General features: G+C 38.2%; 2 protein-coding genes and 2 long non-coding RNA genes across 4 annotated transcripts; 2 read left to right on the top strand and 2 right to left on the bottom strand.

Moving 5' to 3' along the window:
- The first annotated feature begins 29,176 nt into the window (after window positions 1-29,176).
- Window positions 29,177-30,077, top strand: LOC110706196. Its single transcript, XM_021884093.1, has 3 exons — window positions 29,177-29,299; window positions 29,365-29,608; window positions 29,791-30,077. The coding sequence occupies exons 1-3, from the start codon at window positions 29,177-29,179 to the stop codon at window positions 30,075-30,077; spliced, it is 654 nt and encodes a 217-aa protein (XP_021739785.1).
- A 13,546-nt stretch (window positions 30,078-43,623) lies between these two features.
- Window positions 43,624-47,015, bottom strand: LOC110706211. Its single transcript, XR_002508268.1, has 3 exons — window positions 46,556-47,015; window positions 46,265-46,469; window positions 43,624-44,124 (listed from the first exon to the last, which is right to left on the bottom strand). It is a non-coding gene; the product is annotated as an uncharacterized LOC110706211 (long non-coding RNA).
- A 6,539-nt stretch (window positions 47,016-53,554) lies between these two features.
- Window positions 53,555-54,643, bottom strand: LOC110706195. Its single transcript, XM_021884092.1, has 3 exons — window positions 54,199-54,643; window positions 53,692-54,110; window positions 53,555-53,572 (listed from the first exon to the last, which is right to left on the bottom strand). Exons 1-3 carry the CDS (start codon window positions 54,641-54,643, stop codon window positions 53,555-53,557), a joined length of 882 nt encoding a protein of 293 aa, XP_021739784.1.
- Window positions 54,644-57,165: 2,522 nt separating this feature from the next.
- Window positions 57,166-64,066, top strand: LOC110706210. The gene is made up of 3 exons (XR_002508267.1): window positions 57,166-57,431; window positions 57,529-57,636; window positions 63,698-64,066. It is a non-coding gene; the product is annotated as an uncharacterized LOC110706210 (long non-coding RNA).
- The last annotated feature ends 8,023 nt before the right edge of the window (window positions 64,067-72,089 follow it).

The raw sequence follows: 72,089 nt of genomic DNA, 5'->3' as shown, positions 1-72,089 counted from the left end.
CACTTACTTGGATGCCTCGTACCTCTTTCTAATAACAAAATACACGCGTTACTAACTTCAAGGAAAATAATAATTAAAACAATTAAATCAAATAATTGAAATAAAGGTTTGGGACCAAACCCTCAGAAATTAAAACCTTTCACGTCTAGGGCGAAGGCAACTTCGAATTATGCTAGGTGTTTCTAGGTCTTGTGAATGCGGAATTTTGTGTAAAGGATGGTTTAGAAAAGAGAGAGAAAGAAAGCTTTAGCTTTGAGAGAATTAGAATTAGAGAACTAAGGAATTGATGATTGTAGATGAGTCAATACTAAGTTTTTAGGAGGCTATTTATAGAGAAAATTAGCCAAAAAGATAGAAAATCGAACCTGAGTTCTGATGCGAAAAAACAGAGTTAGCGCCAGACGCTGACATCAGCGCCAGAAGCTAACGCTAGCGCCAGGCGCTAATGCTGGTGTTAGGCGCTAATCAAGTTTTTGACGCGTTTTCTAAAATTAGATAGAATTTAACCGTACAGGAGGATAAAATCGTATTTTCCTCAAAAACACTCTTTTATTCTGATTAAAATTCCAGAAAGTCAACAAAAGTCAATTTATCAATGCTAATTGAATTAGGAATGAAAAGAACCTTTTAGAAGAATCTAGAAGAATAAAACCATTCCTAATTGCATTAGAATGATAAATCCATATAAGGCCCTCCCCTAGATCATTGGGCCGCATATAAGGCTCAAACCGGGCCCAGTTTAGTAATTTGGCCATAACTTCCTCAATATTTATCGGAATTGGGCTTATAATATATCGTTGGAAAGCTCTTTTTAACCCTATCCAACTACACTATTAATGGAACCACATCATGGACCAACCAAAGTGGATTGGCTGTTTTCTTAAAATAGGTTTTCAAAAACAGAGAGAAGAGAAAATAAATTAAAAGTATCTGCAACACTAAACTTCCACACTTTCACTTCATTCGATTATGATTCGACGTGAAAGGTACTCATCACCGGGTTTGGTTTTGGGGAGACACAAATGGGTGTCTACAGAAGCCCCCACTTTGACTGAGTTTCGAGAAACGCAAGTTTTGAAAACAAAATTCAAAGTATCGATAGGGACGGAGAATGATTCAGAACGTTCTACGATCCTAAATCATTATTATAACGCCGATACCTGCAAACTAGCGTTAGTTAAAACAGATAAAAGAGTTAAGAAACGCGTATCTTGCACCGTCAAGCACACGTCTCTGGAAGTAACCGATTTGCTGCTATATTGCTATTGTGACAACCTTCCACAATCTATGGAGCGCTATCTTGCTGTTTTTGACGATCTTCCGCAAGCTAGAGAATACCGCCTGAAGACTTCTACGCTTGTAACTGCCTCCAATTTTTGCTGTGATAGTCTTCGAAAAGATCACTGCTTGTTGATCCTTAATGCTACTATGCCAGTACGTCGGCGCTTTGCTGCTTGTGAACCAGTATGTCGGTGCTTTTGCTATGATGACAATCCTCTTTTCTTTGGGAATAGTTGCCAACACAACTCTTGTATGATGTATGACAATCCGATTTAAGGAAATTAGTCAATGCTTCGTAACAATCCATCCTCGGAAATGTTGCCACGATGAAGCGACAATCCGTACCTTGGAAAATTTGCCAAAATCCATTTTTGGGAAAAGTTGCCAATGCTTTGTAACAATCTGTCATAAGAATTTTGCTACGATCGACAATCCACATCTTAGAATATAACTCTTGAAAGCAATCCACCTTGGAAATTTGCCAACACTATGCGACAATCCTTTTAGGAAAATATTGCCACAATTGACAATCCGCGTCTTGGAACATTTGCCAAAATAAGAGTCGATCGACAATCCACTTCGGGAAAATTTTCCACTTATTGAAATGAATGACAATCCACGTTGAGGAACCTTTGCCGAAATTTATGATGAATAGAGACCTACAACAATCCTTTGGGAAATTTTGCCATAGGGAACTAGGTGTATGACAATCCAATCTCGGAAAACTTGCCAGTGATGACAATCCGAACTTGGAAAAAATTGCCAAACAGAGAAGGAGCACGACAATCCACGCTTGGAAACTTTTCTAGAGATGACAATCCAATCTTGGAAAAATTGTCGATGAAGAAGATGCGCGACAATCCATATTTGGAAATATCGTCAGTTGGGGATGACAATCCAATTTTGGAAAAATTGTCGTTCAAGAAGAATGCGCGACAATCCATATTTGGAAATATTGTCGTTTAATAAGAATGCGCGACAATCTGTATTTGGAAATATTGTCGTTTAAGAAGAATGCGCGACAATCCATATTTGGAAATATTATCGTTTAAGTGCTTGCTTTTAAACCGATACGTTTGTTCTTGTAATGAGCCAGTGTTTTAGGCGCTTAAGCTAAGTGAGATGATTTTTTGTCAGGTCAATCACTTACTATGATTGTAATCGAGCCGACTACTAACCATGTCAATTTGCTTATAGGGTCTAATTGGCGTACCAAGAAACCCGAAATTGTTGTATGAAGTCAAAATAACCGTTCTGAGAGGCTTCGAGCTCTATCGCTGCTGAAATATCGCTGGCGCCAAAAATTAGCTCTGTCGCCAGACACTGAGATCTAGCGCCAGGCGCTGAAATCTGTTGCTAAACGCCAGATGTTGTTGTCTGGCGCTGGAGTCGGGTCTTCCCTATTCTGCTCTTGTTGCCGTTGTTGCTCAGTTTCGCTTCGAACTTTGAACTTGGTCGTTTCCTTTCAACCAAATCCGCTCAAATCTTTTGTAAATTAAAGCTCTTCATCTCCAATTTACCGATCAATGTAATTCCTCTTATCTCGGAGGAATCTCCTGTGTGATATTCGCGGTTTTTTCGAAAAAATCCGGGAATGTCCTTGCTTGCTAGGATGTACCTGCATTTATATCTTTGACTATAGGACTTTACTTATCTTTCTTTAGGGTTGACATAAGACTTAACGTTGCTTGACTCATTGACTTGACATGACTCAAGGTATAAACTTGACTTGCTGTGATTGACTCGAGGTTGACTCGACTCAAAGTGTTTGACAAATATGTTAGACTCAAAACAAGGTGATATGACACGACATGACTCAATGTGTACATGACTCGTGTGTGCACTGTAATGTGATCGTGCGACTCGAAAATGCAAAAAAAGCAAAAAATTTCCGTCATTTTGTGGAGGGTACCGACTTTCTCCTGAAAAAGAAAGACTCGAAAAAAGAATCGAAGTTTTCAAATGCATGTTGAATGAGCTTAGTCAAATGTTGTTTGATACTATCTCTCAAGGTGCAAGGATTAATCCATCCTAGGATATCTCAATGGTTGACTCAATGATGAAAGTATTTGGGTAACTTAGGCACGAAGGCTAAGCACTTCATACTTCGTGATGCAATGACAATTATGATTGAGGAGTGATGTTGATATGACAAGGCATGCTTCAACGTTGTGTTAAGATTCCATGAAAAAGGGTTCCTAATGGAAGGTATATTTGGTCATGTATCTTTGATGTGTGTGAAAGTGATTCAAAAGTTAGGCCGCAAGGGCTAAGTGTGTGAAAAAAGATATTATTTCAAGAAGAGTCTAATGATGGTGACTCTTAGGCTAGGTAAGCTAATGATGTAGGGATCAAGCCCCCAAGTCTAGCTCTAATTAGATAGGGATGAGCATTGGAGATCCCTTGATATAATCATGGTGTATGAATGTGAATATGAATGCATGTTTATTACGGCCGCACCTCGATGTGAGGTTGCCTACGTATCCGTTAGGAATCAGGCCGAACGTAGCTCTAGCCAAACCTCGCACAAGTGTGTTGATGTGTGGCATTTATGCCACCATTTTAACCCTTTTTACTACCGATTTCCCCCGGATTTGTCACTTGCTTATGCCTATTTTAACCCCTTTTATCTTGATTTTAGTCACTTTAGCCCCCTCTCGTATTTTTCCTCCCCTTTTTGTCTTTTCTTCTAGTTTTTACCTCCTTTTTATGTGTTTTGACAGCTCCCAGCGCTTATGTGCGATTCACGAATCAATAGCTCGAGTAGATATGCCAAAGGAGCTTGGCAAAGGAGTGGAGATGCCAGGATGGAGAGGGCGCGCAGTTCTGATGGGCCGCGGGCGCGGGCTTAAAAAGCCGCGGGCGCGGACAGGAAAAGTCTGAAGCCAGCAGAAGAAAGTGGAGATGGCAAGCCGCGGGCGCGGAGCATATGTGCCGCGGGCGCGGCATTGGCCCTACGGGCGCGGAACTTAGGCCCGCGGGCGCGGATTTCTGGGTTTTACGAGGCTATTTACCCAGCTTGGAGAGGGCGCGGCTGCCGGTTCGGAGAGCCCTCTCCCCTGCCCTTTTTCTTCCTTTTGGGTAGAAGACTATAAATAGTCCCTTGCTTGATTTTCTTAGCATCCACTATTCCATTAACCCCAAAATATCATTTGTAGAGAGAGAAGTTCATGGTTTCTAGAGAGAGAAAACACTAGTGTTCAAGATTTAATCTTTGTAATCAAATATTCAAGCTTTCTTCTAGATTGTTGCTACTACTTTGATGATTTGGTAATCTTTAATCTTTATAATATAAATCTTTACTTTTGTTTCTCTAGTTTTTGATTTTCTCTGTTTTTATTGCTCTTACTTGAGTTTATTTCCATAAATATTCAAGCTTTATTAGTTTCTTTGATTTTCCTTTCAAGTTAGAATCATGTTAGGTTGTGTTGGTATTGAATACAAGCTTATGTTAGTTGTTATGGCCATTCCCTTCCTTCTAGCTTAGGTTTTTAGCTAGGGAAGGGGGTGAAAATCATGTGTATTTGAATATCTATTGATTATTGATTGGGACTCATTCTTGAGTTGATGATTTGAGCTATAATATGCTTGGAGTTAGTGTGTGCACCTCTAATCCCAAGAATCTAGCCCTTGATTGAATGCATGAGAATGATTTAATCTAGGTGTGAATGATTTCGTCGACTTGCTTAAGTAGTTGCATGAGAATGAACTATTTTAGGTAGAGTTTATACTCCTAGAATCGGTTTCCTTTCGGTTTTCACTAGTGCTCTTTGTTCATGATTGAATCCCCCTTTTCCTAGTGCCTTTGTCATTGTTATCTCTATAATCTTGTCCATTTATTTGCTTTTAAAAGTGTTTAATCTATTTCCCTTATTTCTAGTTTATTCTAGGCTCAATAGTAGTTAGTTTGTCCACAGAATTCTTCAACACAAATTCAATTACACCCTTTTGTTATAAGCAATTTCTCCTCGATTTCGTATTAATTGTGTTAAACCCCCGTTTCCTTGGGAATCGACCCTACCGTACCGCTATCTAAAGCAAAATTTTATAGAGCTAGGATAGGAGTTATAAATTGTAATTTTGATCTAGGATAATAAACTAACGACCTATTGTCCACCGATCAAATTTTTGGCGCCGTTGCCGGGGAAACGGCTAGTTTTGCACACTTATTTGCGTAATTTGTGGATTTTGTTGCTTTTTGTTTAGTTCCTTTTCCACTTGCTAGTCATTGCTAATTGTTTGTTTAGCTTTGGTGAATGCAAAGAAGATCTCAAGGACCACCTACTCACAACCTTGATCACGAAATCGACCGAACCTTGAGACAAGTCCGTAGACTCTATCAAGAAGAGGGAAGAGGGTTTGGTGCAATTTTTGATAGTGAAAGTGATTCTTATTCCTCACATTTTCAAAGTGACGAAATGGCGGGACAACAAGTGGATGTATTATTCCGTGAGTTCGGTAATCCGGAGGATTATGAGCTCATCGGTGGGATATTGTTACCCGTCACTGAGACTAACTTCACCATCCATCCTCAATACACACGAATGGTTCAAGCGGAGCAATTCTCGGGTTCGCCAAGTGAAGACCCCATTGAGCATCTTGATAGGTTCCTCGAACTCTGTGCCATGATACAAACCAACCAAGTTTCTCAAGAATACATCCGGATGCACCTATTTCGGCAATCTCTTGCGGGGAGAGCAAAGAAGTGGCTCAAGCAATTCAAGCCTAATTCTCTCACGACATGGAGGGAAATCGTGCAAGCATTCTTGAAGAGATTCATCTCCGAGGAGAAAACCGCCGAGATGAGGAGGAAGATAGCATCTTTTGAACAAGAGGCGGAGGAGAGTCTTAGTGAAGCTTGGGAGAGGTTTAAGGAGTTGGTGCAAGCATGTCCTCACCATGAGTACAATCAAAGCTTACTCATGAGGTTCTTCTATGATGGTTTGGAACCGATGTCCCGAGCTAATTTGGATGCGGGAGCGAGTGGACAATTGATCAAAGTCCCTCAAAATCAAGTTGAAGCAACGATCAAAGAGGTAGTTAAAAATTACTCTTGGGGAGGAAGAAGGAGGAATGCACCAAAGAAAGGTGGGAAGTATGAGTTGGAGAAGGTAGATCAATTGCAACATCAAATTGAGATGTTGACAAAAGAGCTTGCCAAGTTGAATACAAGTGTTGCTAGTGGTTCAAGCTCCTCCCAAGTTAACTCTTTCTCTTGTCAAAATTGTGGTGGCACCAACCATGATACATCCTATTGTGGCGGGTTGAGCCCGGAGCATGTAGCGGCATACAACACAAGGCAAGAAGGGTATAGGGGAAATGGTGGAGGAGTAGCTTGGAGACAACCACCACCCGGATTTGCAAACCAACCTCAACAATGGAATCAACAGGCTCAACAACCATACAATTCCAACACCCAATATCAAAACCCTCCTCCATTCCAAACCCAAAATCAAAGAGGAAACTACCCAAGAAACAACCAACACAATAATCAACACCAATACCAAAATCAAACCCAAGCAACTCAAAGAAGTAAAGAGCAAGCATCTCAACCCGATTCTACTCAAACTCAAATTCTTCAACAACTTCAAGCCATGAATCAACAAATGCAAGAAGTCAAGGCTCATAACAAGATGGTTGATTCACAACTAGCACAATTGGCCGAGAGAGTTTCTTTTAACTCATCTTCCACTTTGCCCGGACAATCACAAACCAACCCTTCCAATATTGTAAAACCCGACTCTTGCAAGGCAATCACATTGAGATCGGGTACATCTTATGAGAGTCCCAAGGAAGAGGATGGTAAGGAAAAGGAGGGAGAAGAAGAGATAAGTGATGATAATAAAGTTGAAGAAGAGAAGGTTGATGAGAAAGAGAAGAGTATGGAGAAAAAGAAGACTAAGGATGTGGTGACATCCTCAACTTCTAGTGAGGCTAGAAACCTTGATGGACCGGTTCCTTTTCCCGGTCGGCTTGCGGAGAGGAAATTGAACGATAAATTTGCAAGGTTTCTAAGTGTGATGAAAAACTTACACATTAACCTCCCTTTCATTGAAGTTGTCACACAAATGCCTTCATACTCCAAGTTCTTGAAAGACATTCTCACCAACAAAAGGAAGCTCAATGATGAGCTTATCACTCTTCCCCATCAAGTGAGTGCACTTGTTCAACACAAAATGCCCAAGAAGCAAAAGGACCCGGGAAGCTTTACCTTGCCGGTCAAAATTGGGAACATGGAAGCTAGGGGTGCCCTAGCCGACCTCGGAGCAAGTGTTAGTTTAATCCCTCTATCCATTTCTCAAAAGCTTAACATTGAGATGATCCCCACTAGGAAAACCATTCAATTGGCCGATCGATCGGTGAAGCTACCTTGTGGCGAGCTTGAAGATGTCCCTATTCAAGTTGGGCATATCTATGTGCCATGTGACTTTGTGGTGATGGATATGGAAGAAGATGTGGATACACCTCTGACCTTGGGCCGTGAAGCTCTTAAAGCTTTGGGGGTGGTAATCAATTGCAAGAATAATACCATTACATGTGAAGTGGCCGATGAAAAAATTGTCTTTGAATTCTCTAAGCTACTCAAAACCCCCATGGTTGAGAAGTGTTATAGGGTCGATGTTATCAATGAAGAGCTAGATCGTTTGGGAAGGGTTGTCATGAGTCCTACAGATCCTATGGCCGAAGCTCTCACATGTGAGGAAGATTACTTCTCCCAAGAAGCAAGGGAATTTTCTATGGCCATTGAAGAAGCCAAAAAGGAAGAACAGAACGGTACTAAGCATGATGAGCTTGAGCATAAGGAGGAAAAATTGAAGGAGAGTTCTAAGCCTCCTCCCAAGGTAGAACTCAAACCCCTTCCCCCCTCTTTGAAATATGCTTATCTTGGAAATGAAGGAGAATACCCCATTATTGTCAATGCTTCCCTTAATGGTCTTGATTTGGAAAAATTGATTGTTGTTTTGAGAAAATATAGAAATGTGATAGGGTATAGCATTGACGATATTAAGGGTATTAGCCCTTCTTTATGCATGCATCGTATTCACCTTGAGGATGATCAATCCACCTCCATTGAACCTCAAAGGAGGTTAAACCCCAACCTCCAAGAGGTAGTTAAGAAAGAAATTTTGAAATTGCGTGAGGCGGGTATAATCTATGCTATCTCCGATAGCAAGTGGGTTAGCTCGGTTCACGTGGTCCCCAAAAAGGGTGGAATGACCATTGTCAAGGGAGAAGGAGGAGAGTAAATCTCCACCCGGACGGTCACCGGGTGGAGGATGTGCATTGATTATAGGAAGCTGAACAAGAACACTAAGAAAGATCATTTTCCTCTTCCCTTCATGGATCAAATGTTGGAAAGACTCTCCCATCATGCTTTCTTTTGCTTTTTGGATGGATACTCCGGCTTTTTCCAAATCCCTATCCATCCAAATGATCAAGAGAAAACTACTTTTACGTGTCCATATGGGACATTTGCGTACCGAAGAATGCCATTCGGGTTATGCAATGCTCCCTCAACTTTCCAACGTTGCATGACTTCCATTTTTTCTGAAATGCTTGAGAATGAAATTGAAGTTTTTATGGATGATTTTAGTGTTGGTGGATCGTCTTTTGACACATGCCTTATTAACCTTGAAAAAGTTTTGAAAAGGTGTCAAGAGACGAGTTTAGTGTTGAATTGGGAAAAAAGCCATTTTATGGTCGAGGAAGGTATTGTCCTAGGCCATAAAGTATCAAAAAAGGGCATTGAAGTAGACTCGGCTAAGGTTTCGGTGATTGTTAATTTGCCCCCTCCTACCTCTGTCACGGGAGTGAGAGCTTTTCTTGGGCATGCCGGTTTTTACCGGAGGTTTATCAAAAAAATTTCATCTATCGCCAAACCCTTAACCGAGTTACTCAAAAAGGATGTTGTGTTCAATTTTGATGAGGGTTGCCTTGAGGCATTTCAAAAGCTCAAGGAAGCCCTCATCTCTTCTCCTGTGGTGCAAGCTCCGGATTGGAGCTTGCCCTTTGAGCTAATGTGCGATGCAAGTGATTTTGTTGTAGGTGTCGTGCTTGGGCAAAAGAAAGAAGGAAGATCTTGTGTCATCTACTACGCAAGTAGAACCCTCGACGAAGCTCAAAAGAATTATACCACAACGGAGAAGGAAATGCTAGCGGTTGTCTTTGCCATGGATAAGTTCCGGTCTTATCTCATATGCTCAAAGGTGATATTCTACACGGATCACATCACGGTCCGCTACCTTATGACCAAAAAGGAAGCAAAACCGCGTCTCATTCGTTGGGTTCTTTCTCTCCAAGACTTTGACATGGAGATGAGGGAAAAAAAGGGGGCGGAAAATTATGTAGCGGACCATCTATCGAGACTTCCTTTTGAGACTAAAGAAGACGTGCCTATCAATAAAGAATTGGGTTTTGAGGCTCTTATGGCCATTGCATCAACACCAAGCCCTTGGTATGCGGACATTGCCAATTACTTAGCATGTGGTGTCGTTCCCCCGGAGTTCTCCTCTCAACAAAAGAAAAGGTTTTTCAAAGAAGTGAGGAGGTATTTTTGGAACGATCCTTATCTATTCAAGCAATGTGGAGATGGGCTTTTTAGAAAATGTGTTCCAGATCATGAGATCGAAGGGGTGCTTGAGCATTGTCATTCATTGCCATGTGGTGGGCATGGAGGAGTAGATAAGACCGTGGCTAAAATTTCTCAATCTCTTCTTTGGTGGCCAACAATGCACAAGGATGCCCACAAATTCATATCTAGATGTGATAAGTGCCAAAGAAATGGGGGCATAACCAAGCGTGATGAAATGCCTCAACAAAATATTTTGGAGGTTGAACCCTTTGATGTATGGGGGGTCGACTTTATGGGGCCTTTCGTTTCGTCTTGTGGAAATCTCTATATATTGGTGGCGGTGGACTACGTGACCAAGTGGATCGAAGCTATACCCTCGCCCACCAATGACCACAAGGTTGTGCTCAAGCTTCTAAAAAATATCATCTTCCCAAGATTCGGGGTCCCAAGAGTTCTTATTAGCGATGGTGGTTCTCACTTCGCCAAGAAACAACTTGAAGCTCTCCTCAAACGCTATGGGGTTCATCATAAAATCGGCCTACCATACCACCCCCAAACTCAAGGACAAGTGGAAGTATCAAATTGGAGATCAAGAACCTTCTTGAGAGGATGGTGAACAAGTCTAGAAAAGATTGGTCTCTCAAACTTGATGATACGCTTTGGGCTCTAAGGACGGATTACAAGACCCCGATTGGTACTACTCCTTACCGATTGGTCTATGGAAAGGCTTGTCATTTGCCGGTCGAGTTAGAGTACAAAGCTTGGTGGGCGATCAAAGGGCTCAATATGGATATGACCTTGGCGGGCGAAAAGAGGCTACTTAAGCTCAATGAACTTGAGGAGCTCCGCTATGATGCCTATGAGAACTCGAAACTCTACAAGGAGAGAACCAAGAGGTGGCACGACCAACATATAAGGAACAAGAGCTTTAAGGTTGGGGACAAGGTTTTGTTGTGTTTAATTCTAGGCTCCGTTTGTTCCCCGGAAAACTTAAGTCTAAATGGTCAGGGCCTTTCACAATTTCAAAAACAACTCCTTATGGGTCCTTTGAGTTAGAAGCGAATGGGAACAAGTTCATGGTCAACGGCCACCGTTTGAAGCTCTACCATTGCAATGATCAAATTGGCATGATTGAGTGCATGAGGCTCGATCCGCCGGATCCTAAGTCACTTTCTTGATGATAATGTGAAATGGTCAAGCTAATGACCTTATAAAGAAGCGCTTTTCGGGAGGCAACCCGAATTCTCAACCCTTTTTGATTTTGTGTTTTTTGTCTTTGACTATTTTTGGATGATTTTTCCTTTAATCTCTTATTGAATGCGTTGTTCATTCTTTAGGTACCTTGACCTTTGGGTGCATGATCTATTAAGTTGGGTTTGGAGAAGAGAAGGAGTTTGGAGAAAGAGGAAGTGGAGATGCCCAGAGAGGACCCTGGAGAGAGCGCGCACAGGCCACCCGCGGGCGCGGCCCATAGGCCCGCGGGCGCGGCAGCCCCTCCCCTGTTTTCAAGATAAAGAGGAGATGTCTGGGTCGTAACTGGAGAGGGCGCGCACAGAAGGCCCCGCGGGCGCGGCAGCCCCTCCCCTGTTTTCAAGATAAAGCGGAGATGTCTGGGTCGTAACTGGAGAGGGCGCGCACTGAAGGCCCCGCGGGCGCGGCCCATAAGCCCGCGGGCGCGGCAGGGGTTTACAATTTTTTTCCACATAAAATGGAGATGGCTCAGAGATACAGAGAGCAGGCGCGGTCAGAGCATGCCGCGGGCGCGGCCCTTCAGGTCTGCGACTTCTCCTTTTATTTTCAGCCACATGCCCGAAAACATAATCAGATTTTTTCCCCTTTTCTCTCTCTACTCCTTACTCCATTCCAAACCCTAACCCATTCCTCTTAAATTTCTCTTCCTAATTCATCAAATTTCAACAATTCCCTCACTCTTCTACAATTTTTCTCACCAAAAATCTGAAATTTCATCCTTTAAAACCCCCAATTTCGGTATTCCTCTTTGTGTGGCAATTTCTTTCACCATTGGAGGGTTCTTGGAGGAAGTCTTGATTTCTTCTTCAAGGGGATAGTAGGAGCAATTATTGGTATCCATTTTGGTATACATTTCTTCCTTACTCTCATTTACCTTTGAATTTGAAACATGCTTTTGGTTGAGAAGTTGTATGTTTATGAATTTTCATGTTGAAATTTTTGATTGGTGCATGCCTATATTGTATTCATTCATCATCTTAAGCATTATTAATTGTTGAGTTGTTGTTTGTGTTAGTTTGTTCCTTGTCATAGATTGCTTGCTTGTGGTTTGAACTTGGTGATTCTTGGTTTTGGAGATTGTTGTAGTGTGACTATTGTGAGTGATTGTTTTGGAATTGGACTGCAATTTGATATTGGTGACAATGGTTTTCGGTTCTAAGAAGAGAAAAAGTGGGAAGGAACTCCAAGGTTCATCCTCTTCCAACCCCCAACAAAATGAACCTACACCCCAAACCGCTCCACCACCTCTACCACCCCTCAAATTCCACAACAAAAACCACAAACCCATCTATGACAACCTCCTAAACAGAAAATTGAGACCAACCAAGCATTACCATCACTCCACCACAACCAAGCTTGGTATCGATGAGGATTGTTGGTTCTTGTTCAACAACCTCGGACTCGGTTCCTTTGTGTCAAGTGCCTATCGAACCTATAAAGAGCCTACCCTAGAGTTTCTTGCTTCCTTCGAAACTCATGCCGCAGGAGATAATGATCTCTCCATCTCCTTCCAACTCTTTAACAAAAAAGAAACCTTCACCCTCCGCCAGTTTAACCAACTGCTGGATTTCAACCCCGATGCCGATATGTTCTTCCCCGAACATGCGGGCCTCCATGCTTATGAGCCCCTTCACTGGTGGAAGGTCATTTCGAGAATGAACGCCTTCAACTCCAAGTACTCTTTAGCCAGTCAGATCATGCACCCAGCCATCAGACTTCTGCATCGAATCCTTGGGTACACGGTCTTTAATAAACAGGACTTGGGGAAGATTACAACCGAGGAAATCCGACTATTATGGCTAGCTACGCAGCCGGAAATTGGGCACAGAATGAACTTCGGGTTTCTATTCACCAAATGCATTGAGAGTGTCCAGTCGGGTACAAGGAAAGGTGAAATTCATTTTGGAGGGATGGTAACTCGGATAGCCGAGAAGCTGGGGCATTTGGCTAAGCTCGAATCTTGCACCCCCGTAGGGAAGAGTGATGGGAGTGATATCTGGCTCGACCTCGACCAACTAAAAACCATGAAGTTCATCGCAGATACCGAGGATCGAGGAAAGACTTGGAGCTTACTTGTCTCCCACGAGCACCACTGTTTCCTGCCCAAGCCGGAATTCACTTCCTTCACAAGGGAAGGAGTCAATTACCCATGGTGGGTAAAGAAGGACTCAGGCGTCCTTCCTAGCGCTAGGATGGTCACGGGGGAAGGGTCCGGCCAAAGCAATGAGGGCACAGAGGATGAGTTCCACCACCAACAACAACAACAACAACAAGAATCAAGGCAACAACAACAACATCATCAACCTGACTACCAACAACAAATGGAGGCAATGCGAGCCCAAATGAAGAGCATGCAACTCGGCATGCAAGGTATGTTTGCTTCCCACCAACACCTCTCTTACCAAACCAACGCCTTATATGATTTGAGTGTGCGTAGAGGGGATGTCACTCCCCCGGTCAACTACCCTTATGTGCCGGCCCAACAAGGGCCCGTGCCATCTTGGGGGGGTGACAACCTACCTACGTACCCATATTGGCAAGGGACCTCGGACCCTACTGTACCTAGGCGTGATTTCCCTGATGAGTCCGGTCATTATGATTATCGGGTTTCGGGTGGGAGTGATTACAGGGGTGATCCTAACTACCCCTATGTCGACCCCTCTCACCCCGACCCCCTTGTCCAACCCGAGCCATATGACCAGTTATCCGCGTCCCAGCTTGACCTCTTCAAAGGTCATTATGGGTGGCCACCTGGCTACTCCGGAGGTTGGGACCCCTATGGCCCCCCTTCGGGTTTCTCCTACGACGATGGGAGCGCGGATAACGACGGTGCCGGCTCTAGTAGCCATTAGTTTCCCCCTTGTTCTTTTTATTCCCTCCCTTTGTCTCCCCCCTATTTCTTGTCCTCACGCCGCATCGAGGACGACGCTTTACTCTAGTGTGGGGGGGGGGTGTCTGAGTCAAAGGAGAGTGTTAGGGAATGCTTGAGGCGAGTGTGGGGGAAGGCACCTAGGACTCAAGGGACTATTTTGGGGTTTTGGGTATAGGTGTCGTTGGTAGCGTTGTTGTTGTCTGGTGTCTATGATGTCCGTTTCTATGATGATGATGATACGATGACAATGTTTTGATGATAATGACTCTATAATGATGGGATGTTTGGGTAGTAGGTCATACCCAAAGAATTTAGTTCATGGATTTTTTTTTCTCTCTCTCTAGTACTAACATTCTTTTCTTTGTAGTGCTTGCCTTGTTTTTCTTTGTTTTCCTCTCTTTTGTAGCTTGGAAGAATTTGAAAGCGACATGTGGAGTCACGGTAAATCGCTTGGTTGCTTTATTTTTTTTCTTCAAGAGACATTGGTGAGATCTTTCCTTTACTTTTCTTTTCTTTTCTCGTGTCGTGTTTAGTTTAGGCTTTAGCTTAGGAAAGAGTTGAATGGTTCGAGGATGTTTGCATGCGGTTCCAAGGAACCTGGGATCGTTGGTATTGAGACCGAACGATCACTTGTATGTCGATTGGGATTTATTTGAATCTTTAAGCCTCTCATATGAACCTTCTTGATTCTCTCTTTCCTTTGTTCTACTTCCTTTTGTGTGATAAGCATAATTATGGCATGATGATATGAATGTGTTTTGGAACTTGCTTGCTACATTTGGATTCTATCTCCGTGATGTTGCATCCTTGAATGTTTGTCCTTTTTCTTAACTATGCGATGAGGTGCACATTTCGAGATTGTTGTTGATTGAATTAGACGAGCCTTAGTTAAGGTAGCAAGGGTAAGAACTTGTGAGGGCGTTTGAACCCCTAGTTCGCGGGATGTGGTAAGATGGAGTTGCTCCCTGTAGTGGATTTGAAGCCCTCTAGTTGGTATTTGCTTACCTTATTCATCCCTTGTGAGGTTCTCTTGTTCATGCCTTCATCAACTTGTTGAGCGGCGAATTAGGATCCTCGACTATGCATGTTTGAATCCTTGTGTTGACTATTAGCTCCCAAGATCGCGACCTTGGACTTTTGAGAGAGGAAAAGGGCACCATTTCTCATTTTTGTTTATTTTCTCTTTTATTTAGTTACAAATTTGATTTTTCTCTTTGCATCATCCCTCTTGCCAACCAATTTGAGCCTAATGTTTTCCCATTCTTGTCTCAACCTCATTACAAGCCTAGCGACCTATGTTTACTAACCCCTATTAGTTAATGAAGCAATGGTTTTGCGAGGCGAGTGTGAAAGAGCGTCATGAATGTGAACGTGAATCATTTGTGGAATTGGTTTGTAATTCTAAAGTTGAATATGTAAAGAAGTTTGAAAAAAAAAAAAAAAAAAAAAAAAAAAAAACCTTTATTTGATGAAATGAGAAATTTATTTATCTTGTATATATACTTGAATAAAGGGTGGTGATGCGAATGAAATCAAAATGTTTGGATATTCGTTTGAGTTGTGGTTGTGTTTTGAGTTTTGACCTTGAGGATCCCCCTTTCTCTTGCTTCACTTAGGAATTACCGCCACTATTTCAAATTGAATATTCCGACCTCTTCCTTAAGCTGTGTCAGTACAACCCTTGTGAAGCCCCTTTGACTTTATGAGTGCATGGTCAACAACCGGTGGAGGGAGATGGTTCTCAACCCTATGGAAAGAACGTGCATAGTTGAGATGTCGGGATGATCTTTTACTTCCTCAAAATTAAATCTTTTTCCGGTTCCTTTGTGGAATCATGAGGAGCCATCTAGGGGGACGATTTGAAGCTAGTGGGGAGAACGCGGACCGTTTTAGAAGGGATTAGGGCGAAAGATGACTCACTAGTTCTCTATGCTTAGTTGAGGCTCGACTCTTGCAATCTCTAACATCTTGAGGCGTGCATGCATCACGTAGTTGAGAATAGCTAATACTCTTTGACGTTTTTGTCATGGTTGAGTCCAGATAAAGCAATTGTTCTTTGGATCTCTTATGCTGTTTTTCCCAAAACCATGCCATATTATGTTTGTCTTTGTGGTGTTTGATTTTTCTTTCTCTCTTTGTCTAGCTTGAGGACAAGCAAAAGGCAAGTGTGGGGGATTTTGATGTGTGGCATTTATGCCACCATTTTAACCCTTTTTACTACCGATTTCCCCCGGATTTGTCACTTGCTTATGCCTATTTTAACCCCTTTTATCTTGATTTTAGTCACTTTAGCCCCCTCTCGTATTTTTCCTCCCCTTTTTGTCTTTTCTTCTAGTTTTTACCTCCTTTTATGTGTTTTGACAGCTCCCAGCGCTTATGTGCGATTCACGAATCAATAGCTCGAATGGAGATGCCAAAGGAGCTTGGCAAAGGAGTGGAGATGCCAGGATGGAGAGGGCGCGCTGTTCTGATGGGCCGCGGGCGCGGGCTTGTAAGCCGCGGGCGCGGACAGGAAAAGTCTGAAGCCAGCAGAAGAAAGTGAAGATGGCAAGCCGCGGGCGCGGCATTGGCCCCGCGGGCGCGGAACATAGGCTCGCGGGCGCGGCTTTCTGGGTTTTACGAGGCTATTTACCCAGCTTGGAGAGGGCGCGGCTGCCGGTTCGGAGAGCCCTCTCCCCTGCCCTTTTTCTTCCATTTGGGTAGAAGACTATAAATAATCCCTTGCTTGATTTTCTTAGCATCCACTATTCCATTAACCCCAAAATATCATTTGTAGAGAGAGAAGTTCATGGTTTCTAGAGAGAGAAAACACTAGTGTTCAAGATTTAATCTTTGTAATCAAATATTCAAGCTTTCTTCTAGATTGTTGCTACTACTTTGATGATTTGGTAATCTTTAATCTTTATAATATAAATCTTTACTTTTGTTTCTCTAGTTTTTTATTTTCTCTGTTTTTATTGCTCTTACTTGAGTTTATTTCCATAAATATTCAAGCTTTATTAGTTTCTTTGATTTTCCTTTCAAGTTAGAATCATGTTAGGTTGTGTTGGTATTGAATACAAGCTTATGTTAGTTGTTATGGCCATTCCCTTCCTTCTAGCTTAGGTTTTTAGCTAGGGAAGGGGGTGAAAATCATGTGTATTTGAATATCTATTGATTATTGATTGGGACTCATTCTTGAGTTGATGATTTGAGCTATAATATGCTTGGAGTTAGTGTGTGCACCTCTAATCCCAAGAATCTAGCCCTTGATTGAATGCATGAGAATGATTTAATCTAGGTGTGAATGATTTCGTCGACTTGCTTAAGTAGTTGCATGAGAATGAACTATTTTAGGTAGAGTTTATACTCCTAGAATCGGTTTCCTTTCGGTTTTCACTAGTGCTCTTTGTTCATGATTGAATCCCCCTTTTCCTAGTGCCTTTGTCATTGTTATCTCTATAATCTTGTCCATTTATTTGCTTTTAAAAGTGTTTAATCTATTTCCCTTATTTCTAGTTTATTCTAGGCTCAATAGTAGTTAGTTTGTCCACAGAATTCTTCAACACAAATTCAATTACACCCTTTTGTTATTAGCAATTTCTCCTCGATTTCGTATTAATTGTGTTAAACCCCCGTTTCCTTGGGAATCGACCCTACCTTACCGCTATCTAAAGCAAAATTTTATAGAGCTAGGATAGGAGTTATAAATTGTAATTTTGATCTAGGATAATAAACTAACGACCTATTGTCCACCGATCATGTGTGTATACCTCAAAAAGGTCTTTTTAAGGTTTGTAACGTAGTTAGGCTAAAGGTCGAAGAAGAAAGGGATAAAAGGCTCAAGACCCTAAATAAGCCCCCAAGGTGTGCAACCTGGCTTTTAAATATTTGTATTTTCATGCTTGAGGGTTTTAACTCTTTTTTAGCTCTCTTTTTTTTTCTCTTTGCTTTATTTATTTTTATTTTTATAAGTGTGGGCAATCCCGATCATGCAGTCTATCACTCACTTGGCATTCATGTTTCTCAGGCACGGTACCGAGCACTCGATAAGAGACGCAATCTGAGACGTGTTCATATCGAAGACATGTTCATGTCAATGACATTGGAACACTTGCCCTTTGTTACACTTTTATTTATTTTTATTTATTTTGATCTTTTGAAATCACTCAAGCTTTTTTTTTTTTAAATTGCATAAGTTGCACACTGCCCCATCCCAAGGTTAGGTAGATATGTGTTGAAAAATGAAAGGTCTATCATTAAACAGGCTCAAAGTGGTTTATCAAAAAAGGATTGAATATTTTAAGGGTGATAAGTGATATGGCGTGGCCTGGCTACAAGGGGTGCCTCAAATCATTGGTATACCTTGTGCTTAGCTTGACAATGAATTTTTTTTTTATTGCAATGTAATGAAATGATCATATGCAAGAAAATAAATGCTCATTTTATTAAAGGGAAAAAGAAAGAATCTACAAAATTAATCTAAGGGAAAATAAAGGTGCCTATGCTAGACTTATTGGGAAAAGGGTTTGAAAAAAAGAAGAAAAAATCATGAAATCTTGGTGAGAAGCTTGCCTTGTGCATTTGTTTCATCATTACCCTCATTTTTTAATTTTGTTTGTCAATCACATGACTCAAACTCGATTCAACATGCATGGATGAAAGAAGGTAGGAAGAATGAAGGTTGTGATATGGAGAAAGCATGTAGAAAATGGAAAGATGATGTAGATGGAGAGATATGAAAAAATTAGGAATAGAATATACCCCCAACTCAAATGACGGAAAAAACCGACTCATGCATGAACCTAAGACATGGTCATGGTGACATATATATTAGTGGGTGCTTTATTGTGAGTGCAAGTGATATGTTAAGACTCGTGTCATGACCATGTGGCTGGACTATGTGACTAGACTCGAACAAAGACTAAGTTAAGACCTCACGTATATGCATTAAACTGGATAGGTTGTGGTATTTTAGTCATAACTTTTGATATGTAACTCTAATTGGGATGAAACCAACGCCAAATTAAAGATACAACTCGGGGCTACAGATCCATATGTTGTACGACTCGTAGTTCTTCCTATAACTCCGGCTATGACCAAAACAAGTTGACGTTTGTGCAGTATATGGGAATAAAAATCCGGGTTAACTTAAAGAAACTATGACTCGACTTAAGGCATATTTATTAGCTCAAATTAATTAATCAATTAATTAAGAAAAGTCCTTTAGTTATTAATTAGTTTATTTAGTCTTAACACAAGTCAAACAAATGGTTACGAAAAATCACATAGAGTATGCACAACAAATAATGCACAATTAGTCAAGTAGGCACAATATGATGCAATGAGTTTGCAACCTAACCATGGCTCTAGTTCTCTAAAGTTCGGGATATGGGTTAGTCAAAGAGGGTCCATGGTTAATTGTCCGGATGCACCGCGCGGAAGCCTAACCGTGAAGGGTTGGCGCGAGTGGATAGGACACCGCGAGTTTAGAAAAATTCGCTTCCATGGTTTGGTGAATTCAACATTCTCGGATGTACCTTTTGTTGCTCAGAGCTTTCAATCAGGTAGTTGGAGCATGAATTCCCAGGGGGTTATGACCATATGTAGAACACATATGGGATTCAGAAAAGTGAGAAAAAACTCAATCAGGAAGTAGGATCGTGCAAACAGTGCTAAAAACTGGTCAAAATTAGAACGCATATTTCTGGCTCGGTATTGGAAGAACTTGGCGCTAGCAAACAGAGTCCAACGCCACCTTTTAGCTTTAGCTCCTGGCAACAGAAGATGTCGCCTGGCGCTAAAGTCAAAATGTTAGCGCTAGTCTTTGTTCGCTGACGCTAGTTCCTACATGCCTCAGCAGTTTTCTGTGCTCGATAAAATTTTCCAGTTTCGCGCAGCATTATTTCGATCCTATTTGTGAAAGATATTCCTCAAATTTCCTACGTGTAAAAATCTTATGTTTTAACTCATTACAGATGGTCTTCCCAATGAGATCTTTTTTATGCATATGACAATAATGTTAATCAAAATTACGCACATGAAATAATTAGAACTTTTCGAGTCTCATCCACTCATTCTAAATCATTGCCGAAATAAATTTCAGGAAATAAAATAGAAATCCTCCCCAGTGGAGTCGCCAAAAACTGTAGGGAATATTTCAATCATTACCCCTAGCTTGAACCCCACTGTGATCATGCACTAAAGTACGGTGGCGTCCAAAGGGAAAGAAGATAGAGCAAAAGAGTCGCCAACAAGTTTTAGGAACTTTTAAACCGTTCACAGGGTGAAGGTTACACCCCTTAACGATCTAAGAGATCGTCAACTCCAATAGGTCTGGAACCATGACTAGTAGTTCGGGGATGAAGGTACAAATCCAACCTAAAAGAGATTGAAAATGCCCTAATAATAGGCCTCTACTTTATTCTGATCGTATTTATGTGCGCTTTCTAACTAACATACAATCAATAGGATTAACCCTAAACCTGTTTAATCTATGTTGGTTGAATATTAATGCACAAATAAATCTATTATTGGCGATCACTTGAATTATAATCATATTAACCCTAAACAAGATTATTAATTATCTTATTAAGCGTGATTACAAGTACCAATTCCCTTTAAACATACATAAAAGGCGTGATCAAGCAATAACAATAAAAATAGCATCAATTAAGCAACAATAAATCATAATAATAATGATAATCATAATAAAATAATCATAATAATCATAATCATAATCATGTTAAAGCATAATAACAACAAGATCCTAGGCATGATACTAACAAGATTAATAACAAACCCTAGCATGTCACTAAACAATAAAAATCAAAGCTTTAACCCTAACATGATACTAACATGAATATTAGGAAAGAACATAGGAAGCATCACAGAATCATAATAATCATATTTGATATTATAACTTTTACCCTAAACATGATACTAGGAATCATTGTTGTCATTCAAAACATCAAGCATCCTAATGATACTAGGAATCAAAATAACAACCCAAACATGATTTCTATATCATAAAATCAATGCAAACAATTAAAGCACTTACTTGGATGTCTCGTACCTCTTTCTAATAACAAAATACACGCGTTAGTAACTCCAAGGAAAATAATAATTAAAACAATTAAATTAAATAATTGAAATAAAGATTTGGGACCAAACCCTCAGAAACTAAAACCTTTCACGTCTAGGGCGAAGGCAACTTTGAATTATGCTAGGTGTTTCTAGGTCATGTGAATGCGGAATTTTGTGTAAAGGGTGGTTTAGAAAAGAGAGAGAAAGAAAGCTTTAGCTTTGAGAGAATTAGAATTAGAGAACTAAGGAATTGATGATTGTAGATGACTCAAAAAGGAGTTTTTAGGAGGCTATTTATAGAGAATATCAGCCAAAAAGATAGAAAATCGAATCAGAGTTCTGACGCGAAAAAACAGAGTTAGCGCCATACGCTGACATCAGCGCCAGACGCTAATGCTGGTGTTAGGCGCTAATCAAGTTTTTGACGCATTTTCTAAAATCAGATAGAATTTAACCGTACAGGAGGATAAAATCGTATTTTCCCCAAAAACACTCTTTTATTCTGATTAAAATTCCAGAAAGTCAAAAAAAGTCAATTTTTCAATGCTAATTGAATTAAGAATGAAAAGAACCTTCTAGAAGAATCTAGAAGACTAAAACCATTCCTAATTGCATTAGGAATGATAAATCCATATAAGCCCTCCCCTAGATCGTTGGGCCGCATATAAGGCTCAAACCGGGCCCAGTTTAGTAATTTGGCCATAACTTTCTCAATATTTATCGGAATTGGGCTTATAATATATCGTTGGAAAGCTCTTTTCAAGCCCTATCCATCTACACTATTAATGGACCCACATCATGGAACAACCAAAGTGGATTGGCTGTTTTATTAAAATAGATTTTCAAAAACAAAGAGAAGAGAAAAGAAATTAAAAGTATCCGCAACACTAAACTTCCACACTTTCACTTCATTTGATTATGATTCGTAGTGAAAGGTAATCATCACCGGGTTTGGTTTTGGGGAGACACAAATGGGTTTCTACAGTTAGTGCAAGTAAGCCTTTTTCGCTCAATTTTTCTAATAGTTCTTTATAGCTTACAGGAAACGGTGCAAATTTTCTTTCTTTTGTCCATCTTCTTCGTGGATCATTACTGTTATTACATTGCGTGGAAGTCACAAATACATCAATAGAGGATGAAGTATTATTATTCCCCTTTTTGTAGTTATTCCTAGGTTGATGATGATAAGGTTTGTTTGCTTTTTCGTTAGCAAGATCATCTTCAATCCTAGTAGCCACAGAATAGACCTTTTGAAAAGTGTCTAAACCAAGGTAACGTAGATGCTTGTTGTGCTTTTCATGAATATTGTCAATGAAATTTTGTACTAACTCGGGTTCATGTGGCCTTTGGGAAAGGTGAGCCGCCTTTTCTCGCTATCTACCATAGAAAGCAAGGAAACCTTCATCGTCGCCTTGCTTAAGCATTTCAAGTTCACGTAGAGTCGATTTGAACTCTACGTTACTCTCATATTGGGTAATGAAAGCCGAAAATACATCTTCCCATGTTGTTTTGAATTTCGGATCTAACCCGTAGTACCACTCTCTCGCAGTTGGGTCCAGAGATAAAGGGAAAGTCAAAGCATAAAGCTTAAGATCAACTCCCTTTAATGCCATGGTGCCAGTAAAACACATTAAGTGGTTTTGTGGATTATTGGTCACCTTAAATATTGGCAAGTCCGTAGCTACGAACTTTTCTAGTAAAGCAAGTGCTAAGGGAGGAGCAAACTTTTCTGCGTCGAAGTACTTGTTCCCCATGGTGGAACGAAGAACAAGCTTCTCCAATGACTTTTCTTTAACGGCTAATTGTTCCATATTTTGTTGCAAGGCTAGAGTTTCGGCATTTTTCTTTTCAGCCTTTTCAAGTTTCTTAATTCTTCTTTCCTCGGCCTCTTGAGCCTTTTCTTCTCTCAAGCGAGCAATCTCTTCTTGGAATTGCTCGATGGTTGAAATTGTTGTTGGACTAGGACTAGTTGTCGAGGGAAGGTGGTTTGAAAGGGCTGATTTGTTTGATGGTAAACATAATACGAGCACCCGGGAGTCTTCGTTCCCAAGCTTGAAAACTGGCCCTAAAGGAAGTACGAAAGGATAAGTAAATCGATACGCTTGATTAGAAGAAAGAAAAAAAAGAAATGACGCAAGATATATTAGAACGGATAACATCACCCTTAAACAATTCTACAATGAAGATATTGCTTAAACGAGTCGATTTTTTTTAGAAATCAAATCGACTCGAAACAGTGGGCACGCGCAAGTGATTAAGTTGTGCGCGGCTGGCACGCGCATCCGAATCACTTGCGCTGGTAGGGGTCGTGCAACTCATTGAGTTGCGCGCGCCACCTGCTCATAAGATTTTTTTAATTCGAGCGCTTTTTTTTATCATCGTCGTTTTTTTTATTTTTTTATGTTACCCTTCGAATACGACTAAAAATTACAAAGAGACAACTTCGTAATTGGGAACCTAGACCAAACTAAAAAAGAAAAAAGAAGACCATCCTAACACGTTGCACATAATCACATAAAGCATGTCATAAGCCAAGATTCACGCAATGCCATTCTAAGGTCAAAAGGCTTGGGTGTCCAAAGGTACCATATCTTAAGATACGACGCACAAATCAATCACTCAACGTGTTGACTCATGACATCGCTCTCCCAACATTTTGTTGGCGATATGGGTGGGATGATTGTTATTGATTTTGGGATAGAAGCCTAGTGTTGGTGACCCCTAATCAATGAGCCAATCCCCAAAGGTTGAAGTGTGCTATGATTATGCATGATGCAATGTTGCTTGTTTGGTTTTTACTTTTGTGCAAAAGGAAGATATTATGCGTTCAAGTCTCGCTCTCAAACTAGAGATTATCCAAGTTAATTCCCATTACAACCCATAGGCAACCTAGTGTTGGAAACCTTGGACCATAACTAAGAACTAATCATTTAACCTCTAAGTCCCTAGTTGAGTCGCCACTGTAAGGAGGGTGATCCCATCGTAAGGGGGTCCTTCCTTAAATGCTCGTGGCCATTTAAAAGCCTAGGACTTTACACTTGTTAAGGTGTAGTAGGATTTGAATTCTTGACTGTTTTGGGGACTTTGAATTAGAATTGATTCTATCATCATGCTTTTTTATAAGAAACAATTAGGAGTCGCTAATGAGTTTTAGGAAAACTCATAAACCTCGCTCATGCCTTTTATTCCATGTGGAGTTCATGGAATAATTAGCACGAATCGTAAGTTTATCCGTGCCCAAATTGGTCTACATAAACCAGAAATGAGTTTTGGAGCGAGGGTACTAAAATAACGTTCTCTTTAGGGGCAAATCGCTATTCTAGCCCTAGTACGGCCTCTACTAGCTCTTCCTTTTTTACAATTTCATCACCAAACAATATATGCAACACGATACCTAAAACTAAGTTAGTTGATTTTATTTACACACATTAATTCACGTAGGAATTACATTGCAAAGTCGTTATTCTTTATTTAATCAAATTCGTGAATATGACAAGAAATAAACAATATTCGCCTTGGCTTAGGTGATCAACCAACAATTAATATTACTCAATTCTAATCTTATTCAACACGAGATACTATGTGGAATTGATTAATTAAACCTTTTAAACTGATCAATTAACATTAATTAATTTATTAAAGTTCTTTTAAACAAGAAAATAAGAGTGATTTATCTAAGTGCTCGTGAATTTACCACATCTCTTTGCTAGATCTCCATTTAGAACACTTATGGACTCCTTCTTGTTCAAGAAACTCCACCGTAGTAGCAAAATACCAAAGGGGTGAGTGTTTAGGACAAGAGGGGTTAGGTAGCACAAGTTCACAAGTTTTTCGCCAGAGTTTAGGGTTAATTTCTGTCTGTTTAAGCCTCGGATTAAGCCTATATTTATAGGGAATGGGTAGGTTTAGGGTTTTGAACATTCTGTCGCAGCAGGTGTCGCGCGCAACTGGATGAGTTGTGCGCGGCCACCCAGCGCAAGTGATTGAGCTGCGCTGCCTACTGCTTTATGGCAAGATTCAATTTTCTAATTTTTTGAAATTCTGAATCTTTCACGAGCACAACTCGGGCAGTTTGCGGGCACCAGCCCAGCGCAACTCCTTGAGATGCGCGCGTTGTTTTCTACGGCAACGCTTATTTTAACCTAGGCGCTCCTAAATCCGTCATTATTGGGTTTTAAGTACGGGCTTAAGCCTAATTATGATCGAATTTAGTTAATTAGGCTTTGTTTGGCTTTGTTTCTTGGTTTGGGCTAGTCTTTTGTGTTTTGTGGTTTAACCAGTTATCCATAAGCATTCTTCACTTTGATCCACCACGAAGATGGTTTTATTTATCGTCATTGCACTTCCTGTCGGGACATGAGGCTTAAAGTAGGTGTCTACACTCTACGAGTCTCCAAAATCTGGAGAGCGTGATATCTCCCTCAAAAGAACCATGACGACTAGAAATTCGCAATCCGACTAGGAAGTCCACGTAGGCCAAGCTGGCCCAATCATACGACCTGACCATGTGAAGGTCGCGAAGAGCAGGCAGGTAGTAAAGTAGGACTCAACTACCTTTGTCAGGCAAAAAGGTCCCCGACAGCAAGATAAGAGCAAAGATGCGCACCCGCTGCTCTAGGGTGGTCGCACCATCATGAAAAGACACCACAAGCGTGGACCGGCGAATATATCGAGAGTTGAGATACGTCAGCTCAGCCTCACTATGAGCCAGAACAGTAATAGGGCCCAACAGCTCCAGTACCACAAGAGAAAAGACTGTGATCTCGCTATCAAATGGAAGCGCAACCGAACAAAACTCTAATCCTGTGATGAGACTGACGTCAGTAGGGGTAACAGTCATCTCACCCCATGGGAAATGGAGAGTGTTGGTGGTGTCTTGGAAGAACTCAACCAAAGATAGAACCACGTAACGACTCGACTCGAAAGATATAGAGGAGTCAAGCCACAAGACTCCCATGGACGACGCAAACAATCATGGTCTCGAAAAAATAAGTATCGTACAAGGAACCGATAGCGTCGTTGCCGGAACCATGGATATGAACTCTCCGTCTATAAAAACCCGCGCCAAACGCGCTTCGAGATGTGAAACTCGGGCGCAAAGTACAGAGTGCGCTCATCCCAGTCTGTAAACTCCCCTAGAGAAGAAAAGGTCCCTACGCCGGCATCAACAGGATCGTCCTCCCGATGAGCCTCCCTAGAACGAGAACCAGAACCGCGTCGTCCAGCCATTCTATATTAGGAAAAGTAACAGTAAATTAAAGGTTCTATAGTATCTAAGATTTGCCTAACCGCATGATACTATGTTCGCCAAAAATAGAGTACGTAGTACTAAAACAGAGCATAATCTCAATACAAAAGTGACTCTCTCTAAAGTGACTTTCTCTCTAAAAATTTCTTCCTCTGCCATGGCGAAGAAGAAAGCTATAAAGGAACTGATTAGAGGGGAGGGAAGCTTGTTGAAATCTCAAATTGATGATAGGATGAAGGAGATTCAGGTTTCATCAGGGAAATCGAAAGGAAATTCTCAAGCGGTGAGGGTTCCACCCCCAGATTTTGGTATTCTGGACAATTTGGACGATTTGATTCTTACTCCGGAACAATAGATTCAAGAACTGATTTATTGTTCTAGAACAAAATCAAAGTTATTATAATGGTTGAATGTGTTGAAGTCCAAGGAGGGTGCTGCTTAGATGAACCCAGAAACAGAGGAAGCTGAAAACAGGGGATCGCAAAATGAAGTATGTGCTCAGATTCCAATTAGGGATTTGAATAAGCCTCTTTTGCAATTATCTATTGATGATGTGTCTGATGAAATTGCATATTGGAATTTGGGTGTTGTAGCTTTTGTTATTGGGGCTACTCCATTTCTAGGCACCTTTTCTGGGTATTGTAAGAGGATTTGGGGGGAGAAAAATATTGATAAAATCATTGCATTGAGGAAAGGGGTTTTTCTAATTAGATTCTTGAATTTTGAAACTAAAGAAAAAGCTCTGCATGCTTCTCATGTTTTGTTTGATAATCGACCTGTTTTCTTAAAACAATGGGAGGATGGTATGGAACTGAGTGCTGCTCAATTTACTAAGATACATGTATGGGTTCAATTGCCTAAGTTTCCATTGAAGTACTGGGGTAAATCTTGTCTTGAGAAAATTGTGTTTCTGATTGGTAATCCGATAAAACCAGATTCTGCTACACAATTGAAGAAAAAGGTGTTCTTTGCTAGGTACTTAGTTGAAGTTGAAATTGATGGGGATTTAAATAAGATGATAGAATTCATTTCTGAGACTGGTGGGTTGGTGAGACAGAAAGTGGTTTTTTAATGGAAGCCAGTTAAATGTAAGTTGTGTAAGCAGGTGGATCATTTGGCTGATGTGTGCAGGAATGTGAAGAAAGAATGGAGACCAAAGGTGGTTCAAAGTAAGGTCCATAATGCTCAGCCTATTTAGAAATGAGCAGAATAATTTGGGTCCTGAAGGGGAGTGGGAAGTTGTTGTGAGCAGGAAAAAGAAAAAGGGTGAGAGTAGAAATGAAGGAGTTGCAAAAGAGGTAGTTTCAAAAGTATGTACTACTAATGCTTTTGAGAGACTGCAGAATGCAGATGGGTTGGAGTTTGGTGAAAGGATAGATATAGATGCCCTGAGAGTGGGGCAAGACATTCTATCCAATGGATAGTGTTCTCTGTTGGAATGTAAGGGGTCTCAATGGCCTCTCAAAATAGAAGGAAATTAATAATTTCCTTTTTGATCATAAAGTAGGTTTGGTATGTTTAGTGGAGACTAAGATCAAGAGTGTTAATTTTCCTATAGTGCAGAATACCATGTTCCAGGGATGGTGTATGACTACTAATTTTGCTCAGGTGGAAGGGGAAAGGATTCTGGTTGCTTGGCTTTCTGACATTTTTCAGGTTCAAGTACTAGAAATTAAATCTCATGCCACTCATCTATAGGTGAAGAATGTTAGTCAGAACAAAAGCTTCTTTTGTACTTTTGTTTATGGTTTTTATGACAGTGATGGCAGAGAAGAAATGTTGGAAGGTTTGACAAGGGTGGGGAGTGGCATTGATGTTTCTTGGATAATAGCTGGTGACTTCAGCTGCCTTTAAACCTGGATGACAGAATGGGTAGACAGATCAGCTTTAATGAGATTAAGCCTTTAAGAAAGTTCACTCAAGAGTGTAGTGTGAGTGATCTGGTGCAGACTGGATGTAGATATATATATATACCTGGAATAATAAGCAGCATGGTACTAGTAGAGTGTATTCCAAGATTGATAGAGTTTTAGTGAATAAAGAATGGGCCCTAAACTTTCCCAATTCTTTTGTTCATTACTTACTTGAGAACTAGTTTGATCACAGTCTAGCTGTGATTCACTTGGATGGGAGCAAGTAGCAATGTAAAGGTTCTTTTAAGTTCCTTAATATGTGGATTAGTCACCTTCTTTTTGAGCAGGTGATAAATAAGGCTTGGAGCACTAGTATGTATGGTGTGATGATATATAAAGTGGTGAAGAAGCTGAAGTTGCTTAAATCTGAGCTAAAAGATTTACACAGAGCTAATTTTACAGATATTGAAGCTCAGTTTTTGACATTGAAGAAGAAGCTGAATGAGGTTCAAATTAAGGTTCACCAGGATTAAAATGATGATGGCTTGAGAGAGATTGAGTCAAGAACTTTAAAAGAGTTCCTACAGGTTAAAGAGAGCTATTTTTCTTTTCTTAGTCAGCAAGCAAAGATTAAATGGTTACAAATTGGGGATGAGAATTCAGCTTACTTTCATAGATCTCTGAAGTTGAGGAAGTTTAATAAATCTGTGATTACAATTCAAGATTGTGAAGGGGTCTGGTGTGACACTCCAGATAAAATCTCTGATGCTTTTGTGAATTATTATAAAAGCTTGCTTGGTGCTGATTTGGGAGAGGGAGTGTTTGTTCAGCAAGAGATTATAAGGCAAGGAGCTATTTTAAGTGATGAGCAGGCTCAGAAGCTTTGTGCTCCTTTTTCAAGGGAGGATGTGAAGAAAGCCATGTTCTCTATTCTAGTTGATAAAGCACCATGACCTTATGGTTACAACAGTGCCTTTTTCAAGAATGCTTGGGGAATAATTGGTGAAGATGTCACTGATGCAGTTCTGTAATTCATGGAAAATGGGAAACTTTTGAGAGAGATTAATAGCACCACCTTGACTCTGGTTCCAAAGGTGGCCCACCCTACTTTGGTGATAGAGTTTAGGCCTATAGCTGTTGCAATGTCATTTATAAGTGTATAACTAAAATGCTTTGCTCAAGACTAAAATTAGTGCTCCCTGATTTGATTTCTCAATCTTAGGCTGGATTTATGGAAGGGAGACAGATTTTGCAGAATATTAGTATTGTGCAGGATTTGGTCTCAAAGTATGGAAGAAAGGATGCTCCTAAAGGTTGCTTGTTAAAAGTGGACATTAGAAAGGCTTATGATTCTGTAAAGTGGGACTTTCTTTTAGAGATGCTGTCAGCTTTGAACTTTCCTGCCGGGTTTATCCAGTTGATCATGGCTTGTGTTACTTCCCTTCTTACACGTTGTGCATTAATGGGTCTTTAACTGGTTTTTTTCAAGGGAATAAAGGCTTGAGGCAAGGAGATCTTATGTCTCCTCTCCTCCTTGTACTCTGTATGGAATATCTCTCAAGGATCTTGGGTCAGATTGGGTAGCTTCCTAAGTTTCAATTTCATCACAAATGTAAAGCCTTGAAGCTTAATCACCTTGTTTTTGCAGATGATCTTATTATCTTTAGTAAAGGGGATAAGAATTCTGTAAATTTCATTTTGAGAAGTCTTGCAACTTTTGCTTCTTCTTCTGGTTTGGTGGCTAATGAGGGCAAGTCTAACATTTACTTTTGTAATGTTAGTGAGGAGGATAGAGAAGATATTATCATAACTTCTGGTTTTATGGAAGGGAAGCTACCTTTCAGATACTTAGGGGTTAATGTGAGCTCCAGAAAGTTGTCAAAAGGTGACTGTCAATGCCTAATTGATAAGATCACAGGAAGGATCAGAAATTGAGGCTGCAGGAAGTTGTCTTATGCTAATAGAGTTATGCTGGTTAACTCTGTTATGATGTCTTTACATGTATATTGGGCCTCGATTTATATCTTGCCAAAAAACTGTTATTGATGGGGTTGTTGCTGTTTGTAGAAATTATTTGTGGGAAGGAAAAACAACTTACTCAAAAGCTCCCCCCTATTGCTTGGGATTATAACTGCAAAAGCAGAAAGTAGGGTGGCTTAGGAATTCATAATGTGAAGGCTTGGAATATAGTTGCTATTGGAAATCTAGTGTGGAATATTGCTCAGAAAAAGGATAGTTTGTGGTTAAAATGGGTGAACACCTTGTATTTGAAGAATAGAAGTTGGAAAAGATATAAATGACCAGTTAACTATAGCAGGAACTGGAAACAAATATGGTGGGTGAAGGATAAACTTAAAGAAGGTTATAGAGGGAATTAATGGAGACATAATCCTACAGGTTATACAGTAAGAAGTGGGTATAATTGGCTAACTCAGAACTCTCATATGGTTCCTTGGAAGGATTGGGTTTGGAACAGGTCCAACATTGCAAAACACAGATTTATATGTTGGTTAGTAATGTGGAGAAGGCTTAGAGTTAAGTCTCAACTTGCTAGATTGGGGATTGTCAGTGATGATCTATGCCCTTTGTCTAATCTGGAGCCTGAGACTATTGATCATCTGTATTTTAGATGCCAATACAGCAGGAAATGCTATGAGAAGATCCAGATGCTAACTCAAATTCACTTAGATCCTGCAAATATTGAAGATTGCAATGATAAGCTGCTGCAGATCAAGGTAAGATTCAGAATAAGAGTGATGCAATGTTTCTATGCTGGTCTGATTTCTTGCATCTGGCAGCAAAGAAATAGAGTAGTCTGGGAGAAGTGTGTGTATAGACCTGAAATTTTAATTAGGAATTTGTGTTTTGAGATTTTTCAAAGAATCAGGTTTGTAATGCCTATTAAAACCAGTAGAAGTAACTTCAATTGGTTTAATAGGTTATGTTGTAATTAATCCCTAGGATTTGGGGTTTTGCTGTTGAGGGCTTGTGCCCTGGTTTTGTCTGTGTTCTGTACAGCCTGAGCATGGTTTTTATGCTCTAAAAGATATAAAAAAAAAATTACTTTTTCAAAACAAAAATCTCAATACATGCAGAAATAGCATTTTTCAGCAATTAAACAATTTCTAGCGATAATATGACAAATATTATGACTAATTGGACAAGAATGGCTAGCAAAAATACGAAGAACAAGCCGCATTGTTCTCACGAACTCCTCAATTCGCTCATTTCTTAACCAAATTGAGTCAAACAAGTCTCAAATACTCTAAAGGCAATCTACATGCATAATCAAGAAATTTCTTGGCATAAGATTCAACGAACGAAGCAAATTAAGCATAATTGGGTTCGAAATTTTCGAAAAACTGCAAACAAACATGCGCAAATTCAGCAAAAACCAAAGAAAGTTTGAATAAAATTACATAGATCGGGAAACTAGATGGAATAAGCTTTGATTTGCAACAAATTTGTGCGAAATTGGTTGAGAAACGGAGGAGAATGAGCAAGTTGAACTTCCGAGCGAAATCGCGAGCAAATAGCAACAGCAACGGTATGAGGAAAAAAGAGGTTTTATTCAAAAAAACCCGACATTTGCGCCAGAAGACAAGCTTGTAGCCAAGCGCTAACACTTGTCGCCTAGCGACAGAGCAAAATCCTGGCGACAGCATGTATCAACGTGCGCTGGTGCGGCGACGGGATGCATGGCTCCCATAAATGATTATGCGGATCTTATACAGCAATTTCGGGTTCCTTGGTACGCCTGTTATCCCCTATAAAAAATTTGACATGATTAAGTAGTCAGCTAGATTATAATCGCAGTAAGTGATCGACCTGACAAATGATCGTCTTACTTAGCTTAAAGCGCCTAAGTATTAGCTCATCGCAAGCACCGAAGTAATGGTTCACAAAGAAGCACAAGCGCCAAGGTAGCGGCTCATTCACAAAATGCGCCGACGTACAGGCACAGCAGCAAAATTAGCATCTATAAAGAAAAGCACTGAGGATCAACAAGCTATGGTCTTCGATAATTTTCCTTGGAAGATTATCACTATGAAATTGAAGATAGCTACAGGCAGCGGTCTTCGACAATGTCCCAAAGCAGAGAGGAGATTGTCTATAGCGGCAAGGCATAGCCGTGGTGTAGGGAATATTTCAAGCATTATCCCTACCTTGAACCCCACTGTGATCATACACTAAAGTACGGTGGCGTCCAAAGGGAAAGAAGATAGAGCAAAAGAGTCGCCAACAAGTTTTAGGAACTTGTAAACCGTTCACAAGGTGAAGGTTACACCCCTTAACGATCCAGGAGAACGTCAACTCCAATAGGTTTGGAACAGGGGTGGGACTTTTCAAACCGAACCGTGAAACCGCCCGTTACCGAACCGAACCATCACGGACCGATCTGTTTATAAACCGATAAATGTAAACCGAAAACCGAACTGAACCGTTCAATATCAAACCGAAACCGAATTGAACCGCTCAATGTCAACCCGTTACGGACCGTAAACCGATAACAAACCAAACTGCGCAAATCCGAACCGAAACGAAACCGAACCGAATGGTTTATAAACCCGTTAATGACCCGAACCGTTTATAAACCGAAACCGTTTAAACCGAAAAAAAAAACCGTTTAAAACGAACCATTTGTAACCCGCTAACCGTTTAAACCGACCCGTTTATGAACCAAAACCGTTTAAACCGCACGTATAAACCGAACCGTTATAATCCGCTAACCGTCTAAACTAAACTGCCATAACCCGTTAAACCGTTAAAATCGAACTGTTTTCGAATCGCAACCTGTTTAAACTTATCCGATTACAAACTGCTTAATTCAAATTGAATTATTTACAACCTAAATGGCTAAGTAGTAAATACAATAAAATAATTAATGTTAATAAGATCTAATCAAACGGCTTAGGTTTATACAAAGGTTTATATCACCTAGATCTAGGCCAACGGCATTATTAATATCATTTTAGATTACTTATTTATTTTAATTACAAGATATATCATTTGTATCTTTTCATTCCAGTAATAAAGTCCACCCAAATTATCTTCATTGTTCCTTGATATTCATGATCATCCAATAAGATAACATAAGATTGGAGATAAATAACATTAAAATTAGAGTAATATCAACAAGCAATTAAAAAAAGTCACCATTTTCATTGATTAAAATTCACAATACATATACCAATACGGCAATACATAATGAAACTACTATCACTACTACCAAGATTAGATTTCAGATTTATCAACTGAAAAAATGATACATGATAAGATGAAGGGAGGAGTGAGAATGTGAGTGATTTGGGAGCAGAATCTTGAAACAGAATCTTGAAGCAGCAGCACAGCAACCAAGAGCAGAGGAAATAGCAGCAACAAGCAGGAACCCGCACAGATTTGGGAGGAACTTATTTTTGTTTTTCAAAATTGCTCTCAGATTTACGTTTATCGTATCATCACTGAGCAATGGCTGTTTTAACTTAAAACTTGAAAAATGCTGCCAGCAAGTACATATACATTGAAGTCTCAACATAAATGACAAGGGCAACGATGATTCAAGAAAAATTAAAACAGCAAGCATAAGAAACGGCAGCAACAAAACTTATCATAAATTCATAACACAAAAGGCAGCAACACAGCACCTCAAGCTGGCAGGAGGCAGGAACCAGCTCATGCAGGCAACAATATAGGCAATAACAACTCAGCAGAGACAACAACCAAAAGGCAAAAGCACTACCAGCAGGCAGCAGCTCATAACAAGTTCAAGCAACTTCAAAATTATAGCTTTTGTTTTTTAAAATTGCTCTCAGATTTACATCACCGAGCAATGGTTATTTTAACAAAAACTTAAGAAATGCTGCCAGCAAGTCTGAAAATAAATGACAAGGGCAACGATTTTAAAAGTCTAGAAAAATGCTGCCAGCAAGTCTGAAAATAAATGACAAGGGCAACGATTTTTCAAGATAAAATAAACCACAATGAGACACAAATACCAGTTATGCAGATGAAGCACTTTCGGCTTTAATCTCTTTACCAATAAGGAGGACGTCTTCCTCAACATCCGCTTGATAACAGAATTTCATTTGCACTAGTCAATGTTTCAAAATTCAGAATTATACAACAAACGTGATTACTCATTTTAGGCACAAATCTACCATTTTCCCGTAAAAAACAAAAATACAATCAACAACAGATTTTACTCATTTTAGGCATATTTCGACTATATTCAAGCAAGAACAACAACAATAATCAAATTATTCAAATACAAAAACAGAAAAACTGTATTAAAAAAAAAACGAAAAGGAAAAAGTAATTACCTTTGACGGCTTGAAGGAGATTTGAAGATGGAGAACTTACCTGAACTGGAGATCAAAAGAAAAAATCAAGAATTTATCAGAACTTGAAATTAAAAAAAAACCGAAACGAAAACGAAAAAAACGAATAAATTAACAAAAAAATTACCTTAGGGTTTGACGGCTTGAAGGAGAGGAAGATTTGAAATCAGAAATCAGAACTTAGATCCAAAACAAAAATGAAACGAAAACAAAAACCCTAAATAAACAAACCGAAACAAAAACGAAAAAAATCAAAACGAAAACAACAAAAATTAACAAAAAAACGAGAATGTAAAGCGAGAAATCAGAAATATAGATCCAAAACACAAATGAAACGAAAACAAAAACCCTATATTAACAAACCGGAACAAAAACGAAAAAAATCAAAACGAAAACAACAAAAATTAACAAAAAAACGAGAATGTAAAGCTAGAAATCAGAAATGTAGATCTAAAACACAAATGAAACGAAATTGAGCTTGAGAATTTCAGAACGAAAGAGTGAGAAACTGAGAAGTTAGAGAGAGAAACTATGACAGAGAGAGAAACGGCTGAATGAGTGAATGAGAATGGCAGAGAGAGTGAGAGTGAGAAATGGCTGAATGAGTGAATGAGGTTTAGGTTTTACTTCAGTTGATCTAACCGTCCATATTCAATCTCAACATCTAAGTTAGATCTAACCGTTCATTTTTTTTTTTTTGTAGATTCTAGAATATTCATCTAGATCTAACGGTCTAGATTTTCTTTGTGTTTTTCTAGGTCTTTTTGACCGTTTTTTTTAATTATTTATTATTATTATTGTTATTATTATTATTGTTAGTATAATTATTTGTTAATATTATTATTATTACTAGTTTACTACTACTATTATATTATTATTATTATTATTATTATTATTATTAGTTTATTACTTATAAGTTATAAATTGTAAGAAACGCAAATGTTTCAAAATTGAAATTGATTCAATACGACATAGTTAATGACTTAATGAGTTAATGGCTTAATGCTCATCAATGTGACAATATCTGACATCTGTGAGTCTGTGATTGTATATCAGTATATATAATAAACTATAAAACTAATAATAACTTAATAAGTAATAATACTAATAACTAATAAAGTAATGAAAATCTAACCATTGTTTTTCATGGGCATTCAATCTAACCGTTGTATATTTGACTATTCGTACATTACTAACATTAGTATTGCATAATGCTTTCATCACCACTTTAATTAGTGATTTCGTGATTTCGTCCATTTAACTTATTAAGTTATTTGAGTTAGTAATCTAAATAAAGTAACAAACTAAATAACGAATCCATTTAATCTCGTGTAAGTTATAATTTATAAGAAATGCAATGTTTGGAAATGGAAATTGATTCAATAAGATATTGTTAATGTATATGTAATTATATTATTATGTATATGATGTATATCATATCGTACGAATGTACGGTTGGTATCATTATCATACTATCATAAGTATCATTGCCTCATTGAATTATTGGTATGTACTAATCGATAAACATATTTAGTTATTTACATATCTGATCATTAAAACTTAAAAGTTTAAAACACTTGTTGATCAATCTAATTGAATACTTGTACATTCTTAATTATCGATTTATCGTATTATAAGTATCAACTCATTAAATCATGGTCATGATTTCGTGATTTCGTCCATTTAACTTATTAAGTTGTTTGAGTTAGTAATCTAAATAAAGTAACAAACTAAATAACGAATCCATTTAATCTCGTGTAAGTTATAATTTATAAGAAATGCAATGTTTGGAAATGGAAATTGATTCAATAAGATATTGTTAATGTATATGTAATTATATTATTATGTATATGATGTATATCATATCGTACGAATGTACGGTTGGTATCATTATCATACTATCATAAGTATCATTGCCTCATTGAATTATTGGTATGTACTATAATCGATAAACATATTTAGTTATTTACATATCTGATCATTAAAACTTAAAAGTTTAAAACACTTGTTGATCAATCTAATTGAATACTTGTACATTCTTAATTATCGATTTATCGTATTATAAGTATCAACTCATTAAATCATGGTCATGACGCGATCTTTAAAACAATCATGAATTCAATTCATGACCCAAACCGCTTATAAACCGAACCGACATGATCCAAACCGTTCATAAACCGAACCAATTGAACTGTGTAAACCCTCTACTAAACCGGCCCATTTCAAACTGAACCGACATGATTCGCACCGTTTATAAACCGAACCGATATTGACCCGGGTAAATCCGCCCCTAAACCGACCCATTTCAAACCAAACCGGCTTGATCCAAACCGTTTGTAAACCGAACTGACATTGACCCGGGTAAACCCGCCCCTTAAACCGACCCGTATCAAACCGAACCGACATAATCCGAATCGTTTATAAACCGACCCGCTTATGACCCAAACCGAATTTAAACCGCAAAGAAATAAACCGAAACCAAACCGAGCCGTGACTAACCCAAACCGAACCAAACCGACCCGCCTGCTAAACTAAACCGTTTCAATCCGAACCGCTCCAAACCGAAACCGACTCAAACCGAGGTCAAACCGAACTGCCAGACCGAAGTCCCACCCCTAGTTTGGAACCATGACTGGTAGTTCGGGGATGAAGGTACAAATCCAACCTAAAAGAGATTAAACCTGCCCTAATAAGGTACAAATCCAACCTAAACCTGTTTATCTATGTTGGTTGAATATTAATGCACAAACAAAACTATTATTGGCGATCACTTGAATTATAATCAAATTAACCCTAAAAAAGATTATTAATTATCTTATTAAGCGTGATTACAAGTACCAATTCCCTTTAAACATGCATAAAAGGCGTGATGAAGCAATAACACTAAATGTATATCAAGCAACATAAATAATAATAATCATGATAACAATAATTATAACAATTATAATCATAAAAATAATCATGTTAATAATAAGGAAAATTTGTGAAGAAGGTCCTTTTAAGTAGACCTTTTTGTGACAAAGGCCTTTTTATAAATAAAAAAATAAAAAAATAAAAAAAAGGTGGCACAAAAGGTCCTTATATCATGTTTGGGTTGTGAGAAGGGTCCTTTGACCATTTTCCGACGTTGACTTTTTTATTTTTCGGCCAAAAAAAAAGCCACGTGTAAAGCACGTGATTTATTAAGTTCCCTTTTTCCCCTGTTTTCTCTCATTGCGGGGAGGATTAGCCTTGAATTACTTTGAATAGCCTTCAATTTTAATTAAGGTTGTGTTTGGATACTCGCACTTCATTTGAAATCATTGATTTCAATTCTAGAACTTCTATTTTTAGAATTTAGTTCCAAGTTTCTTGTTTGGCAAATTAAGAGTTTCAAATTTGGAATTTCAAATTCCAAAAACTTGTTTGGGGAAACAAAGAAATTCAGATCCTTTTTCTAATCTTTGTTTTTTTTTTCTTTTTTTTCACCATTAATTTCCAGAATTCTGTTTTGCTTTTTTATTTTCCCCAAAATATAAATTTTAGCAGGAGATAAAGTCGAGCGAAGAATGAAATTAAACAATAAAAAATTAGGGGAAAATCAAAACCCTAATTTCATCAAATTGACAAAATTAAGCAACCAAAAATTAGGGGAAAATTGAAACCCGAATTTTATCAAATTGATAAAATTAAACAACCAAAAATTCTGAGAAAATCGAAAGCTTATCACACAGATAAAAAAGAGGGTAAGAGTAGAGAAATTCAAAAGCCACTACAAAGGAGGAAAAAGGTACACTTTAATCAAGGATCAAGGTACACTTTAATGGAGGATTCAAGGTACGCTTCAATGGCGAAGAAAGCTCAAACGCCGCTACAATGGAGGATTAAGGTACGCATCAATGGCAGAGAAAGCTCACACATCGCTTCAATTGAGAATTAACCGAACACGTTGACGAAGGAAAGGAAGCTCACTAGTTACTTTAATGGAGAAGAACATGTTGCTTATAGTAGAGAAGTCACGATCTTCATCAATGGAGGAGAGAGAAAATAGAATACCCAGCCCTTAGGAGAGAGAATTTGGGAAATTAGGCATAGGAGAAAGAGTAGGGCTTTTTTTTTTTTTACTGAATGTTGGAATTTGGAATGACAGATTTATAGTTGGAATTTTAATTCAATCAAAATTAACTTAAGTTTTAATAAACTTGGATTTGGGCCAAATCCAGTTTCCAAATTTAGAGTTAATCCAAACAATGTAATTGGGCCAAATCCAGAATTTCAAATGAAATTATGGTTCCCAAACAGGCCATTATGGGATTACAATTTAAAGTTTTGGTGTTAATTGTTTTTAGAAATTAGGGTTTAATAGGGGAAAATAGGGGGAAAACGAGGGAAAAGAGGAGGGAGAAAAGGGGGACTTAGATATGACGTGACTTTTTTTGCCGGAAATATAAAAAAGTCAACGCCGGAAAATATTCAAAGGACCCTCCTCACAACCTAAACATAATATAAGGACCTTTTATGCCACCTTTTTTATAAAAGGGCCTTTGTCACAAAAAGGTCTATTTAAAAGGACCTTCCTCACAAATTTTCCTAATAATAAAGCATAACACTAATAGCAAGATCCTAGGCATGATACTAACAAGATTAATAACAAACCCTAGCATGTCACTAAACAATAAAGATCAAAGCTTTAATCCTAACATGATACTAACATGAATATTAGAAAAAGAATAGGAAGCATCGCAGGAATCACAATTGTCATATTTGATATTAGAAATTATAGTTGTTATCCTAAACATGATACTAGGAAGATCAAAACACCCTAACATGACACGAGGAATCATTATAACAACCTAGACATGATTTCTACATCATAATATCAATAAATCAATTAAAGCACTTACTTGGATGCCTCGTACCTCTTTCTAATAACAAAATACACGTGTTAGTAACTTCAAGGAAAATAATAAAACAAACAATTAAATTAAATAATTGAAACAGAGATTTGGGACAAAACCCTCAGAAATTAAAACCTTTCACGTCTAGGGCGAAGGCAACTTCTACCTTGGCTAGGTGTGTCTAGATCTTGTGAATGCGGAATTTTGTAGAGAAAGTTTGAGAGAGAGAAGAGATTTAGAAAGTATTAGAAAACTAGAGAGTTGATGATTTTTTACGGAAATTAATGATCGAAAACGGAGGTTTTAGGAGGCTATTTATAGAGAAAATCAGCCGAACGGATAGAAAAACGAACCAGAGTTTCGACGAGAATAAAACAGATTAACGCCGAAAGCTGGACATTAGCGCCAGACGCTAAGGCTAGAGCCAGGCGCCAAGCATTAGCGCCAGGCGCTAATCATGTTGTCAGGCGCTAGAATTAATTTCACGAGTTTTCTTAGTTTTGATAAAATTTAGCTGTACAAAAGGGCAAAATCGTATTTTCCTTAAAAACACTTCTTTTATTCTGATTAAAAACTCTAAAAAGTCAACCAAAGTCAATTTATCAATGCTAACTAAATTAGGAATGAAAATAACCTTCTAGAAGACTAAAATAAATTCTAATTGCATTAGGAATGATAAATCAATATTAGGCCCTCCTCTAGATCATTGGCCGCACATAAAAATCAAATCGGGCCCAATTTAGTAATTTGGCCATAACTTCCTCATTATTCATCGGAATCGGGCTTATAATATATCGTTGGAAAGCTCTTTTCGAACCTGACCCCACTACGCTATTATTGGACCCTTGCCATGGACCAAACCAAACTGGGTTGGCTATTTTCTTAAAACAGGTTTTCAAAAACAGAGAGAAAGAAAAGAATTAAAAACTAACCGCAACACTAGACTTTCCGCACTTTCACTTCATTCGATTATGATTCGACGCAAAAGGTAATCATCACCAGGTTTGGTTTTGGGGAGACACAAATGGGTGTCTGCACGTGGCGAGGCACTGCCACAACCCTTGAAGATGGCGAGGCACAGTCACCTTCGACGATGTCCCGAAGCAGAGAGGAGATTGTCTATAGCAGCGAGGCAAAGCCGTGGCGAGGCACTGCCATAAACCCTGAAGATGGCAAGGCACATTCACCTTCGACGTTGTTCCCCAGGCATTGTGGAGGATTGTCACAAGCAAATGAAGATAGTGAGGCACTACTACCTTCAAATGGCATTCACGAGGCACTGTGGAGGTCGTCACCAACAATATTGCAGCAACAGAACGGTTACTCCAAAGACGTGTGCTCGACGGTGCAAGATACGCGTTCTTAACTCTTTTATCTGTTTAACTAACTCTAGTTTGCAGGTATCGGCGTTACAAGAATGATTTAGGATCGTAGAACGTTCTGAATCATTCTCCGTCCCTATCTCTACTTTGACATTTGTTTTCGAAACTTGCGTTTCTCCAAACTCAGTCAAAGTGGGGGCTTCTGTAGACACCCAAATGTGTCTCCCCTAAACCAAACTCAGTGATGAATACCTTTCACGTCATTTTATTATCTAACGAAGAGAAAGTGTGAAAAGTCTAGTGATGTGGATGTTTTTATTAAAATATCTCTCTATCTGTTTTCAAAAATATTTCTTTTTACACTCTATTTATGAAAATCCAGTCTAATTTGTTTTGGTCCATGATAAGGGTCCAATAATAGTGTAATTGGATTTGGCTCGAAAAGAGCTTTCCAACGATATATTATAAGCCCAATTTCGATGAATAATGAGGAAGTTATGGATTAAATTAAATTTGGCCCAAAATAGATTTTATATGTGGCCCAATGATCTAGAGGAGGGCGTATAAATAATTATTCCTAAAGTTATTAGGATTGATTTTAATCTTCTAGAATGTCTAGAAGGTTCCTTTTAAAATTCTAATGGATTAGGATTAATAATTATATTTTAAAGAGTTTTATTTTGAATAAAATATGTAATTTGTCACAAACCTGATTTTAATCTTATCAACGCGGAATTAGCTGCTTAATCGTATTGAGAAGAGGATTTTTCTTGGAAAGCATGATTTAATTCTGACTTAGCACTAGACAACAAGGCTATTGCCTGGCGCTAACAGAAGTCGCCTGGCGCTGATTCTGTCGTCTGGCGCTAACTCCTGTCGTTGGCGACATGAGGTATTTTATTCCGAATGGGACTTGATTTATTTTCGGACTATTTTTTCTATAAATAGGGTCGTATCTCTCCGTTTTTATTCATTCACAATCATTATTCCTAATCATCTATCTCTTTCTCTCTCTAAAAGCTATAGAAGCTTTCTTTCTTTATTCTTTTTCTAAACTTTCCCTCAATCAAAATCCCACATACATTAGTTCTAGACACACCTAGCCAAGTTCGAAGTTGCCTTCGTCGTAGACGTGAAAGGTTGATAATTTCTGAGGGTTTGGTCCCAAATCCCTATTCCAATTATTTAAATTAATTGTTTGATTTAATATTTTCCTTGAAGTTACTAACATGTGTGTTTTGTTATTAGAAAGAGATACGAGGCATCTAAGTAAGTAATTTAATTACTTTATTGATCTTTTGATATAGAAATCATGCTTAGATTATTTTATTGGTTCCTAGTATCATGTTAGGATGTTTTATTGCTTCCTAGTATCATGTTTAGGGTTAAATTATATTTCTAATATTATGTATGTTTATGATGCTTCCTATATCTTTTCTAATATCATGTTAGTATCATGTTAGGGTTAAAGCTTTGATCTTTATTGCTTAGTGACATGCTAGTGTTTGTTATTAACCTTGTTAGTATCATGCCTAGGTTCTTGCTATTAATATTATGCTTTATTGTTAACATGGTTATTATGATAATAAATGTTATTATGTTATTGCTTGATCACGCTTTTATGCATGTTTAAAGGAAATTTATACTTGTAATCACGCTTAATAAGATAACTAATTATATTGTTTAGGTTAATATGATTATAATTCAAGTGATCACCAATTATAGATTTGTTTGTGCATTAATTTTAAACCCTAATAGATTAAACAGTTTTAGGGTTAATCTATTGATTGCATATTAGTCAGAAAGCGCACATGAATACGAGAAGAATAAAATAGAGGCCTATTATTAGGGCAAGTTCAATCTCTTTTAGGTTGGATTTGTACCTTCATCCCCGAACATCCAGTCATGGTTCCAGACCTATTGGAGTTAACGATCTAATGGATCGTTAAGGGGTGTAACCTTCACCCTGTGAACGGTTTACAAGTTCCTAAAACTTGTTGGCGACTCTTTTTCTCTAGCTTCCTTCCCTTTGAACGCCACCATGCTTAAGTGTATGATCACAGTGGGGCTCAAGTGTGGGATGCTTGAAATATTCCCTACAGACCTAGCTTAGGCACCCAAATCAAAAGCATTCGAACATTCCCGTTCCTTTGGGTTCGACCCTTTACTTGCCTCTATACTTGTATTTAGGTTTGTTGAGTGATTATAAATTTTGTTTGACCGAGAGAGGATTAGTCAATGACCTAGTTTCACCCCTCGTCAATCGTGTCACATGATGTAATTCTCCTTAGCCTCATGTCCTAAGAACATGCATCATGCATACATTATTTTCAAGACAAGCAATTTAATCCATGCGATTCATTTCGTCTTGCTCAACGAGGAAGTTCAAAACTTCTTCCCCTTTTCATCTTTTTCTTTTGAGGAACTTCATATACTTTTTCAAAAAAAATTCATCGAGGGAAAGTCAAAAACTAAACTTTTTTCCTCGTCTTTCTTTTTCGGGAAAAAATCGTTACCCTCCACTAACACTAGTGGAAAAAAGGCCATCCGTAACGGGCAAAAACGGGCCATCCGTAGCGGGCAGCAGCCGTTACATATGCGGTCGTTACGGATAGCCTTTCTTATTCGTAACGGGCACCGTCCGTTACGAATAATAGGTTATTCGTAACGGGCACCTAAAACGCCCGTTACGAATAACTCATTATTCGTAACGGGCAACATAAATGCCTGTTACGAATAACCCCGTTATTTGTAACGGGCTTTTTAGGTGCCCGTTACAAATAACGGGGTTATTTGTAACGGGCAGGTTCTGCCCGTTACGAATACTGTGAGATCCAATTAAAAAAAAATCCAGCACATGCTGGACAGCTAGCTTGCACTATTATTTTATCAATTAATATATATATATATATATATATATTATACAAGTATAGTATACACTTAATAATTAAAGAGTAAAATACAATTAGCAAAAGCTGCTTTTATATATATAATAAAACTATAACAAAGCAAAAGGAAATCTCAATTGTAATAATAATAAAAACAAGTTTACTTAAGACTACCATCAGATGTAAATTATTTTCCTCTAAATTAGCGTGTTGAATAATTTACATCTTCCACCATTTTTCCAGATAGATGCAACTTTGATCTCAATAATCGTGTTGAGTATAATCAGGCATCATACTGCCCGCATCATACTGCCCAGAAGAGTCCCTGATCGTGTATTGTTGGTGTTTAGATTCAGCTGTAGATATAGTTCGGCACCACTCTGTTCAGTAATCGGTCTCATATACATGGTTGATATTCTGTCAAATACAGCCAGCAGGGCATCATTAATTTGGCGGTACCATAACATAAATTGCAACTTCAAAGTTCAGACAAATATCATTACGCCAGCAGCCCTGCATAACTCAACTGAATCTCTAACTCTAGGGCGACATGGATCCTACAAAATTAACCCATTAGACTACTTTAATTCCGGTGAAGCATTTTAATGACATTCAACTCCATATTACCAGCACAAGTCGACATAAACATGGAAAGCACCAAATCAAGTACCAGCAGTTTCGAAACGAAAGGAAGCAACATAAAGAAAATAATTATCAGGTTATGAATTTGAAAATATTATTTATTTTATTGGCTTCAAATATGTATTCTCAATAATTATTTTGTCACTCAATGTCCTTATATTAATTATTTCTTGTTTGCAGATGTACTAGATTAATGCACCAAATCAGCTGCAAGATCTAACAGCAAGTCATCAAGTATGGGAATTAGTACAATAAAGTGCCCCTGAGACATTAGTTATGGTCTATTTGCAACTAAAATTATGGTCTATTTGCAACTAAAATTGGCAGGATGCTTCCTCTACTACAATGTATTAGTAATACGACTTGTAATGTAATCAATTGTTCCAATGAATCAATATGGCGTTTATAATTTTATAAAGGGATTGTGTGTTGATTCATGACTTAAGGTAAGGATCAATAGTAGCTTCACACACAGAATTACACTACACAATAATTGTAATAAACCACTTAGGACTTAATCTTACGCTTTCTAGAATATCCCATTATATCCCATTCAATCATTCATCTGCAAATAGTTTCCAATGTGGTGAACCAACAATGAAAGACAAATTGCACACTCAGAAATAGGAGGGGACAGCTATGCACTAGGAGACAAATGCAATTAACATTCCACTAGGAGAGGAGGCAACATGAAATAGCAGACCTGAGATACTACAATATAATGGGGCCAAAGTACATTAATGTTAGGGTTATTGTAGTGCTTGAGAATATAAGAGAAATAGGGTAGCATTAGGAAATTAGGCAGAAATTTGAGTGACTTTTTGAATCTCTAAATTAGTAGCCTCAAGCTACCACCGAGAGTTATAGCCTAAGCCCTTATTTAACTTTATAACCCTTTTGCTAGTTCAATCAAAAAGACTCAAGCTTCCTTATTTATTTTACAATCAGTTTACAAAATTAACAGCAGCAACATCAGTCTCACATCTAATTCTATCAATTAAATTAAGCTAACAATCAAGGGCAAAGACTTGTCAGACTGTAACTCAAACAATATACAGATAGATCAATGGCTTAAAATCAATCTATAGATTAACAATTTAGTGTTTGTGTCAGATAAGAAGTTCTATGCATATATTTTCTTTCCTTGCATGATACTATGTCTTAGAGTTCAGTTCAGTTTAACTCAAAGGAGCAGGGCCTTAACTGGTTTTACATATATCATCAGTAACAACATAACAAGATTACAAGAAAACAAATTCCAGTAAGGCAGCAAGTAAACCAAGGCAAAGCTAAATGAGATCAGAAAAACCATATATACCTATTGTGAAATAGAAATCTTGAGTGAACTTCACCTTGAAGCAGAAGTGCATTAATGCGCTCTACATATATAAAGAGAGTCTCAATGAGCTATGTAATCAGTACTAGTACTTGGTGCTAGCTATATGACTATGTGTGCTCAAATTTCATAAATCACTAATATATGGGACAAGGCAGAGGAGTTCATCAAGTTAGGACTTGGGAGTGTTATATATTTCAGTATTCCAGCACGCAAATTGTAGTTGTATAAACATGATCGATAGAAAACAATAGCAATGAAGAACCTGTCACTTCTATTCCAAGTTTCAAAACCTGCCAATAATTCTAACATGGATATAAGTCTGGGGAAGTCAGTTTAGGAAGTGAACAAGCTGTCTAACACCCTATGCATATATTTACTAGGTCATTTGCATTTTGTAGATTGTTTTCAGTACTCCCCTATAGCACAAATCTGATCTTCCTATTGTCCTAAACTTGTTCATCTCAAATTATAGTAATTCTCAAAGTAAATTTGCAAAAAAAAAAAAAAAAAATAGAGCATTGTCGTTTCCCACATCACTTGTTCATATCAAATTATAGCAAAATCAAACCAACAATTAAAACCCTTCAATCAGAAAACAGCATAACATATGAAAACAACCACACTAAAACAACAAAATCAGCTGAAAACAATCACAAAACACAACATTTTAAAATTAGAAAAATTTAGAAATCCAGGAGAGAGAAAGCTGACCATACCATCGGAGCAACGATTCTTAGAGAGAGGAACAGCGCGAGAATCTCTCTGATCAGACGACTGTTTACCATCACCATCAGTAGTACTGATAACCGACTGTGCCGACAATCCATCCTTATCTTTACCATTCAATCCTTTCGAAGTTGAAGGCAATGATCTCTCCAAATGTTTATCCAACGCATCATTATTTTAGTCAAGTTTTGAGATCTAAAATTAGATATGACATTAGTTAAACACAATTTATAAATTTCAGAAAGAAAGGAAAGAAAAGAATACCAAATCATAACCCTAACTGTTAGATCTGTAGAAGAACAAGAACCCATCTTTCCATTATCGTGGCTGCCACCGCATTCTTCTTCTCTGGGTTGAGCAGCGTCGCTTTACTTCATCTCAACCTTCTCAACCTCCTTTACCGCCAGATTTCACCGGAAAATGGCTCTGACTAGTGTCGAAAATTGATAAATATGGGTCGATGTTGCTGAGGAGAGAGAATTGGAAAGAGATCTAGCCATTTTTTTTAGATTTTGATTGAGTTCTAAAGAGGAGAGAGAAAGGTAGTGAGTGAGTGAAAGAGAAAGTTAGAGGATGATTTCTGAGGAGAGAGAAAGAGAGGGGAGTGACGGCTGAGGAGATGTGTGAAACCCTAAGTAACTAATGGGCTCATCTCACCAACGCCTGGACCAATCATTCGTAACGGGCCCATGATGTCCGTTATAAATAGTATACTATTCGTAACGTGCGGTATTTTGTCCGTTACAAATATAATAGTATTCGTAACGGACATTATTTTGCCCGTTACGAATACTATTTATTCGTAACGGATACTATTTTGCCCGTTACGAATAAATAAGTATTCGTAACGGACACTATTTTGCCCGTTACGAATATCTTAAATGTAACGGGCAAAGCTTTGCCCGTTACAAATAGCCTGTTACGAATGAGATTTTTTCCACTGGTGTAATGACAAAAATGACGAAAATTTTTTTCTTTTGCATCTTCGTTTTCTTGTGTCTGCACACACACTCAGATCATAAACATACACACACTCACAAGTCATACACATGTCATATCATGGCAAGTCAAGTCAAGCAAATCAATCACAATATATACGAGTCCCTTAGCAAATTTATTTTTGCAGTTCTCATTTATAGCCCACGTTTGGGGACAATCAAACTATCTACAACCTACGTTTAGGGACAATCAAACTATCTACAACCCCTGTTCGGGAACAAGCAATCCATCTACAACCCTCGTTTGGGGACAAGGGAACCATTTACAGCCCGCGTTCGGGGACAAGTGAACCATCTACAACTCACATTCGCAGACAAGTGAACCATCTACAGCCCACGTTCGGGGACAAGCGAACCATCTACAGCCCACGTTCAGGGAAAAGCGAGCCATTTACAGCCCACGTTCGGGGACAAGCAAACCATCTACATCCCACGTTTGGGGACAAGCAAACAATTTACAATCCACGTTCAGGGACAAGCGAACCATCTACAGCCCACGTTCAGGGATAAGCGAACCATCTACAGCCCACGCTCGGGGACAAGCGAACTATATATAGCCCAGTTCGGGGACAATCGAATTGAACCATCATCATTTTAGTGATCATCTCCTAAGCGAAGATGGTTCACGGCGCAAGGTTCTCGATACACAGAGACTTGCAATATCATCATCAGACAAGTATTTCCTCAAGCATGGAAAATTGTCGGTCGTTGCCACCTCTCAAGATGAAGAAGTCGATGATTATATCATCTATCGACTTTCCTCGAGCATGGAAAATATCTTAACAAACATCATCCGGTGGATTTATTCAAGCATAGAAAGCTACCAAAATCATTTGTCACCGATACACTGGTGTCAGATACCATCGAACATATTTGCCACTGATACACTAGTGTCAGATACGCATTTTATCCCTTTACACTTTTATCTATGGAACTAACATTTTTCCTGCAGGTATCGGCGTATAAAGTGTGATTAAGGATTGCAAAACGTCTTAAATCATTCTCCATCCCTATCGACTACTTTGACTATCGTTTTCAAAACCAACGTTTGTACAAACTCAGTCAAAGTGGGGGGCTTCTATAGACACCTAAAAACGTCTCCCCATAACCAAACCTGATAATGAACAACCTTTCATCGCCATTATTTTTCGGGTTGAGTATTTAATCTTTGGAGTGCTTAAATCCATGTTTCCATTCAATACATTTCATAAACCAATCTAATTCCTAGCTTATTTCCCTAAAACAAAACTTACTTTCCAATTTTCGTGTCCACGTCACAAAACCGAGAGAAACTGATTTTTTGGCCATATTATTTTAATCCAATTATTATTTGGTTGGATAGGCCTTGAAATAATCTTTCCAACAATATATCATAAGCCCAATTCCGATTTAAACACAAAAAAAGATATGAGCAAAATACTTAACTCGACCCAAAACCGACACCCTTTCACTAAAACAGCCGTATATTAAAATATAAAAAATATTTTGACCTGATTATAATTGGTTAGAAAGTAGACTTAATTATCTTTCCAATGATATATTATATGCCTTATTCCGAGTTAAGTATCAAAAGTTATCATAGTTTTAAAAACGCGTAAAAAAATTGAAATTACCGCATATTAGCTAAAATTGCCGCGTCATGGGGGATGATGACGTGGCACGGGTCCTAGTACCGTTCCAAGGTATTCTTCATTGTGTCGCTGTGCTTTCTCGGGTTTTTTTCGCGTTCCTTTTATCGCGCGTTTATGAACCTTAACGCAAATCTGAAAAATTGTTCACCGTGATACAACGCCACGTGCAACGCCACGGTGGACTTTGTCTCGTCACGGCTTTTTTTCCGTGACACAGGATTTTTTCGTGTTTTCTCCGTGTACACACTACACGCGCTTTATCATTTTAGGGAAAAATAATGCACCGCGACACGACAATCTATACCGTGTCACGGCAGACACTAACAGTGTCATGGTGCCCCAAATGAGGGTTTTTATCTTTTCTAGGGTGCCGTGTGATCCCCTACTCATTTCCTCTATAAATACCCCCCTCCTTTTGTAGTCCAGGGCACCAAATCATTCTCTCTCTCTCTCTCTCTCTCTTTACACCAAAAATCATTCTCTTTCTCTTTACACCAAAAATTATTCTCTCTCCCTCTACACCAACAATCTTTCTCTTCTCTCATTCTCTCTTGATTTAGCCTAAAACCTATCCATCTTATTCTTCCATAATATTTTCTTAAAGCACTCCAAGGAGTCCATAGAACACCCGAGGTTCCGTCCTTAAACCAAGGCACGAAAGGTAGAATTAACTGTGGGTTTGGACCAAATCAACTCTAATTTTAATTTAATTTAATTTTGATTTAATTATATATTTATTGAAGTTACTAACAGTTTATTCATGATTTAGCAATTCAAGGAAACGCAAAAAGTGAGTAATTAATCACTTAATTACTCTTATTAGGTTTATTATGATTTGATTTGACTAACATTTTATTGTTGAATTGCTTCTAATATTAATGTTGATTTTTAATATATTTTATGATCAACATATTGTATATTAAAGGGAATATGTAATTGAAAATCACGACTAATAAGATAATTTAGACAACCGGTTTAGGTTCCTTTAATCTTGTTATAAATCGAAGTGATCACGATGTTTTAGAAATATATGTGTTGCATTAATATTCAACCAATTTAGCTTAATATTAGTTTGGAGCAAATTGAATCTTTTTTTGCATGCCTTTGAGATCGCGAGAATCACTTTTCACTATAAGAATTGAGTGGAGGCCAATACGGGCAAATGTGACTCCATGACTCACTTCATACCATCATCCCCGATCTTCCTTTCGTGGTTCCGAACCATATGAAGTTAGTAATATCATGGATTATGAATGGGGTGTAACCTTCATAGGTCAATCATTGTTGCCTTTCGTTGTCCCTTTATCGTGGTTGCATGTTATGATCCGTGAACGGTTTACAAGTTCCTTAAAAACTTGTTGGCGACTCCCTACTTTTCTTGTCCCTAATTGTATATGTCGATTCCCACATCATAAGAGTGCCAAGCATATTCACACATGCTTTAACGTAGGTGCACTTCAAATGACGCCTACAGGGGTGCTGGTGTTTTTGTTTGGTGATTTCTTGATTATGGTGTTGAGGATTGATCACCCTTTGCTTCACAATTTAGGTATACCACCAAATTTCTAATTTTTAGCCTACCCTCGCCCTTCTCGTCCTTACAATGCAACCCTTCTCAAGACCTTTTGACCTTTTTAGTTGAGTCACAAGACGGTGGAGGGATATGTGGGACAAGCTTATAGAGCGGTATGCCTTAGTCAAGATGTCGAATAGCCTTATATCTCTTTCTATTTCCGGTTCCTTCGAGGAATCATTGAGATGCTTGCTAAAAGTGGATTTGTTGTTAATTGGGAGAATGTACTAAAATATTTTAAGATGAAAGTGAATTGCGTTTCATTAGTTCTCTATGCTTAGCATATCCTATGTTTCAATCAACCTTAGATATCTTGGAATGTGCATATCATTATTGTATAGAAAATTGTTTATTCACTTGCATTAGGTCATTTGTAAAAGTTCGTTTCATTAGCTACTTGTTTGAATTTTTTATTTTACTTTCTTTTAATGATTTTGCCTCATTTTACCTTAAAGAGTTATGGGTCAAACTCTTAAGATACCCTTACGAGACCTCACTCATCCTCAGTGGCGACTTTGGGGTTTAAAGGGCTTGTTGTAGCTAAAAACAACCGTGATTCATACGAAAGTGAGTCTTAGTGTATATTCTTATTTCTTACTTTCTTTGTTTGAATAAGTCTTTCATCCTATTTCTTCTTGCTTTTGTTTTGCTCGAGGACGAGCAAAAGTTTAGCTTGGGGGAGTTTGATGAGTGTCATTTATGGCACTTTAGCTTCTTTTAGGATGATTTTACGTGACTTTTGTATCTCTTTTATTTCCTTTTCTCTAGTTTTGCTTGTATTTTCTTTACTTTGCATTTTCTTAACTACTAGAGAACGGGTTTTTAGTATCAGAAAATTTAGTATAGGAAATTTTTTCTGATACTAAAAAACTCAACTATATTGGATAATTTTTTTTCTGACACTATTTATTGGGTTTTTACACAAACCAAGTATTAGACTTCATTATAGTGTCAGAATTTTTTTTAATCTGTTACAAATGAGATAGTTGTATCAACTACGTTCCAATACTAAGAGATTTTTTTACTATCGAAATAATTTTGTTACAAATAAACACTTGTAGTAACAATTTCTTCCGATACCAAAGCCTATTAGAAATGTGAACTGTTAAACATCGCCCGCAAATTCCTACATAAAGCCCACAAAATAAGAGTGAAATGACACTTTTGCCCTCAAACTAAAAAACACAATTTCTCTCTCTACTCTCTACTTCCACTTTCTCTCTCTAAATTATTTCCAGAGCTATGTCGAGGCGGCCCGGCAAGGAAGTGGCGGCACCGGCGGTGGGCGGAAGGCGGTTTGCCGGCCAGAAGGTAATTTTTTAAATTTTTGTAATTTTTTTTAAAAAAAAAAACCTCCGGCAACGGTGGGGCGCCAAGGCGAGACGCCACCACCACGGAGGAAGCGCCTAGGCAAGACGCCCATACGGTGGTGGCGGCGCCTAGCCCAGACGCCACTACCACGGCGGCGGCGCATAGGCTAGGCGCCACGACCGTGGTAGTGGCGTCTGGGCTAGGCGCCGCCACCACCGTACGGGCGTCTTGCCTAGGCGCCTCCTTCTCTTTTTTTTTTAAAAATTTTTTTTTTGTTTTTTTTAATTTTAAATTTTTTTTTCGAATTTTTTTTTTTTTTTTTAAAAAATTTGTTTTTCTTTTTTTTAAATTGTATGTTCCCTTTTTTTTTATCTTTTTTTTTTAAATTTTGTTTTTTTATTTGTTTTAATTTTATGTTCTATTTTTTTTTAAAAAAAAAAATTGTTTCTGGTTTTAATTTTATGTTCCTATGTATTTTTTTTTTTTTGAATTATATTTTTGTATGTAAAAAAATTATAAGTTCCCTTTTTTTTTTATAAATTTTCTTTAAAATTTTGATGTTCTTCTTTTTTTAAGTTTTTGCAATTTTAAATTTTTTAAGTTTTGTTAGTTTTTTGTTTTTGGTTTTTTCTTTGCATTTTTGATTTTTTGTTTTTGTTTATGTTTTTCATTTTTTAGTTTGTTGTTTATATTTTTTGTTTTTGGTTATATATTTTGTTTTTGGTATATTGTTTTGTTCATATTTATATTTTTTTATGTTTATATTTATATTTTTTATGTTTTTATTTATATTGTGTTGTTTATATTTTTATTTTTTATGTTTATAATTTTATTTTCGTTACTTGTTTATTTGCTTTTGTGTTTATTTTCGTCCTTTTTTGTATTTATATTTTTTGTTTTTGGTAATATTTTTTGTTTTTGTTTTTGTTTATGTTTGTTTTTTTTTGTTTTTGGTATATGTTTATGTTTATATTTCTTATGTTTATATGTATATTGTCTTGTATATATTTATATTTTTTATGTTTATAATTTTATTTCCGTGACTTGTTTATTTGCTTTTGTGTTTATTTTCGACTTTTTTTAATTTGTTTTCGTTATTATTTTTCGTTATTTACTTGGAGTTAGGCATCGCAATTTGGACCTGGTGCGGGGAAGAGTATTGACGTCGTGAGGAGTACGATCTACTCAATGGAGAGCTCGGGGCCCAGACACGTTAGATCCCGTGGTATTTCGGCCTCGGCCCGCAGAGAACGGGTGCACTGTTCTGCGGACGATCAAGATGATGATGATGATGAGGAGGAGGAGGAGGAGGAGGTCGAGGAGGAGGAGGTCGAGGACGAGGATGATGCAGATGAGGATGTCGACGATCAGAGTGGACCATATGATGATTACGGTCCATTCAGTCAGAGGCTTGATGATACGGGTATGAGACGCATAGGGTAGATGTGCGTAAGGGTCGAGATGGTAGGTTTGTTAGTAGATCTGGCACATCATCTGCGTCCACTGTGTCTGCGGGTAGCAGAAAACGGTCGAGGGCCGTTAATGATTCTTGGATGGTGAGGGGTGAGGTGGCCGGGGGACCTATAGACGGGAGTGTGATTCCTAGCTTTTTAGGACACATCGCTACCCGTATTTGGGAGGACCAGGAGAGGGCTTTGGATACAAGCATTTTGAAATGCCAAACCCGGGAAAAGACTTGTAGGTTTTTGTGTAGCTGGGCTGATGCTTGGCCGGAGGAGAGCGAGATGGTCGGGCGATTGAGGGGCACTAGAGTGAGTCACCTTCCTGCCACCATGCACGACAGGATTGACTGGACGCTGATCACGGCTTTCGTTGAGCGATGGCAGCCGGATACGAACTCGTTCCACCTTCCGTTCGGTGAGATGACGATCATGTTGCATGACGATCATCTCGCGCAAACACCAGGGCAGAACCGTTGTACATGGATAATAGGCTCGACTATGTAAACCAAGGCCGAAATGCATGACTGCACACTTGTAGATGTTTGCAACGGCAAAGAGATCAAGTGGCGCATCGAACCAATGATTTTGATCGCAAGGTCCCCCTCCCCACCGGATACGCTGCAGAGACCTATCCAAGTCCTCGCCGTACACATGGCCATACACATCTCGGTTTGATGCGATTTCACTGTACATCAACTGCCGCACTAAACCGTAGTTGTCTTCACCCATTTGAAACACATCCGCCACAACCCGAAATCCGCAGTTACCATCTGCAATGACATCATTCCACCCGTCCAAGAATGACATCATGATATTAGGGATCCTGTCCTTATATGGAAAATGTTCAATGTCCATTCTCCCTGTTACACACATCAATAAACACAATAAACAAGTCAACAGTAAACTAATCAAACAGTCAACAAAAGAAATTGAAGTCGAATGTCTTACCGGTGCCGGGCATATTCACCGACGACGATGATTGGCTGCCACTTGATGAGGATGTACGACCACGGCCACGGCCACGGCCACGACCGCGAATGTACTCAAACGCACTCTTGTTCCGCCGTGGTTGTCGACCCCTAGGTCGCTCGACCCCTTCCGGTTCCTCGGTATCCAAACACGATGTATTGAACATGTCATGAAGTATGTGTGTAGCACTACGAATGATCGAAGGGTGACTGGAGGACACTTGGTCAAACATCAACTGAAACTGCTCCAACTCCTCCTGTTCACGGTGAACCGTATGCGGAACAGCATGCTCTCCGATAACGAGCGTCCGCCAGAATGGATGAACCTGATCGACATGTAACGACGCCCTGTCTTGCGTAATTACGCGGTGAATGGTGCATGCACAAGGTAATCCATGAGTCACTGATAATAACACACATTTCATTTCAAATTTATCAAACATAAATAAACAAACAAAAAAAACCATAATAAAAAAAATAAACAAATACAAAACAAAATAAAACAAAATAAAACAAAAACAAACACAAAATAAAAGATGCATTAAAAAAACTTAATTAAAAAAAAAATTAATTCCCTCCAAAAAAAATTAAAAGGAAATAAAACAACACAAGCAAACAAAAACAAAAAAATTCCAAAAAAAACAAAAACAAAACAAAATAAAACACCACAAGCAAAAAAAAATCAAAAACAAATCAAAACAAATAAACAAAAAAAACAAAACAAATCAAAAAAAAAAACAAAAACAAAACAAAACCAAACAAAAAAAAAACAAACAAACAAATAAAAAAAAAACAAAAACAAAACAAACAAACAAAAAAAAAACAAACAAACAAATAAAAAAAAAAAACAAAAACAAAACAAACAAACAAAAATAAAAACAAACAAACAAATAAAAAAAAACAAAAACAAAACAAAAAACCAAAAAAAAAAAAAGGGGATTAAATTAAAAAAAAAAAAAAAAAAAAAAAAGAAAAACAAACAAAAATAAAAACAAACAAACAAATAAAAAAAAAAACAAAAACAAAACAAAAAAAAAAAAAAAAAAGGGGATTAAATTAAAAAAAAAAAAAAAAAAATAAAATATATTCCCCTAGTGGCGCCTGGCCAGGACGCCGGAGCCACGGCCTGGGCGCCTGGTCAGGACGCCGGAGCCACGGCCGGGGCGCCTGGTCAGGACGCCGCCGCCATGGTGGCGGCGTTCTTGCCAGGCGCCCTGGCCGTGGCTCCGGCGTCCTGGCCACGCGACACTACCATGGTCGAGGCTTCTCCACCAGGCGCCGTTACCACGGTGGCGGCGTCCTGGCTAGGCGCCACAACCACGGCATGGCCTTTTGGCTAGGCGCCAGCCACCATTTCGTCCTTACGATGCGTTACGAACCTCGTTTTCCGATGACGACGGCGATTCTCCGGTGATCCTCGGCGATCCGGTGCTGCTCCACATTTTTTTAGTGCGAAAAATTTATCTTCGGTTAAAATTATAAAAAGGGCAAATTTGTCAAAAAATTATAAAATGTGGGCTTTATGTAGAGATTTGCGGGCGATGAATAACAAGTCCCATTAGAAATATCATTAACTAGCGTTGGCGTACATTCAAATTTCAGAAAAGCGGTGCATTCAAATTACTTCGTATAGAAAAGTTCAACCTTTTATCGCACAAATTCATTTTATTTCCCTCCTATTGTATTTCAAACCCATTTTTTTTTATGATTTAACCCTTACTATTAGCACTGTCAAAACGGTTTGACAGTTCGGGTTCGGTTCGGTATTAAATCGGGTCGGTTTGAAATCGGTTTAAGTGTCTCACAGGTCGGTTTCAGTTCAGTTTAAATAGTTATCGGTTCGATTCGGTTTCGGTTTATTCTTGACCGATTTTAATTTGGTTCGGGTTCTAAACGGATCGAGAAGTAAACGGTTCGGTGCAGCCAGGTTGCGGTTTGTTAACGGTTCGGTGTAAACGGTTTTTTACACCGGTTCAAACAGTTTCGGGTTGAAAACGGTTTCAAGTTAGAAACGGTTCGGTTCTTTTTCGGTTCAGTTTTATTTTGGTTTGCCTTTTATACGGTTTAACGTTATTCATATCAGTTTTATTTCACGTTTACTAAATTATGGTTCGGAACGGTTTTTTTATTTAAAAAGTCGGTTTTTGATCGGGTCGTTTGGATTTGGGCAGTTAAACGATTTTGGTTTGAAATTTCATAGTACTTGCTAACCTTTTGCTGGTTAACAAGTTTTATATCAAGCCGAGACTTCATCACTTCATATTAGGCATTAGGCATTATATATTATATACAAATTCTCATCGATTTTAAAAATACATATGTTATTTTCAAGTTTAATCATATTAATCTTACTAGTTTATTATGAAGTAACGTAGATTATAAAAATTTAGTGTATTAATGAATTATTATTGTTTTACTATCACGTTATTAGCTGCTTCTTATTCAATCATCTAATTGATGTGTCATAATCATGATTTGATGAGTTATCGTGACATCGAAATTACAGTTTGATTTATAGACGGTTCGGTTTGTAAGTGGTTCAGTTTATAAACGGTTCGGTGCAAACGGGTCGCAGTTTATTAACGGTTCGGTGTAAACGATTTTTACCTCGGTTCAAACGGTTTCGGGTTGGAAACGGTTTCGAGTTATAAACGGTTCGGTTCTTTTTCTGTTCGGTTTGTTAACGGGTTCGGTTCTTATACGGTTTGACATTATTCGGATTAGTTCGGTTTCGGGTTTACTTAAATACGGTTCGGGTCGATTTTCGATTTTACAAAATCGATTTTTAATTGGTTCAGTTCTTATTTGGGTCGATTGATTTCGGGCAGTTAAACGGTTTCGGTTTGAAATTTGACAGCACTACTTAGTATCATAAATTCATACAGTACTAGCTACAAAACCCCCCCCCCCCCCCCCCCCCCCCCCCCCCCCCCCCCCCCCCCCCTTTTTTTTTTACGGGATACAAACCCTTCTTGGTTCTCTACTCTCTCAATTCACTCTTTTCCAGCCACCTCTCCTACTTTCTCTACTATGAACTCTGATGATGTGGGAGGCATTGGTGAATGACTGAATAGCCACTGCACTGCTAACAGCCGCGGCGACTGTCACCGTTAACACCGGCGAAGTCAACCTGAAAGTCGTCATTTCTGAAATCTGAAGCGAAATTCGACTATAGCCAAGCTTCAACATCTTCTATACCATGTGCTCAAACAAGTAATTCCTTCTCTTTTCGTCTCTTTAATGTAAAATTTCCTTCAATTTTTAAACTTAACCCTAAATTTTCAAGGTTTCAATTTATGAATTTAATTAGGGTTTTTGACAAGCAATTGAATATGACATACGTACACGCATTTTATCTACTCGATGTTGAGAAGATTTTGTGGATTGACAGAGAAACTATGATTGATTCTTAAATAAGGTTAGTGCGAATTGTAATTTTGTGATTTGAATAGGGAATTTGAATTATAGAAAATACTTAAATTCTTTATTTATCGGGAATTATTCAATTAAAATTAGGATTTAGAATGCAACTTGTCATAAAATTTGGTAACTGATACAAGTATAAAGCTTTTGTATTAGAATGATGATCTGAATTTCTTATTTTCTTGAACCAAACCTGAGCCAATAACGAACCAAAAGACGGAGCACCACAGCTTGTAATCACTATGCTTTAGTTTTCAAGTTATCAAATCAATCTCTAGTAATACTTTTCTACTATTACAATAGTCCAACTTATTTAATAATTCCCTAATTTTAATTGTAATCTGATGGGGTTATGATTAATAGAGGTTAGTGAAATATTAGCGTGTATGTGATGGAGTAGTATAGAATTAGGTAGAAATTAGCTTAGCCTTCATTCATCAACACTGCCGAAATATATAATACAAATATCTCTAGAATCCTAGTCCTAGATAAATATGGAAACTAGAGAAGATAAGGAAATAGAAAAGATATCATGACAAAATAATTATTCTCCTAAATATATGATATTTCCTAAATATATCCTAATACCCCCCTCAAGTTGGAGCATTGGGATCGAAAATGCCCAACTTGGAAAGAAGGTTATCAAACTGTGCTTTTTCGAGTGCCTTTGTGAATATGTCCGCCAATTGATCTTTAGTAGACACATGTGACAGGGAAATTAAGCCTTCAGTAATCGCATCTCGAACAAAATGGCAATCAACCTCAATATGTTTCGTACGCTCATGAAACACAGGGTTCCTCGCAATATGCAATGCAGACTCACTATCACAGAACAATTTAATAGCTTTAGGATGTTGCACTCCCAAACTTAGCAATAAGCCCTTGAGCCACTTTAATTCGCAAGTGGCACCATTCATACACTTGTACTCCGCCTCTGCAGAAGAAGTAGAAACTGTAGGTTGCTTTTTAGTTTTCCAAGAAATCGGTGATTTTCCTAGAAACACTAGCCAACCTGTCAACGAGCGTCGAGTTAAAGGACATGTTGCCCAATCTGAATCACACCATCCCTCTAAAGTGAGCTCACTATCCGAGTGCAATAATATGCCTTGACCCGGAGATCCTTTGAGATATCGAACGACTCTCAAGGCTGCCTCCCAATGTTCTATGCGGGGTGCTTGCATGAACCTCTCCTTACAGTCGAGAGATTACTTTCCTCTCGCTTCGACGACTCCGCTCTTACCCTTTTCTTTCGGTCGAGCTAGGCTTCACTTCCTATCACCCTTAGTTGAAGGAGAGCGTAGGAAGCCCCAATGATAAACCACTAGCACCTTCCTCGTTGAGGCGCCAAAAGGTGTCCCAAAGTCTCGTTAGAACGCAGGATTGGAGCCTTCTAGAGCATCCAGAGCTTGGCACCATGATGTCCCCGGGATTGTAGCCAGGGATCGTCAACAAACCTTAGCTATTCGTTGGATCCTGAGACAAAATGTGAACTGAGTAGGCTAGATCTGGTCGAGTGACCCCAAGATAAATGAGCCGTCCCACAAGACGACGATAAGCCTCCGGATTCTGCAGAAATTCGCCACTAACATGAGCGAGTCTTTGATTTTGTTCCATGGGAAACCCACTAGGCTTTGCACCCAATAAACCTGTTTCAGAAATAATATCCAGAGTATACTTTCTCTGACACAAAAATAATCCGGAAGAACTACGAGCCACCTCAATGCCTAGAAAATATTTAAGGGAACCAAGGTCTTTCATTTTAAAACAATCACTAAGATATGCCTTGAAAGCTTTAAGTGCAGCGGAATCATTCCTAGAAATAATAAGATCATCCACATAAACTAAGACATTTATTTGAGTTTTGCCATTAGTATATGTAAATAAGGAATAGTCTGAATAGGATTGGATAAAACCATACCGTTTTAGGGCAGTTGTCAACTTCGCATACCAACAGCGAGGGGCTTGTTTCAAGCCATACAATGACTTGCGCAACCTACACACCAAAGAAGGATCCGAGCTTTCAAACCCGGGGGGCAACTTCATGTATACCTCCTCTGCTAGATCACCATGTAAAAAGGCATTTTGTACATCCATTTGATGTATTTCCCAATTTTTGCAAGCTGCTATTGCGAGAAAAGCATGAACGGTGGTCATCTTGGCAACCGGAGCAAAAGTCTCATCATAGTCAATTGTTGGTGATTACCGAACACCACTAATCTTGATTTAAGACGCTCAATATCACCATTGGATAAATATTTGGTCTTATAGACCCATTGACTGCCAAGAGCACGTTTCCCGGGAGGAAGGTGTTCTAGAGTCCATGTACCATTATCCTCTAAAGCACGGATTTCGTCCGTCATAGATTTGCGCCATCCATCATGTTTCATTGCCTCCTTGAATGATTTTGGGTCATTACCCTTAACAATTGCTGCAAGAAATTTCCGATAATTGACAGACAAATTGTCACAATTTATATAATGTGCTAAAGGATAAGGAGTACCTGAGGAGTGACTGGAAGGAGAAGAGAGTGGACTATTAGCAAAAACCGTATGTGTCACAAAATCACGATGTAAGACATTGGGAAACTTTTGACGATGTCCACGACCCAATTCTTGTGCATTAGCACCAATACCGTGAGCTTCATTGTGTGAAACTGGCCCATCATCAATATGAACTATGGGAAAGGAGCTGGACTGCTCTAATGTAGCATGCGGCCCCCATCAGAGAGAGGCTGGTCCGAGCTGGGCTGTTGTGAAGCCTGCGGCCCAGCAGGAGAAGTGACCGAGATGGGCTGTGAAGTAGCATGCGGCCCAGCAGACTCCTTGGCCGAATTGGGCTGAGGTGAAGATAGCCCATCAACCGATGAAAACCCATCTGCTTGGACAGAAGGCGTTGGGTCACTAATTGAATTGCCCACTTCATGATCTTCATCAACAATTAAATCTGAAAAATCCTCATGAACATTTTTATCCACATACTCATGTACCGGAATGTTCACTTCTTCCGGACTCCCAAACGGAAAAATTTCTTCGATAAATTTCACATCCCGAGAGACGAAAAATTCCTTTGTAGTCAAGTCAAACAATCTCCATCCTTTTTTACCAAACGGATATCCCACGAACATACACTTCCGACTATGACTGGCAAACTTATCACCTTTGGTTTTTTGATTATGTGCAAAACATAGACATCCAAAGGTTCGCATGGCATCAAAGAAGGGTGGTTTGTCAAAAAGAATCTCAAAAGGAGTTTTATTTCCCAAAAGAGGAGTTGGGGTACGGTTAATCAAATGTGCGGCGGTGAGTACACATTCCCCCAAAAAATAAATTGGCAATTTTGCTTGAAACCTCAAAGCACGACTCACATTCAAGATATGTTTATGTTTCCGCTCTACACGCCCATTTTGTTGAGGAGTTCCCTCACAAGATGTTTGAAATAAAATTCCAGTAGCTCTAAAGTACTCAAGTAAACAATTAAACTCTGTCCCATTATCACTTTGGACTACTTTAATTGTTTGAGAAAATTGTCTATCAACCATAGCAACAAAAGTCATGAACATTTGAAAAACTTCTAATTTATCAACCAACAAATAAACCCAAACTGCTTTTGAATAATCATCAACAATTGTTAAAAAATATCGAGCTCCACATGACGAAACATGTCGATATGGACCCCAAAAATCACAATGAATTTTCTCAAAAATTCGAGATGCTTTATTATTACTTAAAGGAAATTTGTCTCTCGGATGCTTAGCATGCATACATACTTCACAACCTTTATTTAAATGATCTTTGCTATTACTAACATGAGGAATTAACTTAACTACTTTTTCCGACGGATGCCCAAGTCGACGATGCCACAACTCCAACTTTGATGTAGCTTCCACGGTTGACACGGTCGGTTTGCTAAAATAGTATAGTCCAACTCTCCTAGTTCCCGTTCCAATCAGCTCCTTCGCTTGGTCCTGTATAGCACAAACATTAGAATCAAATTGGACAATAGTATGTAAGTCATCATTAAGTTGGGAAACAGATAATAAATTGCAACTCAAGTTTGGGACATAAAGAACCCCGATGAGAGTAATCTTATCCGACAAAGGTACGGATCCCACCAAGGTAGCTATGACTTTGTCACCGTTTGGTAGCCCAACGGGGCATTCAATTTTCTGAGTATCAATTAACCAAGAACTATTTCCTGTGACATGGTGAGTTGCTCCGGTATCAATAATCCAAGATGAAACATCGAACTTACCGGTCAATCTATTTTCGGGAATTTGAGCATTACCAACAACCCCGACAATGGCTTTCCATTGTTCGGGTGTAAAAATCTGCCCCAAAACTGAAGTAGGAGAAGAATTTGAGGTAGTACCCCCTGCTGCCGCATTAGCACGAGGCTGGCCTCGTCCCTGGCCCTGTCTTCTGTTATCAGGTCTACCCACGGGATCGTAACAGTGAGTCTCAGGATGACCCTTTTTCTTGCAATAACCACAAATCGTCTCTGCCCATCAGCTTGTGGCCTCGTGCCCTGTCCTCCGACACTTGCTGCAAACCGGTTTCTCGTTGCCATATCCTCGACCCCTCCCACGACCCACACCAGCCGCATCAGACCCTGCACGTACAGCGAACCCTACAACATCAGATGGGGCGGGTGGGGCTTCTTGTTTCGAATTGCGAACACGCTCGTCTTGTGTCACTAATTGATATGCTCTGTCAATACTTGGGAGTGGGTCTTGATACAAAATTTGTGTACGAAGAGAGGAGTAAAAATCAGAATCTAGTCCCATTAAAAAATCATGTAGCCTTGCCTGCGCTCGACGCTCTTCATGTAGCCTCCCTGCCAAACATTTATCGCAACACGAACATGAAATCAGAGGTTCGTGACGATCAAGCTCTTGCCACAGAGTATGTAACTTGCCATAATACATAGATACGGACATTGATTTGGTCTGCTCACACTTTGCAATCGAGGAACGCAATTGTTGAATGCGAGGACCGTTAGTTTGAGCGAATCGTTGTTTAAGATGATCCCAAAAGGGTTTAACTTCTCTGAATTTTGACAGAGTTGATCTTAAATTGGGGTCGATTGTATTTGTTATCCATGATATTAGCATAGCATTTATCGCTGTCCAATCGGACTTTGTGCAAGGAGGTGACGGTTTAGTGATTGTACCATCTAAAAAATCAAATTTTCGTCGAGCTTCGAAGGCCGTTTGAATGTCGGCAGCCCAAGTTTCATAATTTTCAGCTGTTAAACGAGTAGGAGTGATGAAATCCCCCGGCCGATCTTGAGAACCGAGGTAATATGGTGAATTTGGTTCAATTTTTGGAGGTGGTGGTGGTGGTTGATCAGCCATGATCAATTACCAGAATCTAAAAAACTTTGCTCTGATACCATATAGAATTAGGTAGAAATTAGCTTAGCCTTCATTCATCAACACTGCCGAAATATATAATACAAATCTCTAGAATCCTAGTCCTAGATAAATATGGAAACTAGAGAAGATAAGGAAATAGAAAAGATATCATGACAAAATAATTATTCTCCTAAATATATGATATTTCCTAAATATATCCTAATAAGTAGTAATGTTGGTGGTGGTTCTTAATTATTGTGTTCTGATTTTGTGTAACTTTTAAACCTGCAAATATATTACAGAGGGTGCTATAAAGAGCAAATTAAAGGAATGGGTTTAGTTGTTTTGTTCTAACAAAAATTTATGATTCCAAGACAATCATTATTCGTTGTTGTCTTTAGCAAGTGCATGGTTTAGTTTAGTAGTGGAAACACTATTATCTGTGGTTTATTTTTTATAAGTTGAAAACTTAAGCTACACTATACAAAAGGTTGTATATGACAATGAAGTCATAGCTGAAATTCTCCACTCATACCCAAAGTAGATATGCTTTGACAACTGAGTGTCTTAGCTTGTGGGATCTTTTGTCTATAGTATTGTTAAATTCTTAAAGCTTGTATTTTTGTTGGGTCTGGTTATGTATTGCATGATTTTATTAGGTGATGTTCAAGATGTGAACTATGTTGTTGGATGCTTTCATTAGGTGATGCTCAAGATGTGATGAATTATATTGTCGAACGCTTTCATTAGGTGATGCTCAAGATGTGAACCATGTCCAAATTTGAAGATTGTTGATGGATGGGTATAAGTTTTTTTTGGAAATCAAGTAGCTAATGTATACTTCAAAAAAATATTATGCTACAATCATGTATCTTGAATGGTGGTGTAATAATGTAAAATGTGCTTAGTATGCATCCGTTTTTTGTATTAGCTACTTTATGTAAAATTTACTAAAATTTGTTGCTATTCAGCAAAAATCCCTATTAGGGATCGCAGTTGGTAGGAGTCGAACTTGTGACCTCAAAGTCACATGGTGAATCTCTTACCAACTATACCAAGTACTATTTATTTACTTTTATGCATATAATTTATAATAAGTGAACGAAATATTAGAGACGAAATTAAAAATTTTGTCTCTAAATAGGGACAAAATAAAAAATCTGTCTCTATTTGATGTCATTATAGCAACAAATAAATTTTACATAATAGCAAAAAGTGGCCTACATATAAATTAACTACAAAATGTAACACACTTTGTTTTCAATGGCAACACATAAAAAAATACGTTATCATTTAGCAATAATAGTTTGGAAGACTTGTTTCTAATGGAAACAATTCAAAAATTCAATGCCTTTAATTGTTTCTAAATCAATACAAAGAAAATATTTGTTGTCATAGTTTGTTACTATTTGGCAACAATAGAAAAATATGATGTCATATAGTAACAACTAGTAAGACAATTTATTTTAAACAACAATAAATAAAAAACATGTAGCCATTATTTATTAAAAAAACTAAAGCATAAAATGTCGTTTTAAATTAGGCAATGAAAAAAGTTATATTTGTTGCTATTTAGCAACGTTTTAAAAATTTGTTGCCAAACTTAGTTCCTAAAAAGCTTTTATATTTATAGTGTTTATCGTTTATCTTTATTTAATTTTTAGTTTTATTTATTTGTCGTAATTTTATCTTAGTTTATTTGGTTTCTTTTTATAATTTATTTCCTTTTATTTGTCTCTGATGATTTTATTTGTCTCTGATGAGTGACATTTATGTCACTATTAGGGAGTAGTTTTAGAGTCAATTTCAGACTCGGTTTCTCTTATTTTTCCTTGTTTTCTCTTTAATAAAGTTTCTTTTATTTTATAGTGTTTAGTTTAATTTCTTTATTTAATTAGTTTTAGTTTATTTCGTATTTTATTTGCTTTTGATTTGTTTTATTTCGTCCTTTATTTTCCTTGATAGTGATCTATTTTACTTTTATTTATTCTAATTAGTTTTGAGTCTTTTTCATATTTTATTTGTTTGTGTTTTATTTAATTTTGTTAGTTTTAGTTTTATTTCTCTCATTTTCTATTTTAGTTTATTTAGTTCTATTTTATTCTTTATTTTATTTTATTTTATTTCTCTCGGTTTCACCCTCGGGTTTGTTTGTGTGTAGGTTTGAGTTCAAGGTCCAGGCCGAGCCATCCAATCACAACCGAAAACTGTCATCAATCCCCTCAAACTCCCGCAGCCACCAAACACCTTGCTGCCACCATTATCCACCACCCTACCTTTCCCTTATCCTCCACCACAACAAAACACCAAGCTCCCCTGCTCCACACACCTAGCAGTCAACAATTGCAGCCCGTAATTCACATCTGACCTGAACCTCAACACCAAATAACAGTCCACATCATATCTCACGCCACCTGCCAGTATCACCATTTCACGCAATCTCCAGCCACCACACCAGCTCCACCTACAACCTTCACCACGACACCAAGCAGCAACCCACCCCTTCCATTCACCACCTCACGCACTGCTCCCTCACGCAACCCGCAGCTCACGACCAACTCTCTATTCCCCTGCACCTCTCCTCGCAACACTACCAAAACCAGCAGCAGTCGCGCAGTGTCCGGCCACCGCATGCCGCACCCCTGCTGCAGCTCCTCCATCATCACCGCACCAATTGCAACCCTCCAATCTCTGCGCATACCGCAATTCGCCCCCTTAATTAAGCAAATATCAGAGTAAATTCCAATTTCAATCAAGTCCAGGCAAACCGCATAGGAGTTCGATCGAAATGCCAAAAAGTGTCAAAAAAGTCAGAAACTTTCGATGTTTTCTTATTAGAAGAGAAGCGGTCGAACACACCCCATGGTTCGACCGAACCAACCCCGTAGTTCGGTCGAACCTGATCAAACCATTTCACGAGCTCTGCGCGTGATTACTTATGAAGATCGAATGGTGTTGATTTATTGATGCCGATTTTTCATGATAATGAGCGGTGTTGATTGAAGGGTAATTGTTGCTGATATTGTTTGATGGGATGTGAAGCATGGGATCATTTCCCCATTTTAGAGCAGCTCCAATTCGAAGAAGAAGGGGAATTAGAGGGGGGTCTGACTTTGGTTTTGGTGGACTTTATTTGTTTTCATTTTTATTTTCTTTTTCTTTTAATTTCCTTTTCCTTTTACTTTATTTCTTTCCTTTTTATTTTTACTTTCTTATTTTCTATTTTCTATTTTATTTCTCTTTATTTATTTAGTTTCTTTTTATAGCTTTGTATAAGTACCCATTTTGGGGTAATTAAATAAGGAAATTATTATGCTATTTTCTTAATCAATTTTAGGAGAGTTTCTCTCTCTTAGGGTTAGATTAGATCAATTTTAGGGAGGGAAAGTAGATTATTGCTCAATTTTCTTCATTGTATTCAACTTTTGGTCAAGTTTAATCTTCAATCAAGCAATACTTTCAAGTTTTCATCTTTAATCAAGTTCATCTTTAGTAATCTCTAATCCCTTCTTTTAGCTTTATTTATTTGCTTTATTGTTGATTATTTTCATTCATCTCTTTAGTTCATCTAGTTGTTATTGTTTTCATTATCCTAATCATGCTTTGTTTTGTGTTTCTTGAATTCATGTTTAGTTTTGCTATTATGTTAAGTCTCCCTTTTCTAGGCTAATTTCTTAGCTAGGGGAAGGGGGTGGAAAATATGTGTTGATATTGGATGAATGATGATGGTTGGATTGAACTCATGCCATAAATTGATGAAAGACATGATTTTTGATAGCTTGAGATTATTGTGGCACTTTATTTGATGTTTTTTAGTTTAAATGCATGAAAGTGATTTGAACTAGATTAAGATCATCTCTATTTTAATAATTGCATGTGAATGAGTTATTAAAGTGGAGTTTTATGGATCGTGCTTCTTTATTCTCTTGATTCGATTGTAACTAATAGGATGCATGAGAATGATCCTTATTAGTATAGACCTTTTTTATTGATTTGCCTAGACTATTGCATGAGAATGAATTGTTTAGGTAGAATCTTGTGTTCTTTGGCATGTTCTTCATGATAACCATTATTGTTCCCCTCTTTCTAATCATGTTTGACACCTCCGTATCCCTAGCGTCGTTCTCTCTTGATTTTAATCGTCATTTTCTTTGCTTATTTGTAGTTTTAGTGTTCTTTATTCAAATCCAACAAAAACATTCCCCTTTTTACTCTTGCATTAGTTAAATTGATGTTGAATGAGTGAGCTTCCTTAGTGGTTCGACCCTTTACATGCCCCTATACTTGTATTAGGGTAGTTTAGGAATATAAATGATTAATTTGATTAGGGTAATAATTTAACGACCTATCAACCGCCCGATCAACACCTTTCATGTCATTTGATTATCGAACAAGGCAAAAGTGTGAAAAGTCTAGTGATGATGATGTTTTTATTAATATCTCTTCTTTCTGTTTTTGAAAATATTTCTTTTCTTACCCTATTTATGAAAAACGTGCATTCCAATTTAGTTTGGTCCATGATACGGGTCCAATAATAGTGTAGTTGGATGGGTCTTGAAAAGACCTTCCCAACGATATATTATAAGCCCAATTCCGATGAATAATGAGGAATATATGCGGCCCAATGATCTAGAGGAGGGTCTATTATTAATTATCATTCCTAAAGCTATTAGGATTGATTATAATCTTCTAGAATACTTAGAAGGTTCTCTTAAATCCTAATGGAGTTAGGATTGATAATTATGTTTCAAAGAGTTTGAAATTGAATAAGACTACTCATTTTGAGAATCCTTGTTTTGTACGAGATGGAATACATTCAGATATTATTTTTGTGCCTCATAATATTTATCAAAATCTTATATGGTTGGATAGATCTTGAAATTATATTTCCAATGATATATTATAATATTTAATCCAAGCTATAACGAAAAAGATATGAAACTCTATCCAAAACTGAGACCTTTCCAGTATTTTGGCCATATCTTTTTATCTATAAAATATTTTAATATTATTCTAATTGGGTTGGAAATTAGACTTCAAGAGCATTCCAACGATATATTATATGTCTTATTCGGACTTCTGGATTAAAAGATATGATAAAAACAAAATCCGTAAAACTGTCATGCAGCGCCGGACGACAGGCCTGGCGCCGCGGCGACACACCTGTCGCCTGGCGACAGGCTCTGTCGTTTTGCGACAGGGGCTAGTGTGGCGACAATATCGTGTTTTATTCTTTTCGAAACTCTGATTCTTTTTTATCATATTCCGGCTGATTTTCGTTAAAAATAGCCTCCTAAAACCTCCGTTTTTAATCACCAACTCTCATTAAGAAATTCTTGATACTCTCTCTCTCTCTCTTTTCTAAACTAGCCTTCTCTCAAATACAAAATTCCGCATTCACAAGATCTAGACACACCTAGCCAAGTTCGATGTTGCCTTCGCCCTTGACGTGAAATGTTTTAATTTCTGAGGGTTTGGTCCCAAATCTCTCTTTCAATTATTTGATTTAATTGTGATTTAATATTTTCCTTGAAGTTAATAATGTGTGTATTTTGTTATTAGAAAGAGGTACGAGGCATCCAAGTAAGTACTTTAATTGTTTAATTGATATTATGATATAGAAATCATGTTTAGATTGTTATTTTGATTCCTAGTGTCATGTTTAGGATGTTTTTCCTAGTATCATGTTAGGATGTTATTCTTAGTATGATGTTTAGGGTGACAGTAATAAGTTCTTTATATCAATTATGCTTATTATGATGCTTCTTATTGTCTTTTCTAATATCATGTTAGTATCATGTTAGGGTTAAAGCTTTGATTTTTAATGTTTAGTGACATGCTAGGGTTTGTTATTAATCTTGTTAGTATCATGCCTAGGATCTTGCTATTATTATGCTTTAGCATGATTATTATTATTATTATTATTATTATTATTATTATTATTATTATTATTATTATTATTATTATTATTATTATTATTATTATTGATTGATCACACCTTTTATGCATGTTTAAAGGAAATTGATACTTGTAATCACACTTAATAAGATAATTAATAATCTTGTTTAGGGTTAATATGATTATAATTCAAGTGATCACCAATAATAGTTTTAATTGTGCATTAATATTCAACCAACATAGATTAAACAGGATTAGGGTAAATCTATTGATTGCATGTTAGTCAGAAAGCGCACATGAATACGAGAAGAATAAAGTAGAGGCCTATTATTAGGGCAGGTTTAATATCTTTTAGGTCGGATTTGTACCTTCATCCCCGAACTTCCAGTCATGGTTCCAGACCTATTGGAGTTAACGATCTCCTGGATAGTTAAGGGGTGTAACCTTCACCCTGTGAACGGTTTACAAGTTCCTAAAACTTGTTAGCGATGAAAGGAATGGTGTCCTTCGAACAAGTATTATTCTGATAGCGGGTTCAGAATTATTAGAAAGCTAATATATTCAGTAAGGTCAAGTGATCGGAATGCCTGGGTGGAGGCCGCTTCCGATCAGTAATATTAATATAATTAATATTACAGCTTAATCTTGACTGAACCCTTCGGGTCACACCCAAGCAAAATATACGAACCAACTCGACGAATTAATTCGTCACCCGAGTGTTAAACTTTTAGACGTCGGAAATTCGAGCTTGGAGCGTCGAAACCGAGCGTCGGAGAATCTCAAATGTCGAGCCAAAATTTAGGATTTGGCGAGACAGGAAAATGCATCAAGTAACAAGTAAAATCCTAGCCACGCAAAAGGCTAGGAATGCGTGCCCAATAGGAGCATACCACGTGGCAGCACACATGGCAAAACGTCATGTGGCAGCACACGTGGCCGCCACGTTGGCAGCCGCCAAGTGGAAGCAGCCACGTTGGCAGCCGCCACATTGGCAGCCACCTAGTGGCAGCCACCAAGTGATAGCGTGCCACGTGGCAGCGCCATGATGGCGGCGCGCCACGGTGGCGACACATGTGGCAATGACCGTGGACCCGGGTTGATGGGTCATGGACACGGGCCAAAATAAAATGGACCAACCGAACCCAACTTGGGGCTCAAGGTTGGGTGACACATGGTTAGTTCACATTGCATGTGAAATGCCTTGGGGACCAAGTGAGAAAGTGGTCCACACCTAACCATGTGACACTTGTTACTTGTTCCTTTGTTTATTTAACTAAGGGTTGAATTCACCAATCTTTCCATGTGGGATCTTTTTGTGAAAAGTCCCACATTGAAAGATGAGTGAAATTCACAAGGCATACTTCCTTATAAATAGTCGTGGAATGGCTTGAGAATTCTTTGCTTGAGTGGGAGTTAAAAAGAGCATTCCATAATTTTGGGAAAACTCTTAAACTCATATAACACTCGGGTTTTGGTCGGACCTCGCTAACCCCCAGGTAGTAGACCTTAAAGTTGTGTTCACCTTTTTGTGGGTGGATACCGTCGGAGGCGCGGCGCTTGACGTGCTCGTAGCTTTCAAGTAAGAGCCCCGGTTTTTGGGCGAAGCTCGCTTCGAGGGTAAGATTCGTAATCTTTTCTTTGTGATTATTTATTTATGCTTTATGATTTTAATTATTGCGAGTGGTTCCTCGGGTAGGGGTTTGTTTCCGCGGTGAGTCTGACTCACTAAACCCCAACAGCGGTATCGGAGCCTCGCTCGTTTATTTTTATAATCATGTTTTTCAAGGTTTATTTTGGCTTAATTTTCTGGTTTAAGTTGCTAATTAGATTAGTAGCTCGGTTTTATTTATTTTAATCCCGTTTTAATGTCGATTTTGGCCCAGAACCCAGATTTTCGCCCAAGACTAGTGAATTTTGGGTGGAAAACGTGTTCTGGAAAGGTTTTATTCCCAAAGGGGACTGTGATTTTAGCCAAATTCTGACCAGAAATGCCTTTTTCGAGGGTTTTTCGTTTTTGACGAAATTTTTTTAAGTCTTTTCTAACCTTGAAATTAATGGCATAAATAGTTGATTATATGGTTGATTATTTGCATTATTTTCTGCATTTTTTTGTCCCCTTAAAGCACACTTACTTGGTAGTATTTGATGCTTAAAGGTTGATTTATTTTCACATAATTGCAAACTAATTGCTTTTCAGTGTGAAAGTTTTATTTTTGAGGCTTCCTAAGTGTTAAAGATTCAATCTTTATTTGTGATAAGTGATTGAAACTTCAAAAACCACTAAATTCCATGTTATTTGTGTTAAACTTTGATGTTTTAATCTTTTTGAGTTGATTGGAAACATAAAGTTTCGATTTTTGTGATAGAAATTTGGTTATCTTCATGTTGGAAGATATAATTTTCAAGGATTCACAAAATTTAGATGTTGGAATTTTCATTTGAACATTAAAGCTCATATTTTTCCAACTTCCCTTTACTTTGTCAAATTCTCAAGTTTAATTTAAATTGATTAAATTGAAAGTGAGAAATTGCCTCAATTTTATGTTGCACCAAGCTAAACTAATTTAATTAAGAATGGTTCTTGGAATTATTTTGGTTATTTGCACTTTGAAATTTTTATTAAGTTAGACTTGTTTAAAATTTTATTTTGCTCTCTAAATTAGTTCTAAAATTAATTTAGAATTAATTATTGTTGTCTCGCGAAAAGGGATCAAATCCCGAGGCCGTGGCACGCAAAACGAGGCATTGCATCACCTTGGCGAGCCGGGCTGCATAGCAGCCCATATGTGTCTGCCAAGGTGGCAGCGCCGCCTTACTTGCGGCCACACGCGCGGCAGCAGCCACGCACGGCAGCAGCACACGCGCGGCAGCAGGTGCGGGCTGCAGCAGCCACGCGCGGCTATGCCGTGGCAGCAGCTCGCGGCCATGTGCCGTGGGCCGTGTGTTCGTGGTCTTGGCGTGTGTGTATGCTTGGTGCGGTGAGGTGGCTAGCCGTAGTAGGCTTGATGTTGCTTATTTTGCCGTTTTATTTATTTTAATTAATTTTGTTTTTTTAATTAAAATTTTGGGAGGCTAGGCCTCGGTTTTGAGCGGCATTGGCAAAATTTCATTTTGACAAGTTTGGGTGCTACCGACTTAATTAATTAGATTAATTAAGAAAATGCGGAATTTAGTGGGAGCATCAAATATTAATGACG

Source organism: Chenopodium quinoa, unplaced genomic scaffold (genome assembly GCF_001683475.1).
Source record: "Chenopodium quinoa cultivar QQ74 unplaced genomic scaffold, ASM168347v1, whole genome shotgun sequence".
Classification (NCBI taxonomy): Eukaryota; Viridiplantae; Streptophyta; class Magnoliopsida; order Caryophyllales; family Amaranthaceae; genus Chenopodium; species Chenopodium quinoa.
This window is presented reverse-complemented; position numbering and strand designations above follow the sequence as displayed.

Bases quoted from the DNA above. Each gene is read 5' to 3' on its own strand.
- LOC110706196 (XM_021884093.1), top strand. From the start codon at position 29,177: ATGGAAAATGGGAAACTTTTGAGAGAGATTAATAGCACCACCTTGACT. The intron at 29,300-29,364 runs GTATAACTAAAA...TCTCAATCTTAG, and splicing joins TTGCAATGTCATTTATAAGT to GCTGGATTTATGGAAGGGAG. The intron at 29,609-29,790 runs GTCTTTAACTGG...TTGTTTTTGCAG, and splicing joins TACACGTTGTGCATTAATGG to ATGATCTTATTATCTTTAGT.
- LOC110706195 (XM_021884092.1), bottom strand. From the start codon at position 54,643: ATGAAATGTGTGTTATTATCAGTGACTCATGGATTACCTTGTGCATGC. The intron at 54,111-54,198 runs GTAAGACATTCG...TGTGTGTAACAG, and splicing joins GGTGAATATGCCCGGCACCG to GGAGAATGGACATTGAACAT.